Source organism: Bidens hawaiensis, unplaced genomic scaffold (assembly GCF_021521415.1).
Source record: "Bidens hawaiensis isolate Kalapana, Puna unplaced genomic scaffold, B.hawaiensis_p1.1 tig00036767_1, whole genome shotgun sequence".
NCBI classification, from domain to species: domain Eukaryota; kingdom Viridiplantae; phylum Streptophyta; class Magnoliopsida; order Asterales; family Asteraceae; genus Bidens; species Bidens hawaiensis.
Genome location: NW_027496420.1, coordinates 71,397 through 142,311, shown reverse-complemented (window position 1 = coordinate 142,311; position 70,915 = coordinate 71,397). Strand labels below are relative to the sequence as shown.

Sequence of the window (70,915 nt, the reverse complement as noted above, 5' to 3'; positions counted from 1 at the left end):
AACCCTCCAAAGTTCACAGGTCTTGAAGGAGCCACCGTGATGCTCCAATGGCTCGAAAAGATTGAAAACACTTTCCTCCATACCCAATGCCCCTCAGACAGACGAACCCTATATGCTTCCAGTGTCCTGGAATCTAGAGCGCTTACATGGTGGAATGGAGTAGCTCATGCGCGTGGCGCAGAAGCTGCTTCTAGCATGCTCTGGGAGGAATTCAAGGAAATTCTGACGCGAGAATTCTGCCCTCCCAACGAAATTAAGCGCCTAGAGGAGGAATTTTGGAATCTTAAGCAATACAGCGGTGAAGCGCGCGAGTACGCGACGCGCTTCCACGAGCTAAGCTTACTGGTCCCTCACCTTGTTACCCCTTCCCGCCGAGCCATAGAGAAATTCCTTGGGGGTCTCCCCATAGAAATTCAAGATTCTGTATGGGCCAGAAACCCAGTAACCCTCTCTGACGCCATCGAGTTGGCCGCTGTGCTCAGCGACAACCATGTCAGAGCAGGAACCCTGTTCCTGCGGGGAACAGAAAAGACCAAACTCACCAAGACTGTCACTGAACCAACAGAAACCAAACCTGAACCCTCGAACCGTAACAACCTCAAGCGCAGGCGCAAGGCCTATGCGCTTACCAACCCGCCCATTGTCCAGCAGCCCATCTACCAACCTCCAGTTTACACGACTAACCCTCTGTCAGCCTACCCAACTCCCCCTGTAGTTCACAACTATGCCCTAACCAATCCAGCACTCCCTGCCCCGCCACTTAAGAAACCTTACACAGGAAACCAACCCCTTTGCCCAACCTGTAGACTTCACCACCCAACTCAGACCCCGTGTCGACAATGTAACCGATGTGGCCGCATTGGTCACTCAACCGAATACTGTAGAGTCCCTCCCGCCAACCCAATTGCGCCAACACCACCAGTCTACCCGCAGAATCCACAACCAACATACCAAAACCCACGACCCAGGTCGTGCTATAACTGCGGTGATCCCAGTCATTTCTGAAACGCGTGCCCGAGACTACAAGTGCAAATCACACAAGCGAATCCGGTGAACCAGATTTCAAACCAAGTGACGCGTGGACGAGCTTTTAACATAACCGCGCACCAAGCGCAAGCGAATAATGACGTAGTTAATGGTACATTTTTGCTTAACGGATTTTATGCTTCTATACTTTTTGATACTGGCGCCGATCGAAGTTTTATCTCTCGCGCCTTCGAGCAGAAGCTTGCGCGACCGCGCAACGATTTAAAAGAAAATTTTTCAGTTGAATTGGCTAATGGTGAAACTGTTTTAATAAACTCAGTGATTAAAGATTGCACGCTTAACCTTAACGAAAACGATTTTCTGATTGACCTCATCCCCATGCCTCTTGGAAGCTTTGATGTTATCATTGGTATGGACTGGCTCTCGAAGAATCGCGCCGAAGTTATTTGCGCCAAGAAATTGATTCGCATACCTCGAGAAAATGGTGATCTTCATATTTGCGGCGAAAAACCCTCCAGTGGTCTTAAACTTATGTCTTGCGCCGAAGCCCAAAGACTCATGCGGAAGAAGTGTGTTGCATTCTTAGCCCATGTGGTTAAACCTGCTGAAGAGAAGAAGCTTCGCGATATCCCTGTTGTGCGTGATTTCCCTGAAGTTTTTCCTGATGATCTTCCTGGTATCCCTCCCGCTCGTGAAGTCGAGTTTCGTATTGATCTTGTCCCTGGTGCTTCCCCCGTAGCTAAATCTCCTTACCGTCTTGCGCCCGCTGAGATGCAAGAATTGGCAAGCCAACTTCAAGAGTTGACTGCTAAAGGATTCATTCGCCCTAGCTTTTCGCCCTGGGGTGCTCCGGTGTTGTTCGTTAAAAAGAAAGATGGATCGTTTCGCATGTGTATTGATTACCGCGAGTTGAACAAACTCACCATTAAAAACCGGTATCCCTTACCGCGTATTGACGACCTCTTTGATCAACTCCAAGGTGCCTCTTGTTTCTCGAAGATTGATCTCCGCTCTGGCTATCACCAGTTGCGCATCCGCGATGAAGATGTTCCGAAGACTGCTTTTCGAACTCGTTATGGCCATTTTGAATTCTTGGTCATGTCCTTCGGTTTAACCAACGCACCCGCCGTTTTCATGGATCTAATGAACCGGGTGTGTAGGCCTTTCTTGGATAAATTCGTGATTGTGTTTATCGATGATGTTCTGGTGTATTCTAAGACCAAGGCCGAGCACGAGCAACATCTTCGGTTGGTGTTGCAAAAGCTTAGAGCTGAGCAACTCTATGCTAAGCTTTCCAAGTGTGAATTCTGGTCTGATGAAGTACAGTTTCTTGGTCACGTTGTAAACAAGATGGGTATTCATGTCGACCCATCCAAGATTGAAGCAATCAAGAACTGGATTACGCCATCCTCTCCTTCCGAGATCCGTTCCTTTCTGGGCTTAGCTGGTTATTACCGGCGCTTCATTTCGAACTTCTCGAAGATCGCTTTGCCTTTAACAGCTCTAACGCACAAAGGTAAACCGTATATTTGGGGCTCGAAGCAAGAAAAAGCCTTTCTAACGCTCAAGCGTTTGTTGTGTGAAGCTCCTGTTCTTGCGCTACCTGAGGGTAATGATGATTTTGTCGTGTATTGCGATGCATCCAACCAAGGTCTCGGTTGTGTTCTTATGCAACGAGGCAAGGTTATCGCTTACGCATCAAGGCAACTTAAGGTTCATGAAAAGAATTATACAACTCACGATCTCGAACTTGGTGCAGTTGTTTTTGCCTTGAAGATCTAGAGACACTACCTTTATGGTACTAAGTGTATCCTCTACACTGACCATAAAAGCCTTCAGCATATCTTTGATCAAAAGGAACTTAACATGAGGCAACGCCGATGGAACGAACTCATCAGCGATTACGATTGTGAGATCCGGTATCATCCTGGTAAGGCTAATGTGGTAGCCGATGCGCTCAGCCGAAAACCCTGCCAGCTTAACTGTATTTTGCCGCGCACGCAGCTTCACTTCGCGCCGATTCAAAGCAACCTTGAATCGCGTATTCGTGACGCGCAGCGCGCATCCATCAGTAATGGTAACCTTCGCGCCGAGTTAGCGTGTGGCGCGGAAGCGCATTTTGTGCCTAATCTGAGTGGAATTCTCTGCTATCTCAATCGCATTTGGATTCCCTTTGATGAGAATCTTTGCGCTGATATCCTGAGTGAAGCGCACAAATCTCGGTATTCTATTCATCCTGGCGCTGATAAGATGTACAAGGATTTGCGCATAACTTATTGGTGGCCCGGTATGAAGAAGGATATTGCTGTGTTCGTAGCTAGATGTCTGACTTGTTCTAAAGTGAAAGCTGAACACCAACGCCCATCTGGTTTGCTCGAACAACCAGAAATTCCTACCTGGAAATGGGAATGTGTAGCAATGGACTTTATTACCAAGTTACCTTTGACAGCAAGCAAACATGATAGCATTTGGGTAATAGTGGATCGATTGACTAAGTCTGCTCGCTTTCTGCCCATTCGTGAAAACTACCGTGTTGAGCAACTCGCGCAGCTTTATGTCAAGGAAATTGTCTGCCGCCATGGTACCCCTTTGAGCATCATATCCGATCGCGATGGCCGTTTTATATCTCGCTTTTGGAAATCTCTCCAATCTGCGCTAGGAACTCGCTTGGACATGAGTACGGCATATCATCCTCAGACTGACGGTCAGTCTGAGCGAACTATTCAAACTCTTGAGGATATGCTCCGATCTTGTGTTCTTGATTTTGGAGGTAATTGGGATTCACACCTGCCTTTGATTGAGTTCTCTTATAATAACAGCTATCATTCCAGTATTGGTATGGCCCCATTTGAAGCACTTTACGGTCGTAAGTGCCGTTCCCCGATTTGTTGGAGCGAAGTGGGAGAAGCTCAAATCACAGGACCCGAACTTGTTCAAGAGACAACCGATAAAATCGCCAAGATCCGTGATCATCTGCTGACTGCCAGAAGCCGACAGAAGAGTTACGCAGATCGTAGGCGAAAGCCTCTCGAATTTCAAGTTAGTGATCTTGTTCTCCTCAAAGTGTCGCCTTGGAAAGGTGTTGTCCGCTTTGGGAAGAAAGGTAAGCTTGCTCCTCGTTATGTTGGTCCATTCAAGATTCTCGCGCGTGTGGGAAAAGTTGCCTACAGACTTGACCTGCCGCCCGCGCTCAGTAATGTGCATCCAACGTTCCATGTATCCAATCTCAAGAAGTGTTTAGCTGACGAGAACCTTCACATTCCACTTGATGAAGTTCAAGTTGATGAATCTATGCATTTCGTTGAGAAGCCTGTTGAGATTATGGATCGCGAGGTTAAGCAAACCAAGCGCAGTCGTATCCCTATTGTTAAAGTTCGCTGGGAGTCCAAGCGCGGAGCCGAGTTTACATGGGAAAGGGAAGATCAAATGAAGATCAAGTACCCGCACCTGTTCTCTGCGCAACCTACTTCGAGATAAATTTCGGGGCGAAATTTCTTAAAGTAGGGGAGACTGTGACATCTGCCCCGATCCGACCCGACCCAGGTACCCGTTTCTCTGACCCGATCTCTTTCTTTTATGATTTAGTATTTATTTATACTTATATTTTACTTTTAAAAATAATATATATATTTTCCTTCCCGCCTCTCTCTCTCTCTTTCTTTCCGCCGTCCCGTCCCTCTCCTTCTCTTTCCGTCTTCTTTTCCCTCTTGTCGCCGTCCCGCCCTTACGCCTTGTTTCCCTCTTTTTCTTCTAACTCTTTGCTTGTCCTTTGTTCCTTCCCGCCTAAGGTTGTCTGCGCAGCTCCACGCGCCAGACTCCCTTACAAGGAATCCTGCGTGAAGACCACCTGTACAGCGATTCGCGAGACGAACTCTTCTCGCAGCGCGCTAAGAATTGTAATTCTTCTCGCAGCGCGCTAAGAACGGTAGTTCTTCCCGCGACGCGCTAAGGATTTGTAGTTCTTCTCGCAGCGCGCTAAGAATCGTAGTTCATCCCTCGACGCGCGAAGAATTATAGTTCTTCCCGCGGCGCGCTAGGAATTTTAGTTCCTCCCGCGGCGCGCTAAGAAATGTGATTCTTCCCGCGACGCGTTAAGGTTGGTTCTGTCTGCCTTCGCGCTCGCGCACTTTTGCCTTCGCGCTCGAGCCTTCTCGCGCTAAACCCCTTTTGAGTTTTCTTCTGTTTAATCTAGCCGTTGCTTTTGTGTTGTCTTATCTTTTGAGCCGTTGACCTAATCTGCTTTATGTCTGAAAAGTTACTTTCGGCGCAGCATGCGCGCCAACCCCATTGGTTGGCAGATAAAGTGACTGACATAATCTTTTGAGATCTGCTTTTTCCATGCCTGACCTGTACCTTTATCTGACCTGCCCATGCCTTTTTACTGTTCCCTGACAGCTTTATCTTGCCCCCTGCAGCTGCCATATCTTTCCATATCTTTTGCTTTTGGAATCTTTTGCTTTTTGAGATCTTTTTTCCCCTTTTCTAGGGATTATGTCTCCTAGGGTTTCTCTATAAATAATAATAATATTTTCATAACACTACACACACAAAACACTTAATCTCTCCTGTTCTCTTGCCCCTTGCTCTCTCTGCCGCCTCCCTCTCTGCCTCCGTCTTCCTCCCTGTTCTGCCCTGTTTTCCGGTAATATATTATATATAATAACTTACTTATTAATTATGCTAACTTATAATCAAGACTTAACCCAATCATTAAAACAATAATCTTTAATTATAGGTTAACTTGTGCTTGTTTAAAGTTGGTTCTTGCTTTATCTTACACCGCATCGTTTATCAAGTGAGTAATCTCGTACCTAATCCCTTTTTGCTTTTAATGTTTTGGGATGTTCATGTGTTCATACAAACTTAGAGTCTTAAACTTGTTTATGAGCTTTAGTCGCGCAGTATCACATGTGTTGAGGACGTTTACTTGGCTGTTTATTTGTATGTGTGTATCATTAACCGCTTTGTTCGGCCTATTCCGCAGTTTTCATGGATCCATTAGATGAACACGGGAGACCTATCGTTTACGGTTTTCTTTGTTTACACTTGCACAGATGTTTTCTCGTTTTTGTGCTCAATTGGGAGCACGGATTGAACTATGAACTATGAGCTATGATCTATCTAGGCTTGATCACAATCTGATTGCACCCTTGTTAAACACCAGACATACACGTGTTGCGCGCAGATTTATTGTTATCTATGTATTGTATTAAACTTGATTTCTCACCAACACGCAAGTGTTTGACGTTTATTTTAACACATGTTCAGGTTTGCAGTAGCTGTTTTGGAGCTTGTGGACACGTAGGAAGTTTTCTTTATTTTTTGACCTAGATTAAAATGTATCAAGACAAGTTACTGCTGTTCGGATATTATGATTTATAATATATTGATTTATGTTGATTTATATTATTTGTGTTTGCTTTGCGCGTGCGCGAATGAATGTATTTATTAAATATTGACACCCAATAGTGTCACGAGTAATGAAACAATATGTGGCGCCCCGATGTATAATCCGCCTTTGGTCGGGGTGTTACACCAACCCCATTGGTTGGCAGATAAAGTGACTGACATAATCTTTTGAGATCTGCTTGACCAGTACTTTTTCTGGACCGCCCATGCCTTTTTACTGTTCCCTGACAGCTTTATCTTGCCTCTGCAGCTGCCATATCTTTTGATATCTTTACTTTTCAGAACTTTTTACTGTTGATATCTTTTCTTTTACTTTTGGAGATCTTTTCTAGGGTTTGTGTCCCCTAGGGTTTGCCTATATATAGTACTATTTTCTTAACACTTCACACACTACACTTATTCTCTTCCTCCCTTTTTGCTCTCTGCCGTTGTTCTTCAGCCGCCTCCCTCCTCTCTTGCCTCCGTCTTCCTCCCTGTTCTGCCCTGCTTTTCCGGTAATATATATATATATATAATAATTTACTTATTAATTATGCTAACTTATATTCAAGACTTAAAACCGATCGTTAAAACAATAATCTTTACTTATAGGTTAACTTGTGCTTGTTTAAAGTTGGTTCTTGCTTTACCTTACACCGCACCGATTATCAAGTGAGTAATCTCGTACCTAATCCCTTTTTGCTTTTAATGTTTTGGGATGTTCATGTGTTCATACAAACTTAGAGTCTTAAACTTGTTTATGAACTTTAGTCGCGCAGTATCCCATGTGTTGAGGATGTAGACTTGGCTGTTTATTTGTATGTGTGGATCATTAACCATCTTGTCGGTCTATTCCGCAGTTCGCATGGTACCATTAGATGAACACGGGAGTACTATCGTTTATGATTTTCTCTTTTGTTACACTTGCACAGTTAGTCTTGTTTGTGAGCTCAATTGTGAGCACTGGCAGTCTTGTCTCTTAGAGTTGGTCCCGATCTGATTACACCCTTGTTGAAACCCAGACATACACATGTTGCGCGCAGATTTATTGTTATCTATGTATTGTATTAAACTTGATTTCTCACCAACACGCAAGTGTTTGACGTTTTATTTTAACACATGTTCAGGTTTGCAGTAGCTGTTTTGGAGCTTGTGGACACGTAGGAAGTTTTCTTTATTTTTTGACCTAGATTAAAATGTATCAAGACAAGTTATTGCTGTTCGGATATTATGATTTATAATATATTGATTTATGTTGATTTATATTATTTGTGTTTGTTTTTATCGTGCGCGAATGAATGTATTTATTAGATATTGACACCCAATAGTGTCACGAGTAATGAAACAATATGTGGCGCCCCGATGTATAATCCGCCTTTGGTCGGGGTGTTACAGATTGGTATCAGAGCTCGTTGACTTTAGGATAGGTGGTTAGACGTAACGGCCTAGAATACCTAAGAGTCCCTTCTCGCGCATGAGAGAAATCTCATGTTTGCGCGCTTATTGTTAATTACTCGTTATTTATGAATATGCTCGCGCTTGCGCAGTATATAATTTTATGTTTTATTTCGTGATATTTCGATTTTTGCTGAATTTCGATTTTTATTGATTTTACTTACATATTCGTTTGTTGGGATTGAAAATCCGAAAAGTCATGGTGATACATGAATAGTTGATTTTCAATTTCCATTTACGATTATGTTCTGAGGTTGGAGACTTGAAAAGTCATGGTGATACATGAATTGTCAACCTCCAATACTCATTTTCTTGTATGTTTTATATTGAGGATTGAAAAGTCATGGTGATACATGAATTGTCAACCTCCAATACTCATTTTCTTGTATGTTTTATATTGAGGATTGAAAAGTCATGGTGATACATGAATCGTCAATCTCCAATACTCGTTTGCTCGTATATTTTAAATTGGGAATTCGGAAAGTCATGGTGATACATGAATTGTCGATTCTTGATTCGAATTTGTTACCTTTATTAAGTCTGCATTTAGGGTCATTTAATCTACTTTAACTTTTGATAGTATCTAACTCTGCGAAACCAAGCTTTATAAAGTTATACTTTGCGATAAAACCAAGATATTAACTAAAATTAAAATTTTTATAGAATGCCTCCGCTATCTCGCCGATTTCAGAGAAGAGAAGCCTCGCGCATGCGTAGACAGCAACGTTCCCAGGAAATGGCCGCCGCGATAGCCCAAGCCTTGAGCCAAAACAATACCTCGAATTATAACATTAAGTCCTTTAACGCGGGTAACCCTCCAAAGTTCACAGGTCTTGAAGGAGCCACCGTGATGCTCCAATGGCTCGAAAAGATTGAAAACACTTTTCCTCCATACCCAATGCCCCTCAGACAGACGAACCCTATATGCTTCCAGTGTCCTGGAATCCAGAGCGCTCACATGGTGGAATGGAGTAGCTCATGCGCGTGGCGCAGAAGCTGCTTCCAGCATGCTCTGGGAGGAATTTAAGGAAATTCTTACGCGAGAATTCTGCCCTCCCAACGAAGTTAAGCGCCTGGAGGAGGAATTTTGGAATCTTAAGCAGTACAGCGGTGAAGCGCGCGAGTACGCGACGCGCTTCCATGAACTAAGCCTGCTTGTCCCTCACCTTGTTACCCCTTCCCGCCGAGCCATAGAGAAATTCCTTGGGGGTCTCCCCATGGAAATTCAAGATTCTGTATGGGCCAGAAACCCAGTAACCCTCTCTGACGCCATCGAGTTGGCCGCTGTGCTCAGCGACAACCATGTCAGAGCAGGAACCCTGTTCCTGCGGGGAACAGAAAAGACCAAACTCACCAAGACTGTCACTGAACCAACAGAAACCAAACCTGAACCCTCGAACCGTAACAACCTCAAGCGCAGGCGCAAGGCCTATGCGCTTACCAACCCGCCCATTGTCCAGCAACCCATCTACCAACCTCCAGTTTACACGCCTAACCCTCTGTCAGCCTACCCAACTCCCCCTGTAGTTCACAACTATGCCCTAACCAATCCAGCACTCCCTGCCCCACCAACTAAGAAACCTTACACAGGAAACCATCCCTTCTGCCCAACCTGTAGATTTCACCACCCAACCCAAACCCCGTGTCGACTTTGTAACCGATGTGGCCGTACTGGTCACACTGCTGAGAACTGTAGAGTCCTTCCCGCCAATCCAATTGCGCCAACACCACCAGTCTACCCGCAGAACCCACAATCAATCTACCAAAACCCACGACCCAGATCGTGCTTTAACTGCGGTGATCCCAGTCATTTCCGGAACGCGTGCCCGAGACTACAAGTGCAAATCACACAAGCGAATCCGGTGAACCAGATTTCGAACCAAGTGACGCGTGGACGAGCTTTTAACATAACCGCGCACCAAGCGCAAGCGAATAATGACGTAGTTAATGGTACATTTTTGCTTAACGGATTTTATGCTTCTATACTTTTTGATACTGGCGCCGATCGAAGTTTTATCTCTCGCGCCTTCGAGCAGAAGCTTGCGCGACCGCGCAACGATTTAAAAGAAAATTTTTCAGTTGAATTGGCTAACGGTGAAACTGTTTTAATTAACTCGGTGATAAAAGATTGCACGCTTAACCTTAACGAAAACGATTTTCTAATCGACCTCATCCCTATGCCTCTTGGAAGCTTTGATGTTATCATTGGTATGGACTGGCTCACGCATAATCGCGCCGAAGTTATTTGCGCCAAGAAGATGATTCGCATACCTCGAGAAAATGGTGATCTTCACATCTACGGCGAAAAACCCTCCCGCGGTCTTAAACTTATGTCTTGCGCCGAAGCCCAAGGACTCATGCGGAAGAAGTATGTTGCATTCTTAGCCCATGTGGTCAAACCTGCTGAAGAGAAGAAGCTTCGCGATATCCCTGTTGTGCGTGATTTCCCTGAAGTTTTTCCTGATGATCTTCCTGGTATCCCTCCCGCTCGTGAAGTCGAGTTTCGTATTGATCTTGTCCCTGGTGCTTCCCCCGTAGCTAAATCTCCTTATCGTCTTGCACCCGCTGAGATGCAAGAATTGGCAAGTCAACTTCAAGAGTTGACCGCTAAAGGATTCATTCGCCCTAGCTCTTCGCCCTGGGGTGCTCCGGTGTTGTTCGTTAAAAAGAAAGATGGATCGTTTCGCATGTGTATTGATTACCGCGAGTTGAACAAACTCACCATTAAAAACCGGTATCCCTTACCGCGTATTGACGACCTCTTTGATCAACTCCAAGGTGCCTCTTGTTTCTCGAAGATTGATCTCCGCTCTGGTTATCACCAGTTGCGCATCCGCGATGAAGATGTTCCGAAGACTGCTTTTCGAACTCGTTATGGCCATTTTGAATTCTTGGTCATGTCCTTCGGTCTAACCAACGCACCCGCCGTTTTCATGGATCTAATGAATCGGGTGTGTAGGCCTTTCTTGGACCGTTTTGTGATTGTGTTTATCGATGATGTTCTGGTGTATTCTAAGACCAAGGCCGAGCATGAGCAACATCTCCGATTGGTATTGCAAAAGCTTAGAGCTGAACAACTCTATGCTAAGCTTTCCAAGTGTGAATTTTGGTCTGATGAAGTACAGTTTCTTGGTCATGTTGTAAACAAGATGGGTATTCATGTCGACCCATCCAAGATTGAAGCAATCAAGAACTGGTTTACGCCATCCTCTCCTTCTGAGATCCGTTCCTTTCTGGGCTTAGCTGGTTATTACCGGCGCTTCATTTCGAACTTCTCGAAGATCGCTTTGCCTTTAACAGCTCTAACGCACAAAGGTAAACCATATATTTGGGGCTCGAAGCAAGAAGAAGCCTTTCTAACGCTCAAGCGTTTGTTGTGTGAAGCTCCTGTTCTTGCGCTACCTGAGGGTAATGATGATTTTGTCGTGTATTGCGATGCATCCAACCAAGGTCTCGGTTATGTTCTTATGCAACGAGGCAAGGTTATCGCTTACGCATCAAGGCAACTCAAGGTTCACGAAAAGAATTATACAACTCACGATCTCGAACTTGGTGCAGTTGTTTTTGCCTTGAAGATCTGGAGACACTACCTTTATGGTACTAAGTGTATCCTCTACACTGACCATAAAAGCCTTCAGCATATCTTTGATCAAAAGGAACTTAACATGAGGCAACGCCGATGGAACGAACTCATCAGCGATTACGATTGTGAGATCCGGTATCATCCTGGTAAGGCTAATGTGGTAGCCGATGCGCTCAGCCGAAAACCCTGCCAGCTTAACTGTATTTTGCCGCGCACGCAGCTTCACTTCGCGCCGATTCAAAGCAACCTTGAATCGCGTATTCGTGACGCGCAGCGCGCATCCATCAGTAATGGTAACCTTCGCGCCGAGTTAGCGTGTGGCGCGGAAGCACTTTTTGTCCCTAATCTGAGTGGAATTCTCTGCTATCTCAATCGCATTTGGATTCCCTTTGATGAGAATCTTCGCGCTGATATCCTGAGTGAAGCGCACAAATCTCGGTATTCTATTCATCCTGGCGCTGATAAGATGTACAAGGATTTGCGCATTACTTATTGGTGGCCCGGTATGAAGAAGGATATTGCTGTGTTCGTAGCTAGATGCCTGACTTGTTCTAAAGTAAAAGCTGAACACCAACGCCCATCTGGTTTGCTCGAACAACCAGAAATTCCTACGTGGAAATGGGAAAGTATAGCGATGGACTTTATTACCAAGTTACCTTTGACAGCAAGCAAACATGATAGCATTTGGGTAATAGTGGATCGTTTGACTAAGTCTGCTCACTTTCTGCCCATTCGTGAAAACTACCGTGTTGAGCAACTCGCGCAGCTTTATGTCAAGGAAATTGTCTGCCGCCATGGTACTCCTTTGAGCATCATATCCGATCGCGATGGCCGTTTTATATCTCGCTTTTGGAAATCTCTCCAATCTGCGCTAGGAACTCGCTTGGACATGAGTACGGCATATCATCCCCAGACTGACGGTCAGTCTGAGCGAACTATTCAAACTCTTGAGGATATGCTCCGATCTTGTGTTCTTGATTTTGGAGGTAATTGGGATTCACACCTGCCTTTGATCGAGTTCTCTTATAATAACAGCTATCATTCCAGTATTGGTATGGCCCCATTTGAAGCACTTTACGGTCGTAAGTGCCGCTCCCCGATTTGTTGGAGCGAAGTGGGTGAAACTCAAATCACAGGACCCGAACTTGTTCAAGAGACAACCGATAAAATCGCCAAGATCCGTGATCATCTGTTGACTGCCAGAAGCCGACAGAAGAGTTACGCAGATCGTAGACGGAAGCCTCTCGAATTTCAAGTTGGTGATCTTGTTCTCCTCAAAGTGTCGCCCTGGAAGGGTGTTGTCCGCTTTGAGAAGAAAGGTAAGCTTGCTCCTCGTTATGTTGGTCCATTTAAGATTCTCGCGCGTGTGGGAAAAGTTGCCTACAGACTTGACCTGCCGCCCGCGCTCAGTAATGTGCATCCAACGTTCCATGTATCCAATCTCAAGAAGTGTTTAGCTGACAAGAACCTTCACATTCCACTTGATGAAGTTCAAGTTGATGAATCTATGCATTTCGTTGAGAAGCCTGTTGAGATTATGGATCGCGAGGTTAAGCAAACCAAGCGCAGTCGTATCCCTATCGTGAAAGTTCGCTGGGAGTCCAAGCGCGGAGCCGAGTTTACATGGGAAAGGGAAGATCAAATGAAGATCAAGTACCCGCACCTGTTCTCTGCGCAACCTACTTCGAGATAAATTTCGGGACGAAATTTCTTAAAGTAGGGGAGACTATGACATCTGCCCGATCCGACCCGACCCAGGTACCCGTTTCTCTGGCCCGATCTCTTTCTTTTATGATTTAATATTTATTTATACTTATATTTTATTTTTAATAATAATAATATATTTTCCTTCCCGCCTCTCTCTCTCTCTTTCTTTCCGCCGTCCCGTCCCTCTCCTTCTCTTTCCGCCTTCTTTTCCCTCTTGTCGCCGTCCCGCCCTTACGCCTTGTTTCCCTCTTTTTCTTCTAACTCTTTGCTTGTCCTTTGTTCCTTCCCGCCTAAGGTTGTCTGCGCAGCTCCACGCGCCAGACTCCCTTACAAGGAATCCTGCGTGAAGACCACCTGTACAGCGATTCGCGAGACGAACTCTTCTCGCAGCGCGCTAAGAATTGTAATTCTTCTCGCAGCGCGCTAAGAACGGTAGTTCTTCCCGCGACGCGCTAAGGATTTGTAGTTCTTCTCGCAGCGCGCTAAGAATCGTAGTTCATCCCTCGACGCGCGAAGAATTATAGTTCTTCCCGTGGCGCGCTAGGAATTTTAGTTCCTCCCGCGGCGCGCTAAGAAATGTGATTCTTCCCGCGACGCGTTAAGGTTGGTTCTGTCTGCCTTCGCGCTCGCGCACTTTTGCCTTCGCGCTCGAGCCTTCTCGCGCTAAACCCCTTTTGAGTTTTCTTCTGTTTAATCTAGCCGTTGCTTTTGAGTTGTCTTATCTTTTGAGCTGTTGACCTAATCTGCTTTATGTCTGAAAAGTTGCTTTCGGCGCAGCATGCGCACCAACCCCATTGGTTGGCAGATAAAGTGACTGACATAATCTTTTGAGATCTGCTTGACCAGTACTTTTTCTGGACCGCCCATGCCTTTTTACTGTTCCCTGACAGCTTTATCTTGCCTCTGCAGCTGCCATATCTTTTGATATCTTTACTTTTCAGAACTTTTTACTGTTGATATCTTTTCTTTTACTTTTGGAGATCTTTTCTAGGGTTTGTGTCCCCTAGGGTTTGCCTATATATAGTACTATTTTCTTAACACTTCACACACTACACTTATTCTCTTCCTCCCTTTTTGCTCTCTGCCGTTGTTCTTCAGCCGCCTCCCTCCTCTCTTGCCTCCGTCTTCCTCCCTGTTCTGCCCTGCTTTTCCGGTAATATATATATATAATAATTTACTTATTAATTATGCTAACTTATATTCAAGACTTAAAACCGATCGTTAAAACAATAATCTTTACTTATAGGTTAACTTGTGCTTGTTTAAAGTTGGTTCTTGCTTTACCTTACACCGCACCGATTATCAAGTGAGTAATCTCGTACCTAATCCCTTTTTGCTTTTAATGTTTTGGGATGTTTATGTGTTCATACAAACTTAGAGTCTTAAACTTGTTTATGAACTTTAGTCGCGCAGTATCCCATGTGTTGAGGATGTAGACTTGGCTGTTTATTTGTATGTGTGGATCATTAACCGTCTTGTCGGTCTATTCCGCAGTTCGCATGGTACCATTAGATGAACACGGGAGAACTATCGTTTATGATTTTCTCTTTTGTTACACTTGCACAGTTAGTCTTGTTTGTGAGCTCAATTGTGAGCACTGGCAGTCTTGTCTCTTAGAGTTGGTCCCGATCTGATTACACCCTTGTTGAAACCCAGACATACACATGTTGCGCGCAGATTTATTGTTATCTATGTATTGTATTAAACTTGATTTCTCACCAACACGCAAGTGTTTGACGTTTTATTTTAACACATGTTCAGGTTTGCAGTAGCTGTTTTGGAGCTTGTGGACACGTAGGAAGTTTTCTTTATTTTTGACCTAGATTAAAATGTATCAAGACAAGTTATTGCTGTTCGGATATTATGATTTATAATATATTGATTTATGTTGATTTATATTATTTGTGTTTGCTTTGCGCGTGCGCGAATGAATGTATTTATTAGATATTGACACCCAATAGTGTCACGAGTAATGAAACAATATGTGGCGCCCCGATGTATAATCCGCCTTTGGTCGGGGTGTTACATTGGCTATTTGGTAGCCGCTACCAAAAAAAAGAAAAAAGAGACAAATTAACAAATGTTAAAAATTTGATAACCAAAAAGTAGTGAAATACAATACTGCACTTTCGATCTTGGGATATTTCAACCTAAGCATGACACAATGCCTCTTTCTCCCCTTTCGTCCAAGGAGTTAATTTTCGTTTCGAACGGCATCCACCGCTCCACTTGAGCCTGCCGTTCCTCTCGATGAACAACCGCCTCGACTAGTTTTTTGGAAGCTTTGTGTGACCGTTTGCCCTTAGCGCCTTCTTTAGGAGGCTCTTGCGTCTCCATTATAATAAAATCGAGATACCATGATGACATTTGGCTCAAGTTATGGTCAAGTTCCGTGCTATAAACGTCGTCTTCTTGACCAAAATATGGGTGGTAACAATTTTGCCATTGATCCATATTTTTGTTTGGAAACGAGGTTGTTTTTGTAGAGAGAAACGTGATTGGTTTCAAAAAGAACATACTAAGAGATGGAGATTGTTGATATTTTTTTAAAAATGAAAAATGGTTGTTCAGATAGGTAAAATAAAAAAAAATGTGTTTTTTTAGAGATATTGAATTTTAATAAGGGGGTGTTTGGGATTCCTTATTTTCATCAACTTATAACTTATAAACTTTTTGAAAAGTTAATAAGGTGTTTGGCAAATCATAAGATCTTATGGGTTTTAACTTATGGAGAAGGCAAAATAAAGTGGTTTTGAAAAGTTAGAAATTTGTAACTTATTAACTTAATGAGTTTGATTTACCTATTACACCCCTTTAACCCTCAAACCCATTATATTTCTTTTAAAAAAGAGTGTATTTTTTAGTCATTTTGGCTTTCCCTAACACATAAGCTAAGCCAAACATTTTTTTCAAAACTTCTTTTAAAATATTCATAAGTTAATAAGTCTTTCTAACAAAAAGTCCTTTTTCTCTTAAATAAGCAATCCCAAACACACCCTAATTCAAACTTTGTTTCATTAGCCGAAATTTGGATTATTAAAATTTAGCATCTCTTTTTTATTTAATCCATATCCAACAGTCAAGGGGATCCCCATGCCCAACAGCTCTATTCCTCTTCCAGCCATCAGCGGGCTCACGCCGTACCAATCGTGCCCCGTTCACTAGAAGCTGTTATGGTGTTCGCTAATGACGCGGCAACAAACAGTCTTAACTCTTATGTTTAACATTTTAACTTTCAATAAATTTATTCCATTAAAAGTTTTACTAACCGCCCCTAGGAAATCCAAAATACAAAGGCACCCAATGGCTGTTTTGTAAATCTTTCCAACTTCAAGTCTTAACTCAAACCCCTCAGTTTACCGCAAACAAACCTACACCCAACCTGCAAACCGCCGATCCATCGATCAATAACCCAACACACGCTCCAATCCATCGTTAATCATCATCTCCAACACTCATTCTCAAGTCTTAATCAGAACCCACAAAGGCAAAGTCTTTATCTTGCAAGGTAACCTCTTAATTTGACCCAATTCAATACCCATGTCAAGAACCCTTTTTTATTCCGATTTCAATCATATAACTTGATTATTACACATAAAGTTAACTAATTTAGGCTTACCCAGTTGTTAATTTTGTGTTTAATTGCTTCAAGATTGATTAAATGGGCAAAACTAGACCTAGGGCTGCAGAAAAGAGGGTTTTAGGGCAAGGTTCTATTGTATTGACTTCAGATTCATTGTTATCAATCCCACCTGCACCTGTTTATCACCCTAGTGAAGATGAGTTTAAGGACCCGTTAGCGTATATTTATAAGATCCGGCCCGAAGCCGAAAAATTCGGGATTTGTAAGATTATTCCGCCGCAAAACTGGAAGCCTCCGTTTGCGTTGGATTTGGATGCGTTTACGTTTCCGACGAAGACGCAGGCGATACACCAGTTGCAGGCGCGCCCGCCCGCGTGTAACTCGAAGACGTTTGAGTTGGAGTATAAGAGGTTTTTGGAGGAATATTGTGGGAAGAAGGTGGTGAAGAAGAAGGTGGTGTTTGAAGGGAAGGAGTTGGATTTGTGCAAGTTGTTTAACGGGGTGAAGCGATTTGGGGGGTATGATAATGTTGTGAAGGAGAAGAAGTGGGGGGAGGTTTTTCGGTTTGTGCGGTCGGGTGGGAAGATTTCGGAGTGTTCGAAGTATGTGTTGTCGCAGTTGTATTATGATAATTTGTATGAGTATGAAAGTTATTATAATAAGTTGGATCAGGTGAAAGAGAAGACTTGTAAGCGAGGGCTGCAGGATGAGAAAAAGGCGGTGCAACAAAGTTGTAAACGGATTCGAGTTAACGAAGATGAGAAAGTTAATGTTAACGTTAATCGGCATAAAGTAGTTGATGAGGAATCATACAATCAGATATGTGAACAGTGCAGAAGCGGGTTGCATGCAGAAGTTATGCTTTTATGTGACAGGTGTAATAAAGGGTGGCATATTTATTGTTTATCACCGCCTTTGAAACGGGTCCCACCTGGTAACTGGTATTGTTCCGAGTGCTTCAACTCTGAGAAAGAAAGCTTCGGTTTTGTTCCTGGGAAACAGTTGTCGTTGGAAGCTTTTAGGCGTGTGGCTGATCGTGCCAAGAAGAAATGGTTTGGTGCAACGTCTGCGTCAAGGGTAGAATTGGAAAAGAAGTTTTGGGAGATAGTGGAAGGATCGGTTGGTGAAGTTGATGTTATTTATGGTAGTGATTTGGATACTTCTGTTTGTGGAAGTGGTTTTCCTCGTGTGAATGATAAAAGACCGTCGTCAATAGATGTTAATGAATGGGATGAATATAGTTCTAGCCCGTGGAATCTTAATAACTTGCCAAAATTACAAGGGTCAATGCTTCGTGCTGTTCATCATAATATTGCTGGTGTTATGGTACCTTGGCTTTACATTGGGATGCTATTTTCGTCTTTTTGTTGGCACTTTGAAGACCATTGCTTCTATTCTATGAATTATCATCACTGGTAAATAAGTTGCTGGAATCTTAATATAGTTCCAGAGTGCATTTATGGCTTTATACAAATAGTTCAATTATATATTATCTCGAATTTTGACGTTAATGTTTTTTCATATACTTTTAGGGGAGAGCCCAAATGTTGGTATAGTGTCCCCGGTAGTGAAGCCAGTGCTTTTGAGAAGGTAGTTTTGACTTGCAATTTACTCTTGACATTAAAGTTTTAACCAAGTCAAAGTGAAAGTTTGACCTTGAGGATTGATTGATATGCAGGTTATGCGAAACAGCCTTCCTGATTTGTTTGATGCACAACCCGACTTGCTTTTTCAGTTGGTCACCATGTTGAATCCATCTGTACTTCAAGAAAATAATGTTCCAGTTTACAGCGTCTTACAGGTTTGATATGCAAAATCAATAACTTAAATGAATGCTGATTCATTATTTTAATATTTTTTGGGAGTTGTATATTTAAAACTTGTGTTGTATCTAACTTTCTTTTATTCTATGCCTCTTCCAGGAACCTGGGAATTTTGTCATTACTTTCCCTAGATCTTATCATGGAGGGTTCAACTTTGGTGAGCATAATGCATATTCTAAGTTTCTTTATTAATATATCTTAATAACTTTTATTTGTTCTATAAGTAATCGTGTGGTTGTGGCAGGTTTAAATTGTGCGGAAGCTGTGAATTTTGCACCGGCTGATTGGTTACCTTATGGTGGTTTTGGAGCAGAGCTTTATCAGCATTATCGCAGACCTGCTGTTTTGTCTCATGAAGAGCTGCTTTGTGTAGTAGTCAAGGTCTGCATTTTTGTATTTGCTTTATTATTATTATTGATGGTTCTTACTTTTGGTAAAATAATAGGACGGTCAGCAATTTGTTACATGAATCCATACAAAACTATGTATTTAGTGTTTTATTTTTAAAACTAAATATTACAAGTTATTAAAGAAAAATTAAATTATATGTTTATATAGATTTTGTAAAAAGACAAGGAAATCATTTTTACTAATTTGAAAGTTGTACACCCCTCAGCGACTTTAACCAAAGTCGTTTTCCACCCTTGCAAGGCTGCAACTTACCGACTTTTACTATTATGTCCATCAATCACCTACAAATTCATGTGGTTTTTTCGAAACCATCTATAAATGTAAAAAAGTTCATCTTCAAGATCACGCGGCCATGTTCCGGATTGTTATTATATTTTGCCTACTTTTTACAGAATGATTATGATAGCAATGCAATACCTTACTTGAAAAATGAGTTGCTTCGCGTATACAATAAAGAAAAGAGTTGGAGAGAAAAGCTTTGGAAAAATGGCATTATTCGTTCTTCTCTCATGGCTCCTCGAAAGCAGCCAAATTATGTTGGTGTTGAAGAGGTATTTTTCTTCTTTTTCATATATATATTTTAACATTCCCAAGTATTAATGAAAATTGGGGACAATGTTTTGCAGGATTCAACGTGCGTCATATGCCAGCAATTCTTGTATCTGTCAGCTGTTGGTTGCAGCTGCAGGCCTTCTGCTTTCGTCTGTCTGGAGGTAAAGTGATTAAAAGTATTCCAAATAAGATAATATAGTTTATCATGTGTCCCTTAATTCTGTTTTTTTTTACTAATTAATTCTATTATAAATGCAGCATTGGGAAAACCTGTGTGAATGCAAGCCCCGCAAACGCCATTTTCTTTACCGTCACACACTTGCAGAATTAAATAATATAATTGTTGCGATGGAGACACAAGATTCTGAGGAAACGGTCCAAAAAAGAAACGCAAGAAAGCTGACTTGCACCAACGAGACACCCTTATCAAAGAAGGTTTTCAAATCATGAAGATTATAATACATATATTGTTTTCAAACTTCTTTTTATATTGCAATATTGGTGAGTCATTAATGAATAATGCTACTTTCTAATAGACTTGCTTTAATATGATATATAGGTTAAAGGTGTAAATGTAACAATTACACAATTGGCTCAAGAGTGGCTTCTGCGATCTTGTAAAACTCTGCAAATGCCATACTCAAATGACGCATATGCCCTTGCCTTGAAAGAATCTGAACAGTTTCTTTGGGCTGGTTCTGAAATGGATTCAGTAAGATTAAAGTGTCTGATTAATTTCCCGTTTATTTTTGTTAAAAGTGTGCATTTATATCAAACTGTGAATGCTAATAGGTCAGAGAACTGGTAAAAAACTTGGTTGAAGCTCAAATTTGGGCAGAAGGTGTTAGAAATTGTCTTTCAAAAATCGAACTGTGGCCATCTCATCATAACTGTGAAATGGAGAGGGTAAAGATGGAAGATTTGACCACTTTGCTTAATGTCAGTCCGGTGCCATGTAATGAACCTGGACATCTAAAATTAAAGGTGAATAATATTTAATATTTTATGTAATAAAATGTCTGTGTTTAGTACCTGAGGCCTGAACAAGTGTTTTTTTTCTCTTCATAGGGTTATGAAGAAGAAGCAAAAGAGCTTATTCAAGAAATCTCTTCTACTCTATCAACGCCCTCAATTGTTTCTGTAAATCATCTTTTACAAATTAAATTCTGATTATTATTTTTTAAAATTTTGTTTGTTACTAATCCTGGCCATGTTTTCAGATTGTCGATTTGGAAAACTTGTACTCCAAAGCTTGTGAGTCTGCTATATATGTGAATGAGAGCGAGGAGTTATTGACCAAATTGACAGCTGTGAAGGTTAGTTTAGTCTTCCGTCTTATATATTGCCAATGCTAGATGTTTTTATGTTTCCTGACATATTTTTTATCAACTTAGCTCTGGTTACACACCGTAAGAAACTGCATTTCTGAGAAATTTTCTGGTATAATCGAGATTAGCGTCATCAGTAACTTGAAGTCAAAGGTAGCTATGAATCTATAATATAGTATTTTCCACTTACATTTTTTTCTATTTTTAAATTGGCATTTATCATTTCGTGTTTTTTTTTTATTTTTCAGATTCTGGAACTTCAGCTCCAAGTTCCTGAAGTCCCATTGCTTTTGGATTTTGCAAACAAAGTTGAATTATGTCAAACTCGGTGTACTGAGATGCTGAGAGGTTCTATAACGTTAAAGGTTGGTAATTTATCAAATTTATATAATTACAAACTTTCACTGGTATTTTATCTAATACAGAACATGACATATGATGTGCAGAACCTTGAAGTGCTCGTTCAAGAATATGATGGTTTTACTGTTAATGTTCCCGAGTTAAAACTTTTGAAGCAGTATCATAGTGATGCTGCTGACTGGATTTCACAATTCAATAACCTTTTGAAGGACATTCATGAACGGGAGGATCAACAAGATGTTGTTAATGAACTGATTCGCCTCGAGAAAGATGGATCATTGTTGAAAGTTCAAGGTTTGCATCATGCATATTTTACATTCTTTATATTATACATATTGTTTTGTTAATATGTCTGAATATAGATTATTCTGTTTTCTTAATTATGTGATGTAGTGGATGAGTTGCTTCTTGTTGATGTGGAGTTAAAGAAGGCTTATTGCAGGGTAGAAGCTTGGAAGGTATTAATTTACTATTTCGATAATAATCTAGTGTTTTGGAGAATGATTTAAGCCTTTTAGGCTTAAAATAATGCACTTTTCACTCAGTTGATGTATTTTTATTATTTAATTTTTTCTTCATTACACTTTTATAGGTGCTCGATAGTAAATTGCCTTTGGAATCTATTCAGCAAGTAATGACTGTGGCCACCAAGTAAGCACATTCTTGGCATGATTCTTTGTGGAATGTCTGTTTTAGTTAGTTTGCTACATGTATTATTATTAGTAGTAGTAGTAGTAGTATTAGTAAATGTTTTCTTATGTCGTGTAGACTGCAAATCGAGAACGAGAAGGTGTTCAAGAAAATTTCTGATGTTATTGCACAAGCTGTGTGTTTGGAAGAAAAAGCAAAACATATTCTCGGTTGTGAGGTTCAAATGTCTGATTTTGAAGACGTTGTAAGGTAAACCACATTACACGTGCAGTGGCTCATCTGTAAATATCGGTGTGTTTATTGCTTGAACTATAAAAGCTGCTAATCAGTTTAATTCCAGGATGTCAGAGGATATTTGTGCAATTTTTCCGTCTCTTGATGGTGTCAAGAAAGCTTTATCAGTGGCGAAATCGTGGTTAATGAAATCCAAACCTTACTTAGTTTCGGATCCCTCTGTGGTGGCGGTTACGAGTTCTTTGCTGAAAGTTGAAGACTTGAAGGTTTTAAGTTTTAACTATGTCTGTTTACTAGGATTATTTTAGGTATTTATACGAAACATTTTTTAAAACATGATGCAATTTTGTAGGAGTTGGTTTTGGAATCAAAGTTATTGAAGATGTATCTCAAAGAGCGGGTTTTGCTTGAAGATGTTCTGCAGAAGTATATGCAGTGGGAGCATAATGCGTTTTCTGCTCTAAACGATGCTGAGTCGCTTTTGAATATTCTTGATGCGGTTGATGAAATTCCGTCTGATATAATCTCCACAATCAAAGATCATGTTGCCAAGATGGAAACCATAATGAAAAACGAGTTATCACTTCGTTTTGACTCCATTGTATTTTCAAAACTACAAGAAACTGGTGCGTTTCTCGGTTGGTGTTCTAAAGCCCTAATTTTTCGTGCTGGTGTTCCCACACTCGAGGTGACCAATTAAGTTTGTAGCTTTGTACACGTTAGGTGGTATTTTATATTTTAATAATACTAATAGTATTTAATATTCTTTTTGTAGGAAGTTGAATTGTTGTTGGAGGATGCCGGGTGTCATAACGCTACATATGCAGAACGTTTGTTTTGGAGGTCACTGGTTGATGGGGTTAATTGGCTTAAGCAAGCTGTTGAAGTTCTTGGCTCGAGTAACGTTAAAAGATTTAATTTGAGTGATGTTGAAGAAGCTTTGAGACAATCTAAGGTAATATTCAAGCAATAAATTATAATAATATTTATATTTATATTTTGTGTATTTACTGATGACATTTAATAATGGCAGATGATTAAAATATCTTTTCCATTGATTGTTGACCGACTACATGATGCTATCAAGAGACACAAGTGAGTTTCATTAGTTATCATATATTGTTTCTTTATGTGTACTAAATTTCAGTGCTAATCATCTTTTTTAACCGACACTTTTCAGTGTATGGGTAGATGAAGTGAAAGCATTTTTCAACTGCAGCACTGGAGACCGATCATGGTCTTTGTTACTGCAACTCGAGGTCGTCTAATATTTCTCAAATTTTCTCTTTTTTCTTCATTAATGAACTTATCATAAGTTTCAAAACTGTAATAATAATATTACTGGATTCATGCAGGGTTCTGGAAACACTAATGCTTTCAATTGCATGGAAATTAACACGGTTTTATCTGAAGTACAACGGGTCAAAGAGTGGAAGCAAAGAGCGGCAAATATTGTTGGGGTTAAAGTCGGTGACGATAATCTGCTACTTGATGGTCTATCTCAGGTAGCGTACCACATTAACCTTCATAAAGTTATCGTTGTCTAATATTCAAGATTATTCTTTCTTGCAGATATTAAATACTCTAGACAGATCTTTATGTGTATATGACAAGCCTGTTGACTGCAGTCAAACTTGTTTGTGTATGTTCTGCTTAAACGACTCTCAAACTCAAGAAATCTTAACTTGTTCTGCTTGCATGGAGTGGTAAGTTGTCATGTTTAATATTAATTAATAATAATAATAATAATAAAACGTTAATATAATGTTGAATCGTGCTTCTTGGTTATTTTTGCTTGTAGCTACCATATGCATTGTGTAAAGCCAACTGGACGCGGTACAAGTCATTCCGCATCTCACATGTGTCCTTATTGCCATGTCATCGAGTCAGGCAAAACCTCTCGGCTGGTATGATTTAGTTCTTTGAGATTCTAAATTTTATAGTTTTTACTAGACTTCAGTTTTCATTTTCTTTTCAGAAAATTGATGCAAAACGTCCCGAGTTGGATATGTTTTTGGAGCTTTTGTCTGATGCTGATAACCTATGTGTGGAGTAAGTGCCTGATGATGCAGTTTGGTTAAGTAAAGTACATCAAATTGTTACTGATACGTTGCTTCGTGCAGGATTGAAGAAAAGACTATAATACATCAAATCGTTGAGAAATCGCAAGCACACAAAACTTGCTTAACTAAAACTGTGGAATTTTCATTGGCTTCTATTGGCGAAGACTTGAGTGTGGTGGTTAGGAAACTGTCAACCGCTTTAAAGGTGGCTAATTTTTTATTTTATCAAACTTTGCTATATATCTAAACTAAAGTAATTAGCACGTGTTTAGCTCGTCCCGTGTAACAAGAGTATATGATTTTATTTTTCACAGGCGGTAGAAATGGCTGGAGTGTACGATCGTGAAAGTAACTGCAAATTTGAGCTTGCACTCGCAACAAATTCATGGAGAGTTCGAGCGTATAAGTTATTAAACGGTTCACAAAGACCTTCAATCTACCAGGTCCAACGGATACTGAAAGAGGTATTCACAAAATATTAATAATATTATTCATACTTTGCCTTTTTTATTTAATAGAATTTAGACTTAGAATTTATGATATTTGCAGGGTCACACTATAAATATTGTTTCCGAAGATTATTTTTATCATAAACTTGAGACAATGAAGCAAGTTGGCTTGCAATGGGCAGCGAAAGCCAGAAAGGTCTTTGGTTTATTATTATTATTATTATTATTATTATTATTATTATTATTATTATTTATTTTTTCTTTGTTAATAAAAACGTATGTTGACCAAGTCAACTAATATATTTTTATATTACTTATCACAGGTTTCAGCAGATTCAGGTGCCCTTGAATTGCATAAAGTTTTTGAACTTATTGGTGAAGGTGAAACTATTCCAGTGCACTTTGATAAAGAACTTAAGGTAATAAAAACATAATAAACATCATTAGTAGTTTTTTTTTTAAATTATTTTAACTTAATATGGTGTCGGGTACTTGCAGTTATTGAGAGAACGAAGTATGCTTTATTGCATATGTAGGAAACCGTATGATAAAAGACCAATGATTGCTTGTGATAAATGTGACGAATGGTATCATTTTGATTGTATTCGATTATCATGGGCACCAAAAGATTATATTTGTCCTGCATGTAAGGTTGATACATTAGAGGACATTAAATGCATTTCGTCATCAATCGTACAAGAAAGGCAAGCACACTCTTAATTTTAAGTTTTAAACTTTGACTTTGACCGGTACGTACCAACAAACTCGTATGTTTGACTTTGACCAGGTCAAATGGCGAATGCGAAGAGCCTCAAACGCCATCTCCGAGACCGATGGAGTTGAGAAGGGAAGCGGAAAGCAATGATAATGTTAGTAGCAAGAGACGGAGTGGCATTGAACGTCTTTTGTGGAGAAACCGGAAACCGTTCAGAAGAGCAGCTAAAAAACGAGTAGAGCTTGATGTTTTTTCTCCGTTTTTCCATGTACATCAATTAAGTTTGTAATCTTGGGTTAAATGGGAATTTGATCATTTAATTCATTTAATTAATTCTAGGTTTTACATCTTGATGTAGCTTTTTTGGTGCATACTTTTCTAGGCTTCAAGTGACCAAACTAGATTTTTCATCTCAAAAGTCTTTTGCTACTTGTAATGTTTTGAACATTGTTATTTAACCTAGAAGTGTAATGAACCAATTTCTTTCTGCCCAAGTTATAGTCTTTATATAATATTTTGCGGAATGGTGATTTTATAACACAATAAAAAAAATAGTAATTAGAGAAGTGCATATATGCTTGCATCTTTTGCTTTAGATATAATACGGTTATGTAGCTATGATCTCGGTTTTATAGTCATATGAAAGTAAACTTCCAACTTGGCTAAAACCAATTTTCAAGTCATCTTATCTCAGTGTTGATCACACCGGTTAAACCAACACAACTGGTCAATGTAATTTCTCGTTCTTCAGAAGTTATGGCTTGAAGCAAAACAGCGGACAGCAAGCCTGAGAGTAATTGTTACATATCATTCTGTTCGATTATGAATCCGGAAAGAACCATCAACTCAAACCATCTAGAATAAATTGTTGGTTCGGACGAATCAAGAATTTGGTTTGGCAAATGGACCAGAACCCGCTTTGCAATTGTTACGTACATGTTTTTCTGAAATCAGATTCCAGGTTAACTCGAATTATAGTTGATGGTAATAAATCAAACACGCAACTCATACTCGAAAGAAGCATGTGTATTAAAATATTTAACATGGAAATGAAAGGAAAATGTTTCTGAAACTCGAGATTTGATAAGCACACATACTTGAATGATGATCTTAGCAAAAATCCGAAGAGAACATCATAAATCTGAAACTAAGGTTTTAAAACCACATACTAAGTTTTATGTTTTAAAACAAAATAGTCATACATTATAACGAAGACGGCATAAACTCCATCAGTTAAGTAATCTTGGAATCCGTAGCCGCAAACTCCCGCAAAAGCTGGCTGCATAATTTAAAACCAAAAGATAACACAACTTTACACAGACAGACAGCTTTATTGAGATAAAAACATTACATAACATATCACTTACAACTCATTCTACTCTTCCATGGCGTCACTGGGATTAGCTTCGCCGGGTTTAACATCAATAGTGAAGCTGTACTCCTGGTCACACCCCATGTAAGAATCGCACATGAAATACAAAGTCAAATTTTTCTTCCCGGGCTCGCTCGGAGCAGTGATATTATCAAGCTTAACCTTTGCCTTCCTCTGCAACGAAACCCTCTTAATAGCAAGCAGCTGGTTACTTTTAGTATCACCAACAACCAGCCACCATCCTTCTTCTTTACTTTTCGGGTACCTCGGGGCATCCACAGGCCCCACCTCAGTCCTACCTTCTAGATCTCGTTTCGAGTGTAACCACCACAGTCATATCCTCCCCAGCTCTAATATTCTCACTATCCAAAACATCATATGACAAATCAATGTTCGGAAAACGGTTACAAAACCTTGCAATATCTATCAACTGAGAATCAGACATCTGTAACAACTCCCGTCTTTCGTCATCTTCCATTTCAACCAAATCAAACACGGTTTCGATGCTCCTTCCCGGGTTTTCTTGGCACCGTTTGGCCAACTCTTTTGTGAAATGAGGAAGCTGCAAAAGAACCGAATCCCGTTCCCACATTCCTTGTGTCAACATCTGGCTAACTTCCATTGCAAGTAAAGCCTAACTTAGCCATCCATTGCTTGAAATAACATCCACCAACGCTTGGAGCAACCGACCAGCAGATAAAAGCACCTCATTCTGATCAGACCCGAGATTCCCACCAGCCAACTGTCTTGAAAAGTGAGCTTGTAGCAGCACGTTAGCCTTCACATGTGGGTCCTCGTATCTAGGGTTTTCAAACGAAAACCGTTGATGATTAATCATCTTTCGGATCAGATCCTCCTCGCCGGGTCGAACCGGAAGTAACTCGTACTCAGAAGCTGAAGATAAAATCTCCAAAAGACCCTTCAATCTTGTCTTACTGGTTATAGAGGAGCTAAACCGTTCGATCGTCGTGTAACTGATGTAATAATATGCAGCAATCATACCCAAATTGAGAGGAGAAAGCTCATAATCGTCAACGATTTCAATACATTTACTTGATTCCAAATCATTCAACGTGTTCTCCACAAGTTCAGATAAATGGTCAGATAAATGCCTTTGACTTACACCTTGCAGATTGTAGTAATTAGGGTTTTGAGTCAACCTTCGGTACGGTAGATAAACGCCCATGTCAGATAATCAATGCATTCTTGTTTGTTTGTGATCACTCCAGCCACCACCTCAGCATTCAAATTATCATGTAGATGATGATGAAAATGGCTCTCAACCGGAATCGCTTCTCGTAAAAACTTTTTATAATAATCCTTACGTGGGGCATGGCAAAAGATGACACATTTTCCGGTGTTATCAACAAGCGGTCGGCTCGCGTGGCCCAGCATTTGAAGAAGATCTGTTACTGGATAATCAGTGTGAGCATTTTCCCGCCCGTCATAATTTTGTGTTCCCATAACCACCACCAAATGTGCACGGAGAGAGACCCCCCAACACATAGTTCCACTCATTACACACACCTGAATACAACCGGTTTCAAACAGTGTCTTGACAATATCTTGGTCAGTTGTGGTCAAACCCTCATGTAGATATCCCACCCCATATTTCAGTGTTTCCTTCAACATGGGTTCCCGGATCCGATCAATAAACGGGCCCAGCTCGGCTTCAGATTGAAGTAAGAACAAAGGTGTGTCTCGATTCTCAGCACCTGGGTATTTACTCTCGGCGATGGAGTATGTCATCAGATCGACAGCTGTCAGACGGGTGTGTTTTTTGGTAGGAACAAACACAATGGCGGGTTTTTTATTCTTGGCATGTTTCACAATAGCAGTGTAAGTCGGTTTGCTCATTGCTTGCATTCGAGCCTCAAAATTAGCTATATCAATGCCGTGCACAGTAAGCTCAAGAGGAACGGGCCGAACAGCTGGCGAGAAATTGAAAAGCCCTATCGATGTGGCACCGATCCATTCACCCAAATCTTTAGCGTTTGCAAGTGAAGAAGATAACGCCACTATTCGAATCTTCTGACAATGATTGGCAATGTACCTCATCCTGGACACTATAGCCTCCACAACCGGACCACTTTGCCCTCCAATCAAATGCAGCTCATCAATAATAAAAAGACTGACTTGTTGAACATGTTTTCGTAGCTTCCAACGACGCGATAACGCATCCCACTTATCAGGAGTGCTGATTATCTCCTGTCCTTTTTCAAGTAACTTCAAATCAGTTGCGGTTTCCCCGGTCAACTCGCAAACCTTCAACCCAAGCCCCTCTCCAAATTTCTTTTTCCATTCGTTATATCTTTCTTTAGCAAGTGCGTCAACAGGAGCAATATACACAGCCCGCATAACATTATCCGGTCCTTGCTGATGATTTCTTAAAACTGCAAACTCCGCACATATCGTTTTCCCGCTACCTGTCGGTGCAGCAACTAGCACAGTAAAAACTTGAGTTTGAATGGGATTAAAGTGTTTGAATTCTTGATAAAGGGCTTCATATAACGGGTTTCTCAAAGCAGTAACAGGAAGTGGCTGCAAATCTAGCAATTCAGTTGGTGGTGGGTACTTTTCGGGTAAGATTAAGAGACGAAATGAACGGGTAAAACCGATATCGACCCGAGCCATCTGTCTGAGACAACCTTAATAAAATACTGAGGTGGTAACGGTTCGTGTATCGGGACGGTGAAACTCAGAGTGTGATCCTCGTCAATATACTGTTTTTTCAGCAAGAAATACTCGTTATGAAGTATGGATTCCCCATCATTGTCTTCTACAATCACCCAAAACGGTTCAACATAACCATGAATCTTGTCTTCCCATTGAAAATCTGGAGTGATAGTGAGTTCAACCCTTAATATGGTCCTTGTGATTGGTTGAATATGTGCAGCTAGGTTAAGTTTTGGGAACTGATGAATGAATTTGTGAAGAGTTCTGCCTAATTTTGGGGCGCGAATGAGCTCTCCTAGCTCCTGTGATGACAAATCATAATACCTTTCCCATGCTAAATCCTTTTTCTCCAGTTTCATTAACATGTCGTTTCTAATACCTTGAAATTGGCGAAGAGGAGTTTGTACGCTCTAGATCCTCTTATTTACCATTTTGCACAAGTTTAAAGCTTTCTCAGCTAACTGAGCCCACCCTCTTTTCAGCACAATCTCAAAAAGAGCACGCATTAAACGCCCTGCGCTCTGCAAACCAAAAAAACAAAATCCAATTAACAAAATACACAATCTGTCAAAAATAAGAAAATGCAAAGGCTTTTTTGGCATAATATTCCAATGTACTTTCACTTTGTCTAGTTCTAATCACCATACTAACAGTTGATTCATTAGAAAATTTCTTTTTGTCCAACTTACAACAAAACCTTTTACATCAAGTCTACATTGAACCAGACGATACAAAAAAGATTAAAGAAAAAACCACATTTTAACAACTAGACTGTATAAAAGAAGTACAGATAACATTGGTATTTTATGCAGAGAAAACAAAAGCACAAATGGGAAGTATATAAAATAAATGTATAAAACCAACCTGAGTTATGAAGACCATGTCAGAAGTCAATGAAAGACCTTCAAGCTTTAGTTGAGAAATATATGCTTGGAGTAAAACATTAATCTTTGCACTTGGCTCTTCTAAATTTTCCTTAATTGGAATAGGAACACGGTCCAACAGCTTTACAAGTTCCATTTTTCATCTTGTCTTACTGTCACATATTTAAACTCCTCACTGAGTGAAAACACTCTGCATAGCTCAATATCACTCATAGTGGGCTTCAAATGCTCAATATATGTAGCAATAGTTCCATGGGTAATGTAATAGTAACTTGCAATTCGACCCAAATCCAACACCTGAAAATACCCACTTTTTCTATCATAATTTACCAAGCCGCTCTTGTCAAGTATTGTGGCAGCAGTATGGACCTGCAAGAAACAGTAACTAGCATTAGTCAAAATTATATTTGCTAACCTTTAACCAAACCACTATATTAAATCTAATGTAAAAATCGTTGAAAAGGGCACTTAATTTATGGCACTTCATGATCAAGGAACTAAAGACGCAATCTTTTTTAAAATGGTGAAATTGATTTTTGAAGATTCTCCAAAATAAAAAAAACCCAAAGACAATTTTGGTTTTTTTTCCCCTTATTGTGATGAAATCAAATCAGTGACTAAAAAGAAAAAAATTAGAAGAGTGAAGTTGAAAACTCACCAGATCAGCTCTCCTACCCTCAAGTAACGGGTCTCTCTTCAAAGCATCAGAAGACAAACCATAAAGTTCAGGATTCCTCACCATACGAATGTATAAGTAAGTGTAACTAAGCCAATTGAGAGCTTCCTTGGCATTTTGAACTGTTCCAAGAACGATTTCAGCATTTAATTGATCAGCCAATTTAGACACAAATTGACTTTCAATTGGGAGCTGCTGATTCATCAGTGAAAGATAATATTGCAGCTCACTATGTCCAGTTATAATGATTCCTTCACCATAAGTATCAAACTGGGGCCTACCAGCACGACCCAACATTTGCATAACATCCAAAGGACTAAGCTCAGTCCACGCACCTTTTTCAGGATTATAAATTTGGGTTCCTTTAATAATCACAGTGTGAGCTGGTAAGTTCACACCCCATGCTAGAGTGGCAGTTGAAACCAATACTTGAATGTGTCCAGCAGAAAATAAATCCTCTACAATTGTACGGTCAGCCCTAGCCATACCAGCATTATGAATTGCCAAACCGTAAGGCAAAAGATCTTTTAAGATTATTGCTTTTCACCAACTCTGTATGCACATGAAGAATTTCACGACTTGCGCTGTCTTCTTTTAAAAAGATCCCTAATGTGTCATTAGCAAGAGCAGTGTCTCTAATTGCACGTGCAGTTTTTGTCGTTTCTTTCCTTGAATGCACAAATATAAGCACCTGATGCTTTCCCGCCGAAGCGAGTACCTTCTCGTAGCAAATATCATTCATCAATTGGAATCTCTGCAATGGCTTCTTTACTGTGACTCCAATATACTGTTGAGCAAGTGGGCAAGGTCTGTAACTGTTGTCAAAATGAAATAGACCTTTCTTTAAGTCAACTCGCAAAAATAGTGCCACGTCATCATAGTTCGGAAGTGTGGCAGATAACCCAACCAGCCGAATATGTTCTTTTGTTGTCTCTATTTGTCTAACAGTCCTTGCGACAAGACTTTCAAGAACAGGTCCTCGGTTATCATGCAAGAGATGAATTTCATCAATAATTAGAAGCTTCACGAGCTGGGTATAGGTACGGTCTCCTGATTTTCTGGTTATGATATCCCATTTCTCTGGAGTGGTGACAATAATTTGTGTTTCTTCAATCTGTTGACGAGTCAAAGACTGGTCTCCACTCAGCTCCATTACATTGATACCGTAATGCTTCAAATGATTAGACAAATTCCCTACCACTTCAGCCACCAGAGCTTTCATTGGTGCCACATAGACTATCTTGTAATCACTGTGGTTAAATGAACCATCTTCATTCATATGCAAACCAATCTGTTGAAGAATGGTGAGCATGGCAACATTGGTTTTCCCAGCTCCAGTGGGAGCACACAGTAATAAATTGTCTGCTTTGAACAAAGCAGTCTCGTAAACTCGACTTTGAACCCTATTTAATTGAGTCATTCCCGCAAAAGCTGGTTGGGCCCAACCTGGCATGTCTGAAATCTTTACAAGCGTTTCATCAGCAGCAAGAGGTTTGGGCTTCAATGCAGGCACATGAACTTCTTCATATCCTTTACTGTGGTTCCTATAAGAACCTAAAGGAAGCTCACACTTGTTTGCCATCAAAAGACCACCTTTCTGAAATGAAATGTCCTCAAGATCAAGCAACTGTCTTTGACCATTTAACCAACCGTTTTCAGCATCACGATCAACGGTTTCTCTTTGACCTCGATCAAATCCACCATCACTTTCATCTTTCAAACCACTTCCGTCTTTTAACCGCCTTGCTTCTTCTCTTATACTTTTCTCCAAGTTTTTTTGTCTCTCTTTTGCAGTTGCCCGTGTGGCATGCAATTGCTCCAGTATAGCAGCCAAATCAGGCCCCAGCTCCATCATTTTGTCTTCAATTTGCTTCCTCTGTTCTTGGTCTTCGGCTTTTGCTAAACGGGTACACCACACAATCTTCAATCGGTTCCTTATGAGAAGCTTTATGAGTTTGAACTTTTCAAACTGCAAAAGCACCAGCAGCTTAGTTTCAACTTCACGGTCATCACCTTCTTCAAGAATCTGTAGTACTTCTTCAGCAAGCTTCTGGCTCTGTTGTGGATCAATCTGCTGTTCATAAGCTTGAGAGATAATCCTTTGAAGCCAGTAAGCATCAATGTCTTGTACATTAAGTGGCTTATCATCATTAGCTTCTTGTGAATCTTCATCATCAACACCACCACCCATTTGCATAGCATTACTCCCACCTCTGTCTAAAACATCATCTTCTTCCTCCTCATAATCTTGTACAATATCAAGATCACTCTCTTCGTCATCTTCCTCATTCTCTTCAAACTCAACAGCCACACCAACATCATCATCAAGAGCATCTTCACCATTTGCAGCATTAAACCCAGCCCCATCACCACTTGCATCCTGAAAATCTGTTATAAGCCTCCCAATAGAAACCAACTGATCAAACACCTGGTTCGGTATAGGGTTCAACAGCTTCTCAATATCCTTCTTTTTGTCAGGATTCTTCAACATATCATTCTTAAGCACAGCCAAAATCTCATCCGCAGCACCACTAACAATATTCAAAGGCTGCCCCCCCAACTGCTGCTGAATCACACTAAGCATAGCCTCATACGCAGCTCGAGTTTCTTTTGTTTTGGGCTGGTAAACCCCTTCTTCTGTTGATGTAAGAACACACTCTTCTTGAAGACGCCTTCTTTTACTCTGTCGGTTATTTGCAGTTTCAGAAGAAGGAAGCGACGGGTCACGTTCCTTCTTCTTCTTAGATTTGTTAATTTTCTCATCAAAGTCCGCCGGTCTTCCTCTAGAAGCACGATCACCAAAATTTTTAGGATCAATCTTCCCATGCAAAGACTCCGGCTCTCCAGTCGGCTCGTGTGTATCTCGTGGCCGAGAATCCGTCGTGAGCACGAGACTAGAGTTAGCTCTGTACTCATACTGTTTAAATCGGGCATGTGCCTCAGCACCACCGCCCAAATTCGCCATCTCAACCAACCGCTGTCAGATTCAATATAAACCCTACAATCACCAAAATCAATCCAATCAATAACAATAACATTAACAACAAAACCAATGTACTAAAAATCAATCAAAACATGTATTAATTACCACGAGATAAACGAACAAGCACTCCGATCCAATAAACCCTAACACTCACCAAAATCAATCCAATCAATAACAATAACACTAACAACACAACCTACACACCAAACATCAATCAAAACAAGCATTAATCACAAGAAGATAAAAGAATAAGTACTCGAGTTCAATAAGCCCCAACAATCACCAAAATCAATAGCAATAACACTAACATAACCTACACACCAAACATCAATCGAAACACGCATTAATCACTGCGAGATAAACGAATAAGTACTCCGGTTCAATAAGCCCTAACAATCACCAAAATCAATGGCAATAACACTAACAACAGCACCTACACACCAAACATCAATCAAAACATGCATTAATCACTACGAGATAAAAGAATAAGTACTCCAGTTCAATAAGCCCTAACAATCACCACATCAATAGCAATAACACTAACAGAACATACACACCAAACATCAATCAAAGCATGCGTTAATCACTACGAGATAAAAGAATAAGTACTCCGGTTCAATAAGCCCTAACAATCACCAAAATCAATAGCAATAACACTAACAGAACCTACACACCAAACATCAATCAAAACATGCATTAATCACTACGAGCTAAACGAATAAGTACTCCGGTTCACTAAGCCCGAACAATCACCAAAATCAATAGCAATAACGCTAACATCAGAACCTACACACCAAACATCAATCAAAACATGTATTAACCACTACGCGATAGCATAATCTGGCTTAATAAACCCTAGCACTCACCAAAATCAATAACAACAGAACCTACACACCAAACATCAGTCAAAACACGTATTCATTACCACGAGATAAACGAAACACGTACTCTGGTTCAATAAACCCTAGAAATCAACATGCGTATGTAGAAACAAGGTCTCAGCTCCATTAAACCACAATTACGACGGTGAATAAGAGCTAGGGTTTTAATTTAAATCTAATTGAACTGAAACACATAATAATAATAATAATAATAATAATAATAAGAGATATGATGATATATAAGTAACGAAGAACACAGGTTACGTACCGTGATTGGATATGAAATCGTACGACGGCGATAATATTTACTATGAGAGTGAAAGGGAGGAAGAAGATGTATGTATGAATAAATATGTGTGGCGAGGCGGTTAACAGTGCGATTTAGTAGTCACCGACTAGGTTTTCAATATATTATTAATGCGGGTCGGGTCTGACCCGATTTAATAACCCAACCGATTAAGACGCCACCGATTTTATTACTCGCGCGTTACGTCGAGTTATTAAAAACATGAGCGTCATGCCAAATAATGGAATTGTAGTGATAGCCTGTAAATAAGATTTAAGTGAGAAACTGACAACATAAGACACCGAACATCAAAAATGGCACCGGGACAACAATAAAAAAGTAGGTACATGGGAGGAGGATTACATTTGGAGATAAGAGAACGGTGGTCGTCATCGTGTTAGATAGAGATCGAGAAGTGACGGTAGAATAGTAGTTGTTTTTAAAATTAGTCGGTGGCTATGTGAAGAGATGGAGGATTTGTATTTTGTATACGTGAAGCATATGGTATAACTCTTTAAGCTAGTAATACAGCTCTTTATACAGCATTTCAAATGAGCAGTGATTTAGTGAGACCAAACTAAAAAAATTAATATATAGGATAACGTACATATAACAATCATGTGGAGTATAAAATGTTTGAAATTTTACACATACATTAATTTAATATGATGAAATTGATATGTTTCCATCTTCAAATAAAACAAGTAAAAAATACATAATATGATTATATGGATTATTGATTACAATGGACTGTTGATCAATTATGTAACGTGATAATAGAAAAATGTGTATTTTTTAATCTTGATATTGCAGTGAGGGATGACGCCATGGTTTTGATGATCAGGTTCTCGTTTAGGGTGTACAATTATGATGGTTTTTGGTGAGATAAACCTCGCGATTTTAGAGATAGAGAGAGAGACAATTCTTTTGATGTTTGTGGCTTGTTTAAAGTTGTTTACCCCCTTCTAATAATCTCTGTATATACACCTAAAGGGAAATTCCTATTTATGATACTAAGGTTAATTGCGTCCATCGAATAATTATCAATCATATGATATATTAAAGTCAATGATCATTAACAAGATAAATGATAATGATGGTCAGATTGATAAATATTAATCTTACATGCATTGATGCATATGTATTGTAATATACGTGTAATGATAAGTGGTTGAATGTACCTTATTTAAGACATAAGGCTTCTTAACGGATCATGTTTTACCGTTGGAACTTCTATAGATATTGATCAAACCTTTGCGTTATCGCATGATATCCTCAAATTTTGTTGTGTTAAGTCATAAGACTTCTTGAAATTGAAGGTGGACAATGACATCAAGACATATTTATTGCTTCTCGTATGCGTTAAAATATGTTGAAAAAAAACAGAGCTTATTGTAATATACTATACTGAATTTGGCTTTATATTATAAAATATTAAAGGGCCTTAAAGTTTTATTTGAAGGTGTATTATTGATTTCAAGATATTAAACATGGTTATTGTTGATTTTAAGTTAAAGACGACAAGGTGAGTGCTTTATTAACCTAAAAACCTGTGTTTATAGGTTTTATATATGTTCTTGGTGATAAAATATGAGGACTCTTGTTTATTTGGTTGATTAAAGACTTAAAGAACATGATTTGAGTAAATTTGTAGGTTTATGTTATAAAATATATTTAATGGGTGAACTTGAGACTATGATCGAGTTAAATGCATCTCAATTGATGAATAGTAGTTATTGAATATAGCCACTGACGATTGTCAAGACTTAGTTATACGTGTTATTAGTAAAGTTTAACTCATGTGGGGATTTTAGTTAAACGGTATTTTAATCTTCATTGGTTGATAAGAATAAACCAAAATCGTGAATTATATAAACATTTTTTAAATGATAACTAAAATTATAGCAATAAACATAGCAAAATCAACGTATTATGATGCCATACCGTAATAACTAGCCGATGATTCTTGAAGTTTACGTAGCACTCTTGATAGCAGCAAGTTTTATTATTATTACTATTGTTGTCGTTATGCATTTTTAATAAAAGTTTATGGATCAATTTTTATTGGGCTCAGCCAATAATTACGAGGCTTTAATTTTCTTTTTACTAAAAATGGCCCAATAAGTTATAAGGTTTTAGTTTTTATATGAAAGGCCCAATAGCTTTTTGATTTTTTGTTTCCAAAAATTATATATAACTTTTGTGCCCGCAAAAAAACATACCCTCGCCGGGTGTCAGGTTCGCCCGTGCTTAAGGCCGGGTATGTGCGCGATGTTTTTTGAATTTACACATCATACACAACGGCTAAAGCTTTAAACAAAAACCGCAACTCGCAATAAATCAAATAATGATATAGTAATTAGACCAAAAAATACATATTATTATTTATGGCGTTTGAAAATTGTAACTTGTAAGTGTAAACATGTCTACTAAATAAACAATTATAGGATTTTGACCTTCCGATTAGTAATTAAATATACATACATAATGATTGTCTAATAAATCCGAAAAGCTATATTGTCAAATGATCAACAAACCAAATAATGAAAATTAAATTCTGGGAGAGTTCTTGTTTTCAAGTTTATTTGATGATATAAATTCGTCATTACAAAATTAAAAAGAAAAAACATTTTTTTAAAAGACCAGCAAATCTTATTATAACATTAGCTAGAGGCTAAAAACACCGAGTTCACCCACCAAATTAAAACAACTCAAACCTAAACCACCAGCCCAACCCTCAGTATAAAAGTTGAAAGCTTTTTAATCCTCCCGCGATACACCGAGCATCTTTGCTTGATTTTTCACCCATAAAAAACTTACTACCTTTACCTCGTCCACCAAATCGGCTAACTAAATTGCTACCCCTTCATGTACCACCACATTTCAAGCCTTCCACAAACTCCAAATTGTGATCAAATGATTACATAGAAGATTTTAGGCTTCTTTCCTGGCAAAGTGGAGTATTTATACATATTGAGTAATAAATTTCGAAGGCATATGCGACTAGTAATAATAAGCCCTAAGAATGTAAACTTTTATGCATAAATATAATTAATTACTTAGTTTTTAATTATCTTTGTGGTGTTTTTTTTTTTCATAAATTGATCCCACGCCACTTTAAACGGTCATATTAGTCAACCCAAACCCAACCTGTTTTTTGAACGGGTTGTGTTAGTCAATCAAAAACCTTGTTTTTCCGTACCAGCTTTAGATCATGTTTCGGGTCATGTCAACAGTTGTAGCCCCTAATCCATATTATAAAATGTTTGCATTTTATAATGGAACATTGAGTATTTTGAATGAATTTATTTATGTTATACATGGGGTGGTACCAAATGACGAAACTAATATCACAAGGTTTATCTTTTCATTATATTAGCTCTATGCTTATTTCATATGTTCTTTTATTTAGCTTGATTTAGCTTATGCATTATCTTTTAGTCACGCACTTACGTTAAAGTTATATAGTTATTTTCTTTCCAACATCCTTGGGTTGAGTACTACACTACTTACAAGACTATGCGTTCCGGATGTTGGGGGGGGGGGGTGTCCCCTTTTCACATTCGTTAACCCGCTACCGCCATTTGAGGACGAGCTTCGTGCCGAAAGTATCGACCCCGAAAATCATCAAAAATAGGTGCTGGTACCAGTGTTGAAAGTGTTTGGTATGGTACAATATTTGAAGAAAAATCAACCCAAAATGTTAATACCATAAGCTTGTAACCGAAAGTACTGATATCAGAAAACAAAAAAGTAGGTGTCAAATTAGTACCAAAATTACTAAGTACCATTTGCTCATTTTTATTGTCATTTTGGGTTGATTTTATGTAGGGTCCACCAACTACAACGAATCAAAGTTTTTTTTTCTTTTGCTTTTGTTAATTAATTCAACCAAGGTTGGCTTTTGACCTTGGGGGGAGGGGGGATGGGCGCCCCCGACCCAATAATCCTAGTTCTGGATTTTAAAAAACTATATATATCTTTTTTGAAAAATGTCATAAAAATAAGCTCATTTAAAACCTAATAAAAATTTTTCTTTTTACTAAACACATAAATTTTTCTTACCTTTAGCCTAAAACTTTTTACTACACACATAAAGTACTGATAGTAAATGACTAAATGATATGTTAACTAAAGCCTTGTTTACAAAGCCTGAATCATCTTGCAAATGGTCTTTTATGGAGGATTAAAAGTTTCAAACTGATTAATCATGCCGGCCATAATATAATGCTATTTTCTTAAAAAGTAAAAAATATAAACAACAAATAAAAAAAAATAATACAAAAAAGAAAAGCAGAAGCCACCGACCTTTCACTTTCACTTTTACACTTTGCTTGTTTGTTTCATAAACAAATTTGACTTTTGTTGTCCCCACTGTGCACAGCACATCCTTTTTACAAGTACATGATTCATCCCCCATCACAAGATGAACCTTTAGTAGGGGTACATGCACTCCATAGACTAAGCCTAGGGGTACCATTATTATTTGGTATCCAATATTTTCAAACAATCCACCACTGTCACCACATATTATTGAATAATTACTTTTTTTTACAGGGCAATTTTATAAAACAGTAACCAACTTTCAAAAATATTTTAATTAGATTATTCAACTTTAAAAAGTGTTCCAATTAGGTCACTCAACTTTCATATTTGATTAAATTAAAGGTTTTAACATGTTTTTTAGCCTTTTTTTCTTGTTTCACATAGGAAATATTTTTATCTTTTTTTTAAGTTGACGCCGGGTGGCGACGTGAATTTTATTTTTAAATTTTAATATAATTAACGTTTTTTAATTTTTTTTAAATTTAATTACATATATTGCAAATTCCGACCCCTGCGTCTTATCCTTCATTTCTTTCTTGACGCACAAAAAAATCGATGAGACTTGATTTGAAGATTTAGTGACCCGATTTAGAGAAAATATGTATCAGTGACCTAATTAGAACACTTTTAAAAGTTGGTTACTATTCTATGAGATTTTCCCTTTTTTATTTAATGTTTTGGGTTTCAATTCGTTTTTGAAGAACGTTTCAAACCGCCACTAATGCTCATTACTAAAATATATGATGCTAATCATTTATACTGTTTTTGATTATCAAAGAGGAAACCAACCAATACGGAAAAATCTCATTAAATCAGGTTTCGAACCTAAGAACATAAAGATCCTAGGCGTTAATCATAACCTTCATGTTAACCAAAAGACGAATAGCATTTTGAGTTAATGATAACTTGAGACGGTGAACTTTGTTATTAACAAAAACGATTTAACTTTTTATGACCACCAGCAGACCTACACTATAAGTGTAAGGGTCTAGCGTACCATGTAAGATTGTTTTTTTTAAGGTAATATATGTTAAAATGTCATTTGATTCATATACAATTTTAATGCCGACCCTCTTCTGACACCCGTGAAAATTTTTTATATGTCTGTCACCGTTGATGTTACAGATATCATCGAATGGATTGCTCAAAGACAAAAGGATTGCAATACAATGACAAGTAACCGGACAACAAGTTGCGTCGCAACCTCTTTTTGGATAGCAAAACAGATTCTATTAAAACACAAATATTCGGGTCTTAGAGGCTGAACAATTACTATAAACAACCCGCTGAACTCATTGGCAAAGCATGTGTAGTGGCCTAGGGTGGCCCCTAAAAATCACAAGTACCTTTTTAGTTTTGGGTCAACTCGCAAATTCCTATTACAAATTTCATATTCACAAGGTTTTATTTTAGTGTGCATAAATGATCATGTTTATCCGTTGTAAATGTACGAATAATAACATAACTAAGTGTATCATCTTAAGTAAATTTCATACAGACAATTTAACACGTTATAGCTTTGAACTTTCATTTTTATTGCGAAGGTAATCCCTACTTAGCAACTTGTATAATTATTATAATTTCAATCGATTCCGATCACATACACAATTACGAGTGAAATGAGGAAATATACTTTGTATGTAAAGCAAAATCGAGTGGAAATGGGTGTAAACTAAGTGTAAGTATCCAGTGATTATGTGAGTGTGAGTATATAAATAATAATTGACCAATAAATTATAATTTAAACTATTAAAATCTGATTCACCTTATTAATATTTCATGTGAAACTACTTTGATAAATACATAAATTCAAGACATCACTAGTGTTTTATTTTATTATATTTGTAAAGTTTTCGGTCATTGTAAAAGGTTTTACTAATATTTTATGTGATTCATTTTGATAAAAGAATTGAATTTAAGCCATCACTAGAGTTTTTATTTTGTATAAAATATTTTAAAAGTTTGTAATCATAGTAAACTGTTTGGTATATGATATACAAATTAAATTCTGAATCAAATTTGAGAAAAAAACAATTAATATTTGTTTTGAAATCATATATGTAAAGCTAAACTTCACTCGTACGTAATATTTCAAGTTCGAGCAAAACTTCATATTGTTTGATTATTATTTTCACTATTTTACTATTTTTAACACGAAATTACATTTTATATGTATACAAGAAGCTATATTTTTTTGGTTATTTTTAGCATAAATTTACATATGATATATATTTTTTTGTATATTTGCTAATATTAAAGAAGAAATATATTTATAAAAACTATGTGATCATTTAGCCTTGCAAGCTTATTTACAAAAGACTCACGAGCTTGTTTAATAATGAGCTTCAGTGTAGACTCAAATTCGTTTAAGCTCGTATTCTCTTAACTTTTCTTAGCTTACGAACAACTATTTGTATACGCAGAAATTCTACACGAATTTCATGTAGTAAGGTGTGTAGTTTATGACTTATTTTTTACTATGTGTTAAATTTAAAATATATTCTTATTTAATTTTAAACTTTAAACTTGATTATACATACAATTTTTTTATATTTTAGGTAAGATTGTAAATGTAATTATTTGTTATATTTAAATAGTTTTGTTTTCTTCACATACATGAGTCAGCAATTTTCAACCATCATATCTTAAATTAAAAAAACAAGAAGACATGTTTTATTCAAGTTATTTAAAATAATACAATGACCAAATACAAACACATTAAATAATTATTGTTCAATGTTAGGATGGTGATTGTTTAAGGCTTGAAATTTTAATGTTTAAAACGAGACTTAAAAAGGTTTTCAGTTTTTTTTTATAATATTAGGTTTCATCTTTGATAGTGTTCTTCGACGAGTTAGACTTAAATCGTTTCACAATTGGCATCCCATTAAAGTTAGACTCAAATATTAAAAGCGTTTTAAAATGTTGTTAGAAAAAAAATATTAAAAAATGAGGATCAACAAAAACAATTATTTTCCTAATAATTAACCATTACTTTTAGAATAACAAATGCATTCTTCAATTCTTTAATTCACTAAAGCTATTTTCAAATTAAATTATTGTTATTATTATTTCACTTTTGTCACTACTACCTCTCCCACACTATCCTCTCTCTTCTTCATTTCATCTTCACTTCAATTTCAATCTAGGGTTTCTCATTAGTCATTACCCCCCTTTAAATATAAACCATCTGCTTGCCTCTTTGCAGAGGCTTATATCAGTACATGGGCTAAAATTTTCCAATTCTACACTCATTTCATCTTCAAAATCTTGTTACTGTATTTACCCTTCAAGTTTCACCCCAAAGCTTGAATCTTGCAGCATAAAGATTCAATTTTTATCTTGATTTCTTTCATTTCATGGGTTAAATTGATTTTTAAGCCTGTAATTGAAAAACCCTTCATAAAGTTTGCAACTTTTTACTTATTTCATCTTCAAGTTTCACACTTTCACCCCAAAACTTGAATCTTGCAGCATAAGATTCAATTTTTATCTTGATTTCCTTCATTTCATGGGTTGAATTGATTTTAAAGCTTGTAATTGAAAAAACCTTCTTAAAGTTTGCAACTTTTTGTTAATTTCATCTTCAAGTTTCACACTTTCACCCCAAACCTTGAATCTTGCAGCATAAAGATTCATTTTTTTTTATCTTGATTTCCTTCATTTCATGGGTGGAATTGGTTTTTTAAGCTTGTAATTGAAAAACCCTTGATAAAGTTTGCAACTTTCTGCTTATTTCATCTTCAGTTTTGAGTCCATAATCTTTAAAAATTTGTTGATTTTTTTGGGTAAATGCATGGATGGAAGGGAGGGAATGTCATCATTTTATCTCAGCAGAGGAGTTAGTGGGTCGGATCCTCTATCCGGGTCGGGTCCACCCGGGTTCAAAACCCAAACTAACCCTAACATGTCACCCTTGGGTCATAACAACTTGAGGGTGGGCCCCATTGGTTCATCTTACCCGGTTGAACATAACCCATCACCCAATTTTCCTCATGACATGAACTTGAGTGGTGGTGGTGGTGATGGGTCTGAGTCCATTGTGAAGAAAAAGAGAGGTAGGCCTAGGAAATATGCGGACGGGTCGCATATGGCGCTAGCGCTTGTGCCCGCATCATCCGCGGGTGGGTCTCCGGGCTCGGGTACACCCGTGGATAAAAAGAACCGAGGGAGGCCTCCGGGTAGTGGTAGGAAGCAAAGACTTGCAAATGTTGGTATGTTGACTTACCGAATAACTTGGCTTAATGACTTTAATTATTAAGTGTTATTTTAATTTGTATGTTTTGTCATAGAGTGGACTTTATGAATTTTGTTAATCGAATCAAAATATTTGATTATGTGGGATTTAGTGATTTACAAAGATTTTTTTGTTTGTTTTATGTTTGTGAATATTTGTTAGTCGTAACGAATTATTGATGGGATTAAGTTATGCATAGTTTGGTCTATCATTAGATGTTGATTTTCATGTTTTATGTGTTTACATATCATATAATTTTATAGATAATGTTGAAGCAAATCCGTGATCTTGTTCATTTTTCTTGGATGTAATCTTTGTTTGATATTTGAATCGTTAACTAAGGTTATTTGATGCAACGAGAAATCAATACGAGACATAGTAAATGAAAATGAATAGATTCTTTATACGAGAAAATCAATGCAGTGTGATCTTCTCTCAAACCATATTATTGCTTATTAAATATATAAAGAAAGTTTGCTTTCTAATTTCATCAGGTGAGTGGATGAGCGCTTCGGCAGGATTGGCTTTTACTCCTCACATCATCCATGTTGACATTGGAGAGGTACTTAGTATTGCATTATAAACAACACTGTTAAATTTGTTTTGGTAATTGAGCTATATAAGGTTAAATGTTGCAGGACGTTGCTGCAAAGATACAATCGTTTGCACAACAAAGGCCAAGGGCTCTATGCATAATGTCAGCCAATGGTTCGGTTTCTGCGGTGCAACTACGCCAATTCGCATCTTCAGGTGGCACCGTCACTTATGAGGTTAGACCCCTAAATTCGTTGCATATATTATTACCTTTTAGGTTTTAATTTTCAAACGTTGTTTGTAGCCTAAATGTTTCAAGCCACTCTTAGAGGGTGTTTGGGATTGCTTATTTTCACCAACTTATACCTTATTAACTTTTTGAAAAGTAATAAGGTGTTTGGGATTGCTTATATTGTGAGAGGAAAAGTTCCATAAGTTACACTTTTGTAACTTATTAACTTAATGAAAAGTTATAAGGAGGTAAAATAAGGAATCCCAAACACCCCCTTAGGTTACGTGAAATTACAACCGCGCCCTTGGGGGATGTCGCGTTAAATATATGTTTTAATCTTACTAGGTTCGGTTAATCTGTTTCTAGGGCCGTTTCGAGATACTATCTTTATCAGGTTCTTATCTGCTCCCTGAATCTGGTGCACCCAACCACCGAACCGGGGGTCTCGGTATATCAATTTGCAGCCCCGACGGTCATGTTATTGGTGGCGCAATAGGTGGCAGGCTCATTGCATCCAGCCTGGTCCAGGTATCTTTCTTGCACCATTATCAATCTTCATAGAAACCCATATAAAGTTTCAATCTTGAACGGTAAAAAGTTTTCTATTTTGAAAGACCCGTTACAATCTTGAAAGAAACCCGTAAACAATTCATTCATCTTAAAAAGTTTCAATCTTGAAAGAACTGCAAAAGTTTTAATTTTTAAAGATCCCGTAACAAGTTCCTTTGTTGCAAGTTAAAGTTTACATCTTTAAAGACCCGTTACAAGCTAAAGTTCCAGTCTTGAAAGAAACCTGTAAAAGTTATAATCCTTAAAGATCCCGTAACAAGTTTAAATATTTAAAGAACCCGTAAAACTTTTCATCTTTAAAGACCCGTTACAAGTTACAATCATGTTAGAACCCAGTAAATATTTCATTCTTCTTAAAAAGTTTCGATATTGAAAGAAAACCGTAAAAGTTTTACTCTTTAAAAGATTGCGTAACAAGTTTAATGCTGTAAAGAACCCGTAAAAACTTAAAATCTTTAAAGAATTGGTAACAAGTTGCAATCTTTAAAAGAACCCTGCAATGTATGTTCATAATTTGTATCGTCTTTCAGGTGGTGGCATGCAGTTTCTTGTATGGTGGTAACAATTCTAAAAGAACGATTACCGACACACCCTCAGCAGAAGAAAAGAGTCCAGGTGTTCGGCTGAATGAGGCTAGCCCGGTTCCTAGCCAAGCGATTGCATGGCCACAAGATTCACGGGCTGAACCGAGAAACTCCCATACTGAGATTGACCTGACCCGCGGATGACTGGGAATCTCTGTATAGGCGTGTTGTTGTAAATGACCCTGTGGAAAGCAGAGATTTGATGTTCTTTTAAGAGTATTGTTATTGTTAGCCTAACGTATTTGTAACGACATTAGTCTGAGCGTTTATTATTTTGAACTAGCTTTAGGGAAGTTTATTTGGGAATTGGTGGTAATGTTGATCTTGAAATGAATGCACTATGATGACTTATTTGTGGCTGATTAATATTCATTTCATTAGAATGCATTCATGCTGTTAGTTAACAAGTTAACAAATGGACCTTTTTCGCTTGTTTTTACTTGATCCCGACACATGACGCATATTGACCTTGGGGTCCGATCCTGACCATTTTCGGTTCGCTTTTTTAGCAAAATAAAAACCGTTTTCTTAGAACGGGTGAGAAACCTGATGTGACGCCTTTCCTAGAGGGAGCGTTTGCCCTACCAGGACAGGAAAGCTGACATGGCGCTTTTTCTAGTGGGAAACGTTTGCCCCACTAGGTTGGTATCGGGAAGGGGGGGGGGGGGTGAGGAAGCTTGGCGAAGGAAGCCGTTTGCAACAGCTCAATTTAATAAAACTCTCAAAAAAATTTAATCCGATAAATAGAGAGAAAACAGGAACTTTTCTATTCTAAAAATGTGTATGGTAAACACACTAAAACGTTATTTAAAATAGACCAAATATTTTCCTTATATAGATTGAAATCGACAACATTTATTGAAGTGACACTAACTCTTTGTGAAAGCGTATGCTAGTTAATGGTTTAAGAAGTTGGCAATTATTCGACAACATTAGTAGTAAACTAGTAACTTTATCAGAGGGAAAAACAATCACACGAACTCCTCTAGCAGCAGCTTATTTGCTAATTGAAGAAGCAAATACCTAAAATGATGCAAAATTCTTAGCTTTCACTGGATAATTGACTTGTTAGCAGCAACTCATTTATTGTTGACCTTTTCAAGTGCTAAATATCATAACAAAGCAAACATACATTATGGTTTCAGCTGTAACTACCCTCAATATTTGAGTGAGCCTTATTGAGATGTGATATTAACCGTGCATACTGATTTTGACGCTCCAAGCTTAACTCACGCAGTAGCACCATTAAAGAGGAACCTACCATTAGGGCTGTCTTTGAGAATTTATATACCTCGACCAAGCCGAAAGAAAAAAGGGCCCGTAGGCCCTAACGAGTAACATAATATATAAGCTAATTTTTTTAAACGATACTAAAGTTATAACACCAGCTTATATATAGCACCGACTAGAGACTTTCTCGTTGCATAATCTCGTTTCTCTTTTTACGTTTTTGAGCGCTGGAAAATTTTTTAGGAGGTATAATTGATCAATCGATTGCTAAAAGCCTAAAAATCAAATACAATATAACAATATAAGTTTTTCAACATTTGACGAAACACTAATAAGTATTATTTATCACTCATGTAATTAAGCTTTTTATACCGTAGCTTCTGTATAGTTAAAATCCTTTGACCTAATAAAGAATATTTATCACTCAAGTATTTATCCAAATGTCCAATCGTTTGACTGGATAGCGGAACAACCATAAAATAATAAGTATATTGGTTTTTATTAGTCTCAACTATTAAATTTTGGTCATTGTCGGTCCCAACTAATGAATTGGCTACTGACGGTCCCAACTTTTAACGTATTTATTCCTAATGGTCCGCGACTAACAGAATCTCAACGCCGTTAGTTTCAGGCGTCGGGAAAACATTTTTGGCCAGAAAAGTCAAATTTGTTGCCAGAAAACACCACTTGAACACCGCAACCACCACCAATTGACTCACCGCCAACCAACTACCACCAATTGAGAACCATCAACCGATTCCGACGATGGTTCTAGGGTTTCTGGCGATCTCAATAATTGGGGCTTTTACTAGAAAAAAGGTTCCTAAAGGTCCGTTACAAAGTTACCAAGATGTTTGGGACGGAAATGTTGAGTTTTTCGGGAAAAAAATTGAGTTTTCCGGAAAAAAAAAACGTTTTTCTAACGACCTGAAACTAATGACGTTAGGATTCTATTAGTCGTGGACTGTTAGGAACAAATACGCTAAAAGTTGGGACCGTTAGCAGCCAATTCATTCGTTATGACCGGCAGTGATCAAAAGACGATAGTTGAGATTAATAAAAACCAATATACCAAAATAATATGACCAAATAGTTAAAACTTAAAATCATGCCTTGGTGAGTCACTTAGCTGGTGTGGTGGTGGGCGCCGGTGTTCTATTCGACGACACAAGCGGCGACAGACTGCTAGAGCTGGTGGTGACTAGTGGTAGAGAACCGAAGAGTGAGGGGGGGGGGGGACGAGGAACAACGAAGCATGTCAAATCCCAGAGACCTTATTTTGATCGGCTTCATCTTCCTCTTCATCTTCTTCTAACAGATTATTATTTTTTTTTGTTCTTTTATTTTGATTTAGGCCCAATAACCTAAATTTTATTCATTGGATTATGAATAAAAAAATTTTTTTGCCCAACAATTTTTAGAGAGGTCAAAATTTAATAAAACTTCAATTATTATTCATAAGAATTATTTTTTTTAATAATATATAAAAAAATTTAGCCCTCTTAAAAAAAGATGCCTCGGTCAAGAATACACCGACCCTGCCCATCATTATAAAAAACCTTCTTAAGCCAGATTTCGTACTTTATACCGTCAACCTTTTAAGTCATTGGACAAAAGGCCAGCGACAAACTTTGTATTAAGTAAACTTTTTAATAATTTATATTCATCCGCTAAAAGAAAACGAAAACGAAATTAAAACAAAAGGTTCAAGTTTCAAGTGTGTTGTGACAGACGAAAGTGAAACGTGTAGGAAGGACGAGTACAAGTGTAAGACACACACACCACCCTTCCATCCTGCCAATTGATGTCGTCATATATAAATAAATCCAAGATCTACACATGAATATTCAATAGCACCACCATTAACACACTACAGCTAGCTAGCACATTAACAATGGCGAAAAGTAGCTGCATCCATGGCGTAGTCTTCCTCATCCTTCTCATCTTCATCCAGCTCTTACTTCCATGTAACTTATTATTTCCTATATTATATCATGTCTTTACCTAGCTTCTTGCATGCATGCATGATGTGATATTTTTAGGTGGTTTTACAATAATAAAAGTGATTTTCGATTTTCGGTGGCTGACTAAATTTTAAGTATTTTTAGGTAATTTGCTATCTCAGATAACGGATTACGAGCTAATTTTCCAAGCCATCGTCCAAAAATGGTGGTATGCGTAATCCGCTGTCTGAGATAGCGGCTTCCACATATTATCACAATTGGATGACTAAACTCAAATGATGCATGCATGAATGATGTGATTTTTTTTTCATGGATTAGGTGGTTTTACAATAATAAAAGTAATTTTCAATGACTGACTAAATTTTAAGTGCTTTTAGGTAATTTGCTATCTCAAATAGCGAATTTTCCAAGTGACAGTCAATGTTATCGTACAAAAATGGTGGTATGTGTAATCCGCTATTCGAGATAGCGGATCCCACATGCCATAATTGGATGACATGCTTGGGAAAAGTAGCTCATAATCTGTTATTTGAGACAACAAATTACCTAAAAGCACTTAAAATTTAATTAGTCAGCCATCGAAAATCACTTTTATTATTGTAAAACCGCCTGATCCAGCAAAAAAAAAAATGTGTGCATGATGTTGACTTGGTAAATTAATTTGCAGTTGAAGGTGGAAAGAAGATGGTGGTGGAGGCGAGGATATGCGAGTCGCAGAGCCATGGGTTCCATGGGACGTGCGTAAGGGAGAATAACTGTGGTCTGGTTTGCAGAAATGAGGGCTTTTCCGGTGGCAAATGCGGTGGTTTTCAGAGACGATGCTTTTGCACTAAGACTTGTAAATTGTTCATTCAATTCCTAGGAGGAATTAATGTAAAAAGTGGAGTGTGCATGCATGGACTCTTTTAGTTGTAAAATAAAAGTTTGCTTGATGACTCTATGGTATAAAATATTAGCTTTAAGTACATATACTTTTTTCTGGCATCTAAAAGAAATGAATATATTCGTTGAAACCAACCAAACGATTTACAATGAAGTGGCAGGTAAGTGGGCAACAAGCTGCGCTGCAACCCCTTTTTGGATAGCAAACCCAATCCTACTAAAAACAAAGTTTTGATTCTTATGAGCCGATAAATTGCTATGCATGACTTTTTGAACTCTGTTTAGAAGGTCCACGACATCTGGAGCTAAGTAACCAAAAGTGTCAAAGGCAAAGGGGATAAACACGTGTTGATTCTCCAACTATTTGGTTATTTTATAACGGAAAATTGGTTTTTATTGGTCCCAACTATTTAGTTTTTGTCGGCGCTGGTCCCAACTATCATTTTGGCTGGTAACGGTCCCAACTTTAACATTCGTTTCTTCCACCAGTCCGCGACTAACGGAGTACTAACTTCGTTATGTTTTTGCTGATGTGTCCATCTGAGTTGTCAAAAAAATGTTACGTGATAGCCACCGTGGATATGGGTTTATACTTAACTTATTACATTCTTATATCATCCCAACACATGCCAGCCAAAATGAAAGTTGGGACCAGCGCCGACAAAAATGAAATAGTTGGGACCAATAAAAACCAATTTTCCTTTTATAATACATAAATAAGTACAAAGTTTGAGCATGTTTGAAATTGAGTTTGAAACAGCTTATTGGCTTTTTTACAAAGTTATTTTAAAAAGCCTAAATTTTGGTTTTTTAGAAATTGTATTTTTACTCCTTTAAAAAGCTAAAATAGAAATGATTTTTGTAATGACCAGACATCTCTTAACTTATTGCCTTTTTGAAAAAGCCAATAAGATGTTTTCAAACTGAATCCCAAACATTCAATTAACCACTACATGCTTAAAAATTAATTTATAAATTTAATAAATACAAGAGTAAAGTGTGTTTGCATCCTTGGCAGAAACAACATGCGACCTCATATTTAAACTTTTAACTATTTGACTCCCTATCTCCAATTTCGTTACCCCTTGCGTCGCTTCGCCAATTTGTCGCTCGCATGGATGTTAAAAATCTGTCAAATTATAACATTATCATTTTGCCCCTCGGCATGTTAAATTACCAATAATCACCATCACGCCCACGATTTTGCTCCCGGTCATAGTTAAACTTGACTGTGTTAGAGGGACAGACGCAAGGTGTAAAGAAATTGGAGACACAAGGAGTCAGACAATGAAATCTTAAAAATAAAATTTTAAAAATAGAGTCGCGAGTTGCTCTCTTATTCAACATAGGATGCAAATAATATTTTACTCTAAATACAAAATACAGTTAAACTACTGCTGCTGCCGCCGCTCCAAATCACTCACATGCACCCTATGTCATTTGGTTTATTTTAACACATATTTTTCTCTGTCTTAGTACATTATTTTCAAATTTCATATTAAAAACAGTATTACTAATATGCAATAAAGATATTAAAAATACATAGATTGATTAAAAGAGTTTTTGCATGCATGCATGAAATAATTACATGAAAACATGTTCTGGTTGATTACAGAATTGAAAGATAACCCAAACAAACTTCATTCAAAAAACATTAAACGTGATATAACTCAATCATAAACTACCTAGTAACATCAATGGTTGCTAGAATGACTCATGAAACAGCAGCTAAGCAATATTAAGCAGCTTCTTTATATCCTTCTGCATTCAACAGTAAAATGTTTGTACATTTATAACATAAAAAGATTATAACACAAAACATAATTTACCTCGATGCTCAAAGGACTGGTGGTGGGTGCATAACGGTCAACAATCTCGCCCTCACCGTCAACTAAAAACTTCGTAAAGTTCCATTTTATAGCGTCCCCAAGAAACCCTCCTTTGCTCGATTTCAAGAATTTGTACAAAGGATCCGCATCTTTCCCATTCACATTCACCTACGAATCATATAGTCGTCAAAGGTTTAATTTATTTTTAATGATAATGATGTAAGAATAAATATATATTTACATATATTTATATGTGACCAATAATTATAATCATTTATATTATAATAGATCAAAATATTAATTATACCTTATTATATATTAGTTTGGTAACTGTTTACGGACCATATTACCGTTACTAGTTAATAAAGGCTTTCCCCTGGGTGTATATAAAAGGAGAGAATAAATTAGCATCATAACTTAATCACACACATATCAAATTCGTGTGTCTCCTCTCTCCCAAAACCGGGTGCCTCTTAAGAACCCTAATCTCATCCTTAACTATACATTCTAAAGGGGAACTCGACCAAGCTGACAATCAGTTCGTCCACATCCTACTCTGATGCGGTTACTAATTAATCTCCATGCTAAAACAGGTACGCATATAATCACATGTTTATCATATTATCATGTTTTTCTATTACTAACATGAAGAACTGATCAACAAACGATGGTTTTAAAGTACAAAACGCACAAACCTTACTAAAGACAGGGTATTCGGCTTTAAAACGCGTGCAAGCAAACTCTTGGATTTGTTCATTGGATCCAGGTTCTTGCGCGCCAAACTGGTTGCAAGGGAACGCAAGAATCTCAAAACCTGTAAGAATTAATAAACACATGTCACATGTCAAAGTGAGCTGACACTTGACAATATCATAGGATGAGTCAAAAGGATCAAGAGAAAGATTGAAAACCAACCTTGATCCTTGTACTTGAGGTACAAGGTTGTTAAACTCAGAATAATTAGAATTAGTAAAGCCACTGTAGTTTATAAAAAAGAAACAAAATCAACAACAAATGTGACCTTCATATCAAAAGGCCAAAGGGGTGGATAAGATTCGTGTCGAATAATCGACAAAAATGAAATCTTTGAGCGTACCATTGTGAAGCAACATTGACAATTAGCAAGACTTTTCCCTTGTACATGCTAAGTGAAACATCCTGTCCTTTAGCATCCTGGTTGCAAAAAACCGAATATCATAGCACATGAAAATCTATATAAAGGGTTGCGTTAAACATACCACACCCTATATTATTTTACATTCGCTATATGCCCGTATAACCAGGGTCGTCCCCGAGAATACAAACACATTCAAGGCATGGGACATGTAAAACAACGGGCCGAAAATACAAACTTAATAATTCATATATAATTTAAAGGTATATTGGTTTTTATTAATCCCAGCTATTTCCTTTTGGTCACTGCCGGTCCCAACTAATGAATTGGCTTCTGACGGTCCCAACTTTTAACGTATTTGTTCCTAATGGTCCGCGACTAACAGAATCCTAACGCCATTAGTTTCAGGTCGTCAAAAAAACGTTTTTGGCCGGAAAAGCCAAAGTTGTTGCCGGAAAACACCACCTGAACATCGCAACCACCACCAATTGACTCACCACCAACCAACTACCACCACTTGAGCACCATCAACCGATTCCGATGATGGTAGAGTTTCCGAAGACCTCAATAAATGGGGCTTTTAATAGAAAAAGTTCCTAAAGGTCCGTTACAAAGTTACCAAGATGTTTGGCACGAAAATGGTGAGTTTTCGGGAAAAAATTGAGTTTTCCGTCAAAAACATTTTTCCGGCGACCTGAAACTAACAACATTAGGGTTATGTTAGTCGCGGACCAGTAGGAAGAAATACTTTAAAAGTTGGGACCGTTAGCAGCCAATTCGTTAGTTGGGACCGGTAGTGACCAAAAGACGATAGCTGGGATTAATAAAAACCAATATGCCTAATTTAAATAATGCAATATCAATAATAAACCAAACAAAAGTATTTTAGCAAAAAAACAAAACGTGAAGCACTTCTAGCATTTTTTAAAGCAAAGTCCCTCGAATCCTCGATCAACTCTTTGTAATCCATGATCTCAAACATTTCTTTCGAAATAGCAATAATCGCCAATCCGTTCTCTATAGGCCAGCCTTACATATAAAACTACTATATGTATTCTTTGACAAATCCACAACATGTAAACATGTAATAATTATGAAAAGCAAAATTGATCAAACCTTAACGGTGATGTCATGCAATGTTTTGGCCATGGCAAAATCTGATTCAAACACAACAGGTGGTATCTTTTGCAATTGATTGTTTAACAAAACCTGTACGTGCCACAAATGCTTCATTCAATTTATTTATGCCAATGGAAATTATAGGCCAAAATAAAAAATATTAATTACTGGAAACAAATTTTTTTGCCTTTTTGGGTTTCGACATGTTTCATTTGTCCACCGATTTACGATTTGCAAGCTTTGAATGGAAAATGTCAATTATAAATTATAATAATAGTAATGAAATATTACATTTTAATCCCTTAACAAATAAATGGGTTAAACTTAGTTATGACTTATGATTCATAAAGAAAAATTGATTACTGACTGTTTAACTATTTTGTAATAGGAGTAGTGTTTACGTCTATGTAGAAGGTAAACAGGCAACAAGATGTGTCGCTAGCCCAATGGTGGAGCCACATACGCTTTATCGGGTACAGCCGAACCCTGTCAATTTTTGATTTTATACATAACATATAGGTATGGTACGTTTAATGAGCGAACCTATAGTATCTATTTAAAATAATATTTGAACTTGCAGATTATGAAAAATTTAGTTAAAATATGTTTTAGTAATGAATATTTTTTTATAAAGGAAAAATGGTTTTTATTGGTCCCAACTTTTTCATTTTTGCCGGCGCTGGTCCTAACTTTCATTTTGGCTAGCAACGGTCCCAACTTCAACATTCGTTGCTTCCACCAGTCCGCGACTGACGGAGCACTAACTCCGTTATATTTTTGCTTACGTGTCAATCTGAGTTGTCAAAAACATATTACGTGGCAGCCACCGTGGATTATTGTTTTAGGAAAAATGGTTTTTATTGGTCCCAACTTTTTCATTTTTGCCTGCGTTGGTCCCAACTTTTATTTTGGCTGGCAACGGTCCCAACTTCAATATTCGTTGCTTCCACTAGTCTGCGACTAACTCCGTTATGTTTTTGCTTACGTGTCAATCTGAGTTGTCAAAAACATATTACGTGGCAGCCACCGTGGATTATTGGTTTATTACGTGGCAGCCACCAGAACCCTAACTCTTCAACGCTCACTCAAAACCACCGGATCCGCCCTCTCCGTTTTCGCTTCCGGCGAACCCCTCGCTGTCGCCGACCAAACTCCCACCGTCCTCCTCCCCACCCCTTCCTCCACCTCCACCAAACCCTCTTCACACACAAACACCACTGAGTCGCCACACAACACACAGAGAAAGAGAGAATGACGAAGTTCGATCCATGGCCCGTATTCTTCAAGCGAGAGTTCAACCGGAACTGGCCGTTCCTCGTTAGATTCGCCATCACCGGCACCGTCATCACCAAATTCTCCCTTGGTCTTATCGGTACGCATCCAATTCCTCTTCAAATCAGATTCGATTTAAAACAGGTTCATTGATGGAGGTTAACGGCGGCCGCCGGAACCGATCTGGGTTTTGAGCTAGCAACAGATGGAGACGGGGTCGACGGCGCCGACGGTGGTGGTGGGGGTTGGTGGCGGTGGAATGAAGGGGGTTTGGTGGAGGTGGAGGAAGGGGTGGGGAGGAGGACGGCGGGAGTTTGGTCGGCGACAGCGAGGGGTTCGCCGGAAGCGAAGACGGAGAGGGCGGATCCGGTGGTTTTGAGTGAGCGTTGAAGAGTTAGGGTTCTGGTGGCTGCCACGTAATAAACCAATAATCCACGGTGGCTGCCACGTAATATGTTTTTGACAACTCAGATTGACACGTAAGCAAAAACATAACGGAGTTAGTGCTCCGTCAGTCGCGGACTGGTGGAAGCAACGAATGTTGAAGTTGGGACCGTTGCCAGCCAAAATGAAAGTTGGGGCCAGCGCCGGCAAAAATGAAAAAGTTGGGACCAATAAAAACCATTTTTCCTAAAACAATAATCCACGGTGGCTGCCACGTAATATGTTTTTGACAACTCAGATTGACACGTAAGCAAAAACATAACGGAGTTAATGCTCCGTCAGTCGCGGACTGGTGGAAGCAACGAATGTTGAAGTTGGGACCGTTGCTAGCCAAAATGAAAGTTGGAACCAGCGCCGGCAAAAATGAAAAAGTTGGGACCAATAAAAACCATTTTTCCTTTTATAAAATATAAAAAGTTTTAAAAAAAACTATAAAAGTTAGTAACAAACATTATATATGGGTTAATAATAACTCATATGATATATAGATTATGAAAAAAACAACAGGGTTAATAAGTCCAACCCAATTAAAATTAAACATAATACCTAAATAAAAGTTAAATAAAAAAAAAGCCAAAAACAACAACCTATCAATTTCTTTTCTATCAACCAGGTCCAGACTACCGCCTCCTTCACCAGTTCGGAAATGAAAAGAACGACGATATACTTTTGTTATGATAGTGAAATTCCGTTTTATGTATTTGGCCAAATGACCGACCTGACCCATCCGGGCCTGAAAACTTTGACGCCAGAAAAATCGAGCACCGAAAAATTCAAAACCCATAGGAAAATATTCCTGGTTCTGCCATTGCTCTAGCCCCTTTTGGAATAGTGATACAAAAAATGTTTCGTATGTCAGTTGACCCGACTCATTTCAACCATCATTAATAAACAATCAGTTTCCGCAATGACATGTTTTGACCGTTAAACAACCCGCTAATTTTCCATATCAGTTCTACCGAAACCCACACTCGATTTCCTAATAAAGAAATCCCATGAAATAATAGACAACAAAACATTCAAAATATTTGAAACAAGATTTTAGTAATCTTTTAAGCTTTTGAGTTCATCTTGGCAGCATTTCGTCTCGCACAACATCCCACGAAATAGATCATCAACTGCAACCAAGCAAAAATGTCACGAATTCAAGATCCTGTTAACAAAAAAAATCAATCTTACAACTACCACATGATATAATCATCGATAGTTGAAAGTGCATTACCAAGATCACGAACAAGATAACGTTAAAGATTGCAACCACCCGCCATTCGGTTTTTATGTATTGTGCAACTCCAGCCCTAAAAACAATACAATATAAGTCACATAATAACATAAAATGTTGCTAACGTGTGGAAACGAAATGATGATTTACTTGCACGAATCGCAGTTATAGCACTTGATCGATTTAGAGTTCTTGTAAAGTTTGCAGTCCTTGTCAGCGCTCACCGGATGAAAGCTCAAATCATAGTAAGATGCATTAACAGCAGGATAACCACACCTAATACACAGACACACTTTAAGCCCGTTTTTAAATGGTAAACGGATCAAAATAACCACATCGAGCTAAACTAAGGGAATGAAAAAATTTTAAGAAGCTTACTGAGAAGGTGGTCTGCAACAACCGGTTTCAATGGGAGTCAATTCTGCCAGTTTGTATTGTTTGAGAGTCTGCAGTAAGCAATTAAAAGCCATATTTACTAGGGGTGGCAAATGTGACCCATGGGTTGAATGGGTTGTAATAAAATGTATACAATGGTTCAGAATGGGTCAAACTAGAAATAGAAAAGGATTGAAACGGGTCAAAACGGGTTGACATTTCTTACGTTTTTTTATGGAACGAGAAACGCGTAGGAAACATTTTAGTTTATTTTTACTTTTTTAGTTTTTGATTTATATTTCGAGTTATGATTTTTTAATAATTTTTTTTTATTTTTTAATGAGCGGTTTTTGAAATCTCAACCCATTTTAAAAACTCCTCTTTAAAAAATTCAAAAAAATAATTAAAAAATCATAACTCGAAATATAAATCAAAAACTAAAAAAGTAAAAAAACTAAAATGTTTCCTCCATTTTTCTCGTTCCATTAAAAAATAAAAAAAACCGCATGAAATGTCAACCCGTTTTGACCCGTTTCAATCCTTTTCTTTTTTTGGTTTGACCCATTCTGACCCATCATATACATTTTATTACAACCCATGGGTCACATTTGCCACCCCTTATAGTTGGAGTACAGTTAGAAAGGAAACACATACTTTGTATCTTTTTGGCAGGCTGTTACAAATCTCGGTTTTCACAAAACAACTTTGAAGGTGTTTCCAGTTACGTGTGTCGTTTAACTGAACATTAATACATGAAACAAACTTAGCTGGTTAGTATATATTTATATGACTCGGTAACTTTGTAACGCGTGTTTAAAGGAATACACTTACTTTTTTAATAAACCAAGAACTGTAATCTTGGAGTTCATACTCCTTGTATCTAATCATAGAAACAGATTAACGGATAGCGCACTTTATCGTCTGTACTAATTCAAACTTAAAAAATAAAAGAACATATAGAATTGTGGCTTTTATCTTACCTCAAGCCTGCAACATTGTGACCAGAAGCATTATTTGTTACAATAAACCTAACAACAATACAAGTTAGTATATATCTCATCTAGGAGTGCAAACGGTTCAAGCTGCTAGCAAGCTACTCGAGCTCGAATCGATAAAAAGCTCAAAACGAGCGGAGCTTTTTCGACTTCAAATAAAGCGCGTTAGTTATCGAGCCCAAGCTCGAGCCTTGTATGGCAAGCTCATTTAGGCTCGTTGAACCGAGCTCGAGCTGAGCTTCGCTAAGCTTTGGCTTGTTTAAGGTACTACACTTAGGCTCGTCAATGTCAAGCCTTAACGAGCCTTCTGTATTTTTAAGTTTGACTTCCTTGGAACTTCTATATATTAATTTCAAACTGCACCGCCGAGCTTAGGCTCGTTAAAAGGTTTTTCTCAAAATATATAAAAATGTATATAAATTAAAAAATAATAAAAGAGTCGAGCCCGAGCTTAAAAACAACTCAAGAGCTGAGCTTGAAAAGAGCTAGTAACGAGCCAATCTCGAGCTCGAGCTTTCGTAAGTCAAAATGAGCCAAGCTCAGGCTCGGGTAGGCTCGTTTACAACCCTAATCTCATCATGAAATCATCATGTATATAATCAACCAAGTACACTTACACCAAGACCGTAAAGACAAGTATCACAACCAAAACCAGAAACAGCATGACCAAATACTGCAATTAAGTTTAAAAATATCACGAAACAATTACAAGACTGTAACAAAATCATAAGGTTAATTATAACAACTTCGGTACATGAATATACCGTCCATAACAATATAGAATTGCTCTTTAGTGCTCCCATAAACCCGATGACCGAACTGGAAAATGCAAATACAAATATTTAATAACTTTGAGATCAACCATCAAACATAGAAACTAGTTTTTGAACGAAAGATAATGGGTAGGGGTGCAAACGATCCGAGCTGCTTGAGATCGGATCGTTAAAAAACTCGATCGAGCCCGAGCCTAAAAGTAAGCTCGTTTAATAAGCGAGCCCGAACTTCACATATCGAACTCGAGCCGGCTCGCGAGCCTAAGCGAGCCTGTCATTTATATAATTTTTAAAATATATATATTTAATAGTTATTAATTAATAAATATAATGCTATGAAAAAATAAATAAAAATAACTAAATACTATATATTATTTTATACATAAAATTACAATAGAAAAAATATATAAAAATAATTATAATTATATAAAAAATATTTGATAAACAGTAAACGGTCGAGCCCGATCCGAGCTCGAGCTTGAAAATCTACTCATGAGCCGAGCTGCTCGCGAGCTGCTCGATATTGGATCGCTAAAAAACTTGATCGAGTCGAGCTTAATCGAGCCCGAGCTTGAGCCTAAAAGTAAGCTCATTTAATAAAAGAGCCCGAACTTCACATATCGAGCTCGAGCCGGCTCGCCAAGCCTAAATGAGCCTGTCATTTATATAATGTTTTAAAATACATCTTTATTAGTTATTAATTAATAAATATAATGTTATGAAAAAATAAATAAAAATAACTAAATAATATATATTATTTTATACATAAAATTACAATAGAAAAAAATATATAAAAATAATTATAACTATATAAAAAATATTTGATAAATAGTAAATGAGCCGAGCCTGAGCCAAGATCGAGCTTGAAAATCTACTCATGAGCCGAGCTCGAGCTTTCAAAATAGAGTTCGAAACTCGGCTCGGCTCGTTTGCACCCCTAATATTAATGGGACTCCTTATTTACATTACAAAGATTAAGAAACCGAGTGTCGTAACCGGTAGCGTGAGGAACTTATGACAACCATCATGATGACTCCTCATCCACACTCCAAATCCTATGACCACCACAGCTACTAGCTAAAATGTGAAGTTGATGTCAGTCAAGCATTTCATCAAACAGTTGATGTGCATTCAAGCTAAAAGATTTAGGGACATACCATGAACAAGAAATTAACCCATCTGATAACAAATGTGCTTGTTCCTGCACTACTCATATTCTTATTATTCAGACCTGATTAATTAAGAAACATGAGTGACGGGTTTTGTCATTTGTGTTTGTAGATGTTAAGGTTTGGTCTTGGAACTGTGGAACCCACAAAATCCAAGAAGATAAAATTGTTTTTTTTTTGTTTTTATTTATAAAAAGTTTATTTATTATTAAGATTTATTGTTAAAAAAGAGCACGATGTTGCACATGAACATTATTAAAACTTCACGAGTGTTTTACTGTTTTGTATGAAAACATTTAATGTCGAGTGGGCATCTTTCATTGACCGTTAAATATGGTGCTTTTATAGTTTTTTTATTTTTTTCGTAAAGGTAATATTGGTTTTTATTCATCTTAATTATTGTCTTTTCATCAATGTCGGTCCCATCTAATGAATTGGATGCTGATGGTCTCAACTTTTAACGTATTTTTTTCTAATGTTCCATGACTAACAAAATCCTAACGCCGTTAGATTTAGGTCATCGGAAAAATGTTTTTGACTGGAAAAGTCAAATTTGTTGCCGGAAAACATCACCTGAACACCGCAACCACCACCAATTGACTTACCGCCAACCAACTACCACCACTTGAGCACCATCAACCGATTCCGTCGATGATTTTAGGGTTTCCGACGACCTCAATAATTGGGGCTTTTACTAGAAAAAAGTTCCTAAAGGTCCAATACAAAGCTACCAAGATGTTTGGGACATAAATGTTGAGATTTCGAGAAAAATTGAGTTTTTCGGCCAAAAATGTTCCGGCGATCTGAAACTAACGACGTTAGGATTTTGTTAGTCACGGACCATTAGGAACAAATACGTTAAAAGTTGGGACCGTCAGCAGCAAATTCGTTAGTTGGGACCGGTAGTGACCAAAAGACGATAGTTGAAATTAATAAAAACCAATATACCTTTTATAAAATTGATTTACAAATAATTACATCAACTTATCATAAGTCCTCTCAAGATTAATGATAGTGTGACATCAGGTTTAATGGTTCGGTTAACAGATTACGTTTTGGGTTGTCGTGTAAACCGAACAGATGGAGATTATAAATATGTTTAATATTCATAAACCATCTTATAAGTCAAAATAAAACATTTAAAGCAAGGTTTTTGAAAATAATTAGAAAAAATCACCAAACCAACTCATTCGATTTGGTGCGTGGCTTTCCAAAACCGTATTTATCAAATCGGTTAACACTTTCATAAAATTCGTTCGAGTCAACTTTAATCATTTTTGTACTTGCATTCTTTTATAAGCGTTGGTTACTTTAGATTGTGTTGTGGGAGAAGAGAAGGAGGTGCTAAACCTAGCCAAGTCAGTAGTGTAGGGCACAAACACCACCAGGAGCCTAGACGATATTGAATTGGAGGGAACTATAGTAGATCATCCACCACTGCTGTGGAATTATGAAGATGTAGATCTTCGTCAAATGAATAGAAATGGGTAACAATTAATGGATTATTTCAACCAATGAATCAAATAATTTGGATGTAAGTGATTCTCTTTCTCAATACCCTAATAGTTCTTGATAATCCAAAGAAATTAATTGTGCACACAAGATGTTTGATAAAATGCCTGATCATAAGGTCTTAGAAATCCAAGAGGAATATGTGGTTGATGCTAAAAATTCATTATCCGGAAAGGATGATGATGGCAATGAATATGAAAATTCGGGAATTTGTTAATGTTGAAGTAGTGGAAATTGAAAGTGAATCGGATGTTCCATCTAAAATTGAAAAAATGGGTAATCATGAGATGTTAATAATGGTTTGTTTCTCTACTGATGCTATGGGAAAGGCATTAAAAAGGGATGAAATGGGGTATATTTGGCATAGGTGGAAAGCTAGACCGATGTTTCTTATGGTGATTATGAAAGGCTGCCGATATATAAAGGAAATTGGTGTGTTTGAGTATTCTGTAGACAATCTAAACACTCAAATTCAAATTTGTAATAGCAAGGATATTGAGGAAATAGGAATATTAGGTATTGATTTGATATTAAGTCTTGGAACTTTTGAATGGAAACCAGGTTGGCACTTGACAGCTTATTCAATTTGTAATACATGTAATTTCAAACTGGTAATACAATATGTTCAATGGATAGTTGTTGACACTTTTGAATGGAAACTGAGTTGGCAACAAGGCCCGTTTGTCACAACCACAAAGCAATCAAGGACAACAGTGAAGATGCTAAGCGAAGATCTGAACCGAGTTGATATTGTGTTCAGTAATTCTAATATTAGAGAGGTTTGTGGGGTGAATATTAAAAGCATGAAGTTAGAATTGATAAGACACCAAATAAGTCTTGTGGCCCAAGAATCTGCTCTAGCATGTTTTAGCATATCATATGATATGGGGTGTTATTTGGATGGTTTCATAGTGGTGGCGCGGCATCCATTTTGTGTTCAACAAAATCAAAACCGAGGAACAATTGATATGGCTATTATATATATTGCCAATCAAGTCGTTAAATGCCTTAATGCAAAGTTTGATTATGGGACTTCTATGAAAGAAGGATTGGGTGCAGCAACCTTCTATGGGAAAAAGAGGGTTGATGTTTGTTATTGGAGTGGATTAAAAGGCATGGAAGTAGTAGACGGGCCTGTCAAGTTTGGGCAACTTCCGGAACATATGATCAACATCAACACTCCAGTATCAATACTAACAGAACTTGGGGAAGTCCTGCAAAAGCTGAGTGATTTAGTTGTGGTCAAGTGTTAGCTCAATTGGAAGACACTCCTTTAATTGACGGAACTAGAAGTTTCGTTTATATTACAATTGCAGTTCTCTCATGCACTGGCATTCATCAAATGGGCTTATACTATTAGTTGCTTTGATTTGCCAAATTTTTGTTTCAAATTTCTTTGTAGTTCTTGAGGTCAAGAACTCTTTATGGGGGGAGTATTGTTATGGTCATAATAGTGTAAGGACTAGAGTTGTCAATAGTAATAGTATAGAGGTCAAATGTAAAGATTAGTCATCTATACTTAATCAGTTGAGTCGTTAATGAAAATCATCTATCAGTTGAATGAACATTTCTTAGTTTCTTCTCTCTAATTCTCTCTATCAATTCTGCACATATCACACACCTTCATATGTGGCGTCTACATGGCAACACTTTTTTTCACCTTTCACCCCACCATAACACAGCCTTAAAAAACTAGCTATAACTCTGGTTAAAATTATATATTCTCTTTCCTGACTCATTGTTCAATGATTCCGTAACCGTTAGAACCTAGTGTAGCTTTACAATGAGATCATCGTTCACTGATCACGTGGTACTCTGACTTGGTACGTAGCTCAAAGAATAAGATAATCGGACTAACTATACAAGATCACGTCATATTTCTGGCTCGATAAACCAAAACGGCCTAGAATTTATAACGTTTTGAACATAACTCTAATTTCACATTGTATAAATTTGATATTCCAAATATTTGAAATATACATGGATACAACAACCGAGTTTTCTCACTCAATCCGTAATGATAAATATAAATACTCTTTATGTAGAAAATTTAAATTTCTGACTTTTTTTTAACTTAGTAATTTAATCAAACAACAAATACCAAGCAAAAAACCAAGCCGAATATGTCCGTTGGTGACTCTTTAACACCTTTATATAGATTATGACTCCGGTTCTGTTGTGGATTCAGGTTTATTTTTTGCTGAGCCTGCTTTTGCAAAGTCAGCATAACTACCCTTCTCTTTGAATAGTTGAGCAAAGTGAGGTTTGCAGAATAAAGTCCCATCTAAAGCTGCGTAGTTAGATGGCGTGAGTTTGCAGCCTCCTTGAGCGCATCGGAAGCACTGGTTATGGTAAAATTCTCCCTCCACGGTTACCTACAAATCGATCATATGTAAAATGTCACGAACCAATTATACATATTTTGAAATTTAAGAGTTCAAACAAACCTTTTCAAGTGGATACACAGTTTTGCTACAAACTGCGCATTTGTCCACGGTCCCAGAGAACATGGAAGATAGTTTGCTAGCAAGTTTGCTAGGACTCCGTCCCTGTTAAAAAAGACTAGGTTCAAATTTTATTATTTATACAATTATAGATATGTGGGTGGGTGCACTTAATATACAACCAATTTTAAATAAAGAATTACGAGAATCGTATAATACTTGTAAAACTTGGTTAGTAAAGAGGAAATTATTTAATTGTTTATGTATCGCAACCAAGACAAGAAGTACACATCTTTATATGTTTCTTATAGTTAGCTATATAAAACTGGTTATGTATTAAACGACCATTTATTGATGCATGTACATATATTGTGAACTTAGACGAGTTAAAAGAGAGTAACATTGCATACCAAGTCATTTGCTCTGCTAGCTGATGATCACATAAACTCAAGTCAGTAAAAAATTTTAACGATCGAAATAATTACATAGCAAACGATAATTTAATTTGTAGAAAGCATACAAGGCATTCTCGAGACGCCTCCAAGCTCCTTGAACTTTTGATCGAAATGAGGTTTACAATAGAGTGATCCATCCAATTGAAAGTAGCTACTCATCTAACACATAAACATTATAAACATAATGCCCGAAGATAAAAATAGTAGTAATAAGGACAATTTTGTGTATTTAAATTATCTTATACTAAATTATGGGTGGTAAGGTGATTTTTTAATAACATGATAATTTTTTAAAACCAAGCCAACATTTGTTAATAAAAATGACCAAACGTATTGGATCGATCCTATATCTGTAATTAAAGAAAGAAATAGGAAAACTGAAAATCTTCTAACACCGATCAATGAATTGATGTAATGAAACACAAATTTTGGATTTGAACATGTTAAAGACAATTTGAATAAATAAAACAATATACATACCGAAAGCTTTCCATTGCATTGGACACATTTAAAACATGTTTTATGATACGGGACTCCATCGGCAGAAACCATTTCAACGAAATGAACGGTTTTATCACAAGCCCTGCATTTCTGAATCGTCCCGCTAAATGACATTTCTTACCACGCTTCTAACTTTTTTGGAAAAACAAACGAAAACTAAAATGGAGAAACAACCTAAAAAATTATTAATGGTTTAAAGTATAAAAATATGAAATGGTGTTATTGACTGGACAAGATTGTTTTGGCATCAAGAGTGGAGCTATACATATGCATGTTTCGGTGAATTGGGAATCAAAGAACTTTAAGAATACTTAGGAAATCATACACATTGCCCCTTATATTTCTACTTAATCAATGTAATCATTGTGTAGTTACAAGAAAAGCTAGGGGTTTAATCGTGTTGGGTTGATGGGTTAACGGGTTTCGGGTTGGCGTGTTAGCGTGTTGAGATTCTTCAACCCTAACCTAACCCACATATTTATTCGTGTCATGTCGTATCGACCCATTTAAATTTATGTCGTGTTCGGGTTGTGCTTCGGGTTAACCCATTTTACGTTCATTTACTAATATGAGTAATACATATTGACTTAGCAATAAATTAAACAATTAATTACTCTTATTCATATAAAAACTTGTTAATAATTTGTGATAGATCTAATTGTTTTTGTTTATTTATCTCTCATTTTCAATTAATTTACTTAGGTTCACATATTTGGCTCAAAATAAGAACAAATGAATGGGAATAACCAGATAATAGACGATTAAAACTAGTATATAAAAATGTTGAAAGTAAAAAGTACATAAAAGTAGCTTAAAAAGAAACTAGTTTTACTTTTAAAAGTTAATTGATATATAAAAATTTAAAAATTTAAGTATTTAACTTTAAGATTTAAAACTTTTTATCTCTAAAATCAAAATATTAATTTCTCTAAAATTCTTAAACGGGTTAACAGGTCAACCCACTTTTTAACGGGTCGGGTTCGTGTTGACCCGTTTTTTAAATGTGTCGGGTTTGGGTGGACCTGTTTAAGAAAGCGGGTCATGTCAGCCGACCCAAAACCTATATTTTTTCATGTCGGGTTTCTGGTCGTGTTAGGAATTAACACCCTGAGAAAACTATATTGCATGTTAACTTTTGTAAATATTTTAGAGACATGCACCGTTTTGATCCGTTGGTGATAAAAATATAACTAGTATTAATTTATCTATCTACTAGATTTTATCCCCTGTATTACGGGGGTTGTTTTACGTTATTCGTTTTAATATTTATATATGTATATTTGGATTTTAATTTTATTTATTATAAGAAAAAGTTAATAATTAATATACTTGAGGTTTGATGATGAAATGGTTTCACAAATAAAATATATGTTATAATCCGATTTAAAAGCTATCTGGGTTTGGTGATACCCATTACCCGTTTATTAAGCAATATGATGGCTTGAGAGAATGGTTGTTTTACATTTTTCGTTTTTTAATATTTATTTTTTGAATTTTAATTTTTTTATTGTAAGAAAGTTAATAATATATTTAGGGTTTGATAATGAAAGGGTTTCATAAATAAATGATATGTTATAACCAGTTTAAAAGCTATCTGGATTTGGTGACCCATGACCCGCTTATGTTTTTTTACTATAAAATTGTTTATTAATTACAAATAATATATTTTTCTTTTTAAATTGGATATTAAATTTTAATATATCCCTATTTTATAGGATTTTCATATCAAATAATTGGTTAGATTAATTTTTAATTTAATGAGATGTTATAACCCGTTTAAGAGCTATCTGGTTTTAGTAAGACCCATACCCATAAATTTGGGTAAATCAATGAGAGACCTCCATTTAAAAATCAAGAAATCTGATGGCTTCCATAAGAGGGGGGGCGACCACATCGTGACAAATAGGATTTTAGGGTGTTCGTTTACACACACACACACACACTATATATATATATATATATATATATAATATATGAGACATGGCAAATTAAGAAACCTACTTTTTAAGTAATTTACAACTTGTAAAGCATAAGGTACATTTTCTATATTATGTAAGATATGAGAAAACTTGGCAGTTAGAAAATATGCATAGAAATAGTTACAACATTGCCCCCCTCAACTTACTCAACTTTTGTAAATTTAAGAAATAGTTACAATTTTGAACATTCATCTTTACTTATGTATTCTTTTTTATTTTAATTGTAAACCAACTTCCCACCAATAATTTTCCAACGGCCGTAACTTTTCATACGTTAATATATATTTTTAAAAATTGCACCATAAAAATAAACATTTTATTGCCTTTAATTTGGGTATGGTACTGCTATAGTTTCTTTCAATTAAAAAAAGTTAACACGTTACGTGTGGACACGTTCACAATTCGGTTTTTAACGGTTTCTAAATTAAACCGTTTGCCAAAACCTTCGGCTTGATTTTTTTATTATTGAAAAACCGAAACTGAATCGTTGAAAATTTAAACCGAATTGTTACTAACGATTTGGTTTCAGTCATGGAGCTTCAATAATAAGTTTACATTCTTGTCCGGTTTATATGGCCGATTTTCGGTATAAACCGTAAACCAAACCGTTTGCTATGGTTGAACATTTAGAAACTGGCTGACCAAAAGTGGTGATCGGTTTAAACGTTTTCAAGGTTTCAAACGAAACTTAAACATTCATAATTACTAAGATTTTTGTATCTTTTCGTATTGCGCGGGCACCTTTTTAGTCTTTATATAAATAGATAAGATATTGCTACCCCTTATTTCTTCATGAAAAATATCAACGGTGTCATCGATAGTTTATACCTACTTTTTACATCTCTGTTTTGATTATAAAGACACCAACTTTTTTAAGCTTTTCAAATAATAAAAATCACAAAAGAATATGAAACAATTAAACAACAGTAAACAATTTAGCAAGTAGTTCATTTGGAGGATTTGTTGCCATTATAAAATATGTGATCTTTGCTTAGCCAAAAACGTTTTTTCGGCGACCTGCAACAAATGCATTAGCATTCTGTTAGTCGCGGACCACTGATAATAGAGATGAGCAATTCGGTATTGGTACCGATTGGTACCGGTACCGAAATCGGTACCGATTTGGTACCGTCCGTACTGAATTGGTATCAAAGTTTTGAGTTGCGGTATTGGTATGGTACGGAACCAGTAATTCTCAATTTTACCTTCAATACCGGTACCAAGAATTTATGATTTTTGAGATCAAGATTTTGGGTACCGGTGCAGTACAGATACACCTAATAAAAGGTTTAAAACTTTAAAACTATCAACCATTGAATATGTCAAATGAATAAATAATTTCCATTTTTCAATGTGGTATAGTGATGCAAAGCCTGAGTTTGATTCTGAAGGTGCCTGAATTTTACCAGTAGTAGGCCCTTGGGGCGCGTGAGTTTTTCCCAAAAATAAAGATGACTTGGAGACGCTTAAGAACTCCGCACGGTTGAGTCGGGTCGGCTGCCGTAAAAAAAAAGGCGAGATGTTAAATAATAAAATAATAAAATCTAATTAATTTCCCTAAAATTATAAAACATAAAAACGAAGAAGACAGCAAGCAACCCACCAACGGCCGCGATAAGACCAGAAGCCGGCTGTGTTGCATCTGCCACCACCGGCGACCAGCTCTGAAACGACCCGAAACCCTGCAACAGGTTTAACTTTACTTCCACAAATTAAAACCCTTTATTCTTTAGGGTTAATCTTTATAATTAAAATTGATTGATATGAATCCATAGTAATAACATTTGTGGGTTATATTATATTAATATTAATATTATTATTTTGGTTATTATAAAGATTTGCAGGGACTGTTTTTATGTGGTATTTGAGGAAGAGATTCATGCCGCAATTGTGGACAATAACCTCTTTAAGCACGGTGACCGTATCGCCATCGGAGCTTCCGGTGGAAAAGGTTAAATATTTATATAATTGCATAATAATGTTATCATTATTGTTAAGCTTTAAAAAAAACCAAACTTGTGCCATAATTTAGAGAAATGTTTAAAAAAGATTTGACTTTTGTGTACAGATTCTACGGTTCTTGCGTATGTAATGTCGGAGTTAAACCGACGCCACAACTATGGGTTAGATCTGTTTCTGTTATCGGTTGATGAAGGGATTACGGGCTACAGAGATGACTCACTTGAATCTGTTAAAAGAAACGAGGTTCAGGTATAAATTATCGTTATATTCATATAAAGGAGTAATATTTGAACTATAAATTTAAGGTATATTGGTTTTTATTAATCCCAACTATCGTTTTTTGGTCACTATCGGTCTTAACTAACGAATTGGCTGCTGACGGTCCCAACTTTTAACGTATTTGTTTCTAATGGTTCTCAATTAACAGAATCCTAACGTCGTAAGTTTCAGGTTAGCGGAAAAACGTTTTTGGCCAGAAAACTCAATTTTTTTTCTGAAAACCCAACATTTTCGTCCCAAACATCTTGGTAACTTTGTATCGGACCTTTAGGAACTTTTTTCTAGTAAAAGCCCCAATTATTAAGGTCGCCGGAAACCCTAGAACCATCGTCGGAATTTGTTGGTGGCTCTCAAGTGATGGTAGTTGTTTGGCGGTGAGTCAATTGGTGGTGGTTGCGGTGTTCAGGTGGTGTTTTCCGGCAACAAATTGACTTTTCTGGCCAAAAACGTTTTTCTGACAACCTGAAACTAACGGCGTTAGGATTCTGTTAGTCGCGGACCATTAGGAACAAATACGATGAAAGTTGGGACCGTCAGTAGCCAATTCATTAGTTGGGACCGACAGTGACCAAAAGGCAATAGTTGGGATTAATAAAAACCAATATACCTAAATTTAAATAGCAACTTTGTAAAATTCTATTTAATTCCATGGTTTGCAGTACGGTTTGCCACTCAAAGTTGTTTCATATAAGGATTTGTACGGGTGGACAATGGACGAGATTGTCAAGATGATCGGTCTAAAGAATAATTGCACGTTCTGTGGCGTTTTTCGTCGCCAGGTCAGCTATTTATAGCTAATGGTGTTTGAGTTTATAATTATTTATTAGTGTTTGAATATTTTTCTTTCTTTAAGGCGCTTGATCGTGGTGCTGCTTTGTTAAAAGTAGACAAGTTAGCCACCGGGCATAACGCTGATGATATTGCTGAAACGGTTCTTTTAAATATTCTACGTGGCGACATTGCTAGGTAATTTATATAAAACTTTGAATTGTTTTGTTTCTATCATTATGTTTAGCATGATTATTAATTAAATTAATCAACTTTGGTTATGTTTGTAGATTAAGCAGATGCACATCTATAATTACTGGTGAAGATGGACCGATTCCTAGATGCAAGCCGTTTAAGTACACATATGAGAAGGAAATTGTTATATCCTTCCTTTGTTATTTATTTATTTATTATTTTTTTTTTGTATTTTATGATTGTTGTTGCGACACCTTAACTGTTGGTTACGTATGCATATTTTAAGAAACTGGACTACTTTTCGACAGAATGTAAGTTTGTTATATACCCCTCTATAAAAGTCGCAACGTTTTTTTTTCCTTAAAAGAGTTGTGTTTTTTAAAACGCAGGCATATATTCACCAAATGCGTATCGTGGTTTTGCTCGGGAGTTTATTAAAGATCTAGAGAGAATAAGGTTTGTTTGCATATGTATAACTATCTTTTAGTCATGTTGTTTTATTTCATTAAAAAGTAGTGTTTACATCAAATGGAATTTGAATGATTTCACAATATAGACCCCGAGCGATACTCGACATCATAAAATCAGGCGAGGATTTCAGGATCGCCACATCTACAAAGATGCCCGAGCAGGGAACGTGTCAACGATGTGGCTATATTTCTAGTCAGGTAAGTTTATTTGTTTATTTAAATTGTTATTGTTATAATAATAATAATAATATAGTTTTTTTAATTTATATTTCACATGTTTATTATAAACTTGCAGAAATGGTGTAAAGCGTGTGTTTTGTTGGACGGGTTGAATTGCGGTTTGCCAAAGCTCGGGATTGGGAGGACTCGAGGGGTAAACGATGACAGTCAAAAGGATGGTCAACAAGTTGGTGTGAAAAATTTACAGAGCAA

The 70,915-nt window shown here is 37.3% G+C and overlaps 5 protein-coding genes and 2 pseudogenes across 6 annotated transcripts in view; 3 read left to right on the top strand and 4 right to left on the bottom strand.

The window, feature by feature from the left end:
- The first annotated feature begins 16,691 nt into the window (after window positions 1-16,691).
- Window positions 16,692-25,294, top strand: LOC143588787 (lysine-specific demethylase JMJ17-like). Its single transcript, XM_077069705.1, has 32 exons — window positions 16,692-18,118; window positions 18,236-18,293; window positions 18,382-18,504; window positions 18,626-18,683; window positions 18,771-18,907; window positions 19,330-19,488; window positions 19,564-19,650; window positions 19,748-19,924; window positions 20,049-20,201; window positions 20,282-20,473; window positions 20,558-20,629; window positions 20,710-20,805; window positions 20,884-20,970; window positions 21,066-21,182; window positions 21,264-21,471; window positions 21,571-21,635; window positions 21,770-21,828; window positions 21,946-22,077; window positions 22,169-22,328; window positions 22,415-22,750; window positions 22,838-23,017; window positions 23,096-23,157; window positions 23,243-23,321; window positions 23,418-23,567; window positions 23,635-23,768; window positions 23,864-23,969; window positions 24,041-24,114; window positions 24,186-24,330; window positions 24,440-24,589; window positions 24,675-24,770; window positions 24,898-24,993; window positions 25,073-25,294. The coding sequence occupies exons 1-32, from the start codon at window positions 16,782-16,784 to the stop codon at window positions 25,292-25,294; spliced, it is 5,307 nt and encodes a 1,768-aa protein (XP_076925820.1). The 5' UTR covers window positions 16,692-16,781.
- A 1,134-nt stretch (window positions 25,295-26,428) lies between these two features.
- LOC143588770 (DExH-box ATP-dependent RNA helicase DExH12-like) lies at window positions 26,429-35,067 on the bottom strand (annotated as a pseudogene). The gene is made up of 5 exons (XR_013145163.1): window positions 35,030-35,067; window positions 30,880-33,895; window positions 30,202-30,590; window positions 26,657-29,858; window positions 26,429-26,568 (listed from the first exon to the last, which is right to left on the bottom strand). The product of XR_013145163.1 is annotated as a DExH-box ATP-dependent RNA helicase DExH12-like (transcript).
- Window positions 35,068-43,164: 8,097 nt separating this feature from the next.
- On the top strand, window positions 43,165-45,863 carry LOC143588779 (AT-hook motif nuclear-localized protein 5-like). The gene is made up of 5 exons (XM_077069697.1): window positions 43,165-43,587; window positions 44,105-44,172; window positions 44,249-44,380; window positions 44,743-44,904; window positions 45,477-45,863. Exons 1-5 carry the CDS (start codon window positions 43,170-43,172, stop codon window positions 45,672-45,674), a joined length of 978 nt encoding a protein of 325 aa, XP_076925812.1. The 5' UTR covers window positions 43,165-43,169; the 3' UTR covers window positions 45,675-45,863.
- A 5,471-nt stretch (window positions 45,864-51,334) lies between these two features.
- Window positions 51,335-53,698, bottom strand: LOC143588778 (putative phospholipid hydroperoxide glutathione peroxidase; annotated as a pseudogene).
- Window positions 53,699-56,405: 2,707 nt separating this feature from the next.
- On the bottom strand, window positions 56,406-59,963 carry LOC143588786 (tetraspanin-10-like). The gene is made up of 11 exons (XM_077069704.1): window positions 59,907-59,963; window positions 59,714-59,826; window positions 58,741-58,795; window positions 58,594-58,649; window positions 57,962-58,009; window positions 57,813-57,861; window positions 57,636-57,719; window positions 56,985-57,052; window positions 56,757-56,882; window positions 56,607-56,682; window positions 56,406-56,502 (listed from the first exon to the last, which is right to left on the bottom strand). Exons 1-11 carry the CDS (start codon window positions 59,961-59,963, stop codon window positions 56,437-56,439), a joined length of 798 nt encoding a protein of 265 aa, XP_076925819.1. The 3' UTR covers window positions 56,406-56,436.
- Window positions 59,964-63,589: 3,626 nt separating this feature from the next.
- LOC143588785 (LIM domain-containing protein WLIM2a-like) lies at window positions 63,590-64,944 on the bottom strand. Its single transcript, XM_077069703.1, has 5 exons — window positions 64,810-64,944; window positions 64,395-64,488; window positions 64,285-64,304; window positions 63,878-63,979; window positions 63,590-63,805 (listed from the first exon to the last, which is right to left on the bottom strand). Exons 1-5 carry the CDS (start codon window positions 64,942-64,944, stop codon window positions 63,590-63,592), a joined length of 567 nt encoding a protein of 188 aa, XP_076925818.1.
- Window positions 64,945-68,160: 3,216 nt separating this feature from the next.
- LOC143588784 (cytoplasmic tRNA 2-thiolation protein 1-like) overlaps window positions 68,161-70,915 on the top strand; it is a 2,918-nt gene continuing 163 nt past the window's right edge. The window contains exons 1-11 of the mRNA XM_077069702.1: window positions 68,161-68,200; window positions 68,394-68,500; window positions 68,646-68,760; window positions 68,878-69,020; window positions 69,710-69,829; window positions 69,904-70,016; window positions 70,109-70,212; window positions 70,280-70,324; window positions 70,403-70,469; window positions 70,570-70,681; window positions 70,779-70,915. The exon at window positions 70,779-70,915 is cut by the window's right edge and continues 163 nt beyond it. Coding sequence (XP_076925817.1) covers window positions 68,161-68,200; window positions 68,394-68,500; window positions 68,646-68,760; window positions 68,878-69,020; window positions 69,710-69,829; window positions 69,904-70,016; window positions 70,109-70,212; window positions 70,280-70,324; window positions 70,403-70,469; window positions 70,570-70,681; window positions 70,779-70,915 — 1,103 coding nt within the window. The remainder of the gene's footprint in view (window positions 68,201-68,393; window positions 68,501-68,645; window positions 68,761-68,877; window positions 69,021-69,709; window positions 69,830-69,903; window positions 70,017-70,108; window positions 70,213-70,279; window positions 70,325-70,402; window positions 70,470-70,569; window positions 70,682-70,778) is intronic.

Coding starts and splice junctions, on each gene's coding strand:
- LOC143588787 (XM_077069705.1), top strand. CDS start 16,782: ATGGGCAAAACTAGACCTAGGGCTGCAGAAAAGAGGGTTTTAGGGCAA. Junction 20,806..20,883: donor CCAAATTGACAGCTGTGAAG/GTTAGTTTAGTC, acceptor TTATCAACTTAG/CTCTGGTTACACACCGTAAG. Junction 24,994..25,072: donor ACTTTGATAAAGAACTTAAG/GTAATAAAAACA, acceptor GGGTACTTGCAG/TTATTGAGAGAACGAAGTAT.
- LOC143588779 (XM_077069697.1), top strand. CDS start 43,170: ATGGATGGAAGGGAGGGAATGTCATCATTTTATCTCAGCAGAGGAGTT. Junction 43,588..44,104: donor GCAAAGACTTGCAAATGTTG/GTATGTTGACTT, acceptor TAATTTCATCAG/GTGAGTGGATGAGCGCTTCG. Junction 44,381..44,742: donor GTGGCACCGTCACTTATGAG/GTTAGACCCCTA, acceptor ATCTGTTTCTAG/GGCCGTTTCGAGATACTATC.
- LOC143588786 (XM_077069704.1), bottom strand. CDS start 59,963: ATGAGTAGTGCAGGAACAAGCACATTTGTTATCAGATGGGTTAATTTC. Junction 59,827..59,906: donor GGGTTAATTTCTTGTTCATG/GTATGTCCCTAA, acceptor TTCACATTTTAG/CTAGTAGCTGTGGTGGTCAT. Junction 58,796..59,713: donor GGTTTCTTAATCTTTGTAAT/GTAAATAAGGAG, acceptor TGCATTTTCCAG/TTCGGTCATCGGGTTTATGG.
- LOC143588785 (XM_077069703.1), bottom strand. CDS start 64,944: ATGTCATTTAGCGGGACGATTCAGAAATGCAGGGCTTGTGATAAAACC. Junction 63,980..64,284: donor CTAGCAGAGCAAATGACTTG/GTATGCAATGTT, acceptor CTTTTTTAACAG/GGACGGAGTCCTAGCAAACT. Junction 63,806..63,877: donor CTGTGTATCCACTTGAAAAG/GTTTGTTTGAAC, acceptor ATCGATTTGTAG/GTAACCGTGGAGGGAGAATT.